Source organism: Mustela nivalis (genome assembly GCF_964662115.1).
Source record: "Mustela nivalis genome assembly, chromosome: 7".
Taxonomy (NCBI): domain Eukaryota; kingdom Metazoa; phylum Chordata; class Mammalia; order Carnivora; family Mustelidae; genus Mustela; species Mustela nivalis.
In genome coordinates this window covers 89,554,813-89,625,014 of record NC_139026.1, presented here as the reverse complement: position 1 = coordinate 89,625,014, position 70,202 = coordinate 89,554,813, and the positions used below count along the sequence as shown (strand labels likewise).

Below are 70,202 nucleotides of genomic sequence, written 5' to 3'. Positions count from 1 at the left end.
GTGGGGAGTCCTGCCCTCCCCTTGCATTAAGGGGCTATAGGTGCAAGGACAGAGTGGGCTGTGACAAAGGCATGGGGTTGGGGCAGAGTGCAGCTCTGGGACAACGCAGCCTGCTGCTCCCATGTCACCCTCTCAATCTCCTCTTGCTCTCTGTCCCGCCCCGGCCCCCTGCCCTCCCTGTGAAGGACCCAGAGGAGCAGACCTTCCCGCTGTCCCTGGTCCTGGCTCCAGGGATCCCAAAGCACTTTCTCTGGGCCAGGCTCTGACTCCCAGCATCCAGGAGAGGGCTACAGTGGCATAGCATAGCGTTAGCCACTCAGGCTTGTGAGCAGGATGATCCTGCAGACACTCACACCATAAATGTCCAGACGCAGAGTCATTTTGGAACTGTCATCTGCAAGCCAGGCAGGGCCTCCTCCCCGGGAGGGCTGGGTAATCTGAGCTGCCAGCAGGCCCTCAGGTCACTTAGGGAGCGATCAGCTGATGCTCCTGGGGACCATTCATCATGCCCCCGGCCCAACCCGGCACTGCCATGGCTATTTCCAGTCCCCGGGTATGGAACAGCTTATATAACAGGTTGGAAACCAGGAGCTAGGCTGGGGGCACTTGCGGTAAGAGATGGTGTTTCTCCCACCTCCCACTGTCAGGCCAGCCCCTCAGCACCCCTATTCTACCGGTGGAGGGGGATGGGTGTGGGGCTCTCAGGCCTGGGTGGCAGCTCTGTGGACAGCCTGGTATCTACCAGCACCCTTCACTTCCTCCCATCCTGGCCCAGAAGGTGACCCAGCCTCCTTCCTTCCACCAATATGAGGCCACCAAGCTGCCTCTGTGTCACCCACTCGGCCCTTCATAGCCTCTGTTCTTTCACCGTCCCCTGATCCTCAGAGAAAAGAGCAGGCATGTTGCTGCTGGCCAGTCATCGGAGAGAACTCAGTCCCCATCTCCGCAGCCCCTTTCCTGATATATGGGGACTGGGAGGTATCACTTGGTGTTTCAGCAGGGTTCAAATATGCTTGTTTACATCATGGCCTTAGGCACCCTTTGTAAGCTTGGTGAGCCTCCGTTTCCAACCCGGGAACTAGAACAATAATGTCTTCTTTACAGAGTGGCTGGGACCACAAGGGCTTGGGAACCTGATCTGGGAGGCAGATCTCTCAGGTGTGTTATCCCAGCCCTATCTTTGTGGCCTTGGGCAAGTTGCTCAAGCTGTCTATTTCAGTTTCCTCCTGGGAAGACTGGAGACGATGATGGGACCCAGCTCCCCGAGCTGGGAGGACCGGACGGGTTGTATGCATAAAGAGGGCACTTGAACGGTGCCTGGCACAGGGCAACAACGTCTAAGTGTTGGCTATAATTAGACAAACGTTTGGAGATCGTTTTCCTCAGCCTTGGCTCCTGATAAGCTCTTGGTGAAAGGTAGTTGTTATTTTTAACAACTTCTTTCTCCTGCACTGTCTCAATCTTCTTCATAAGTCCACCTTAGTTTAGCCTGGCAATTCCCTTCGAGTGCCCTTGGATCTCCCCTCTTCCATCGCTGAAGCTGCTGCCATTGCCTGTAGAGGAGTGTGTAAATGACATTTGCTGGGTGTTACTTTATAAGACATTTCACACACTCTTCTGTCTGGGCCTTGCAGCACACCAGGGACCAAGCGGTGCAGTTCACGTCACTGCCCTCCTTTGGCACAGCCCAGGACAGGGCATGAGCTCCCCACTAAGCATCCGCGGCTAGGATGAGTCCCCAGGGCCAGCAGTCAGGATATATTCCGACGTCGGGCACTGGAGCACCCCGGAGGAGGCGACCAGGGCTCTCCAGCGCCATGTCTGCCTGTACAGATTAGTACAGGAGACCCTCTTTCTTCCAGTCTGAGCTCTACTGAGAGCCTGCGGGGGTCCCATCCTAGCACGGGCCAGACCACCCCAAAAAAATGCTGTGCGGTGGTGCCCCCTGCTGGACAGAAGTGGCCTCTAGCACACGGTTGCCTCTGAAGGGAGAAAGGTGAGGGATGCATTTATTCGTATTCACAAAACAATCTCTGCAAGGCAGTCTCCTAGGAGCCACAGAGATGGGGGAGCGATTAAAACACTCCAACAGTCTCTGCCTTCCTTGGAGATATATTGGCGGGAAGAGGGGAGATACTGATAAACACATATGTAACATAACACCTCAGACCGAGAAGCGCTAGGAAGACAGGGCAGGTAAGTGACTACAGAATGGCAGGGGCTGCTAACTCTACAGGAACAGTCAGAGGGGCTTCAGGGAGTAGGGACCCCAGGGAAGTGAGGGAAAGAGCCCTTACCTGGGGAAAAGGCCAGTGAGGCAGAGAGGCAGCGAGGCAAGGCTCTAAGAGGGGGAAACTCTGAGTGTGCTGGAAGGATAATGAGACCCATAGGGCCAAGAGCAGCGTTGGGGTGGGGACAAGCTCAGAGATGGAGATCGCACCCTTTCTTACTATTAGGACACGTGTAGAAGGAAGAACATCTTTCACGCTCCAAGAACCATGGGACTGGAGAAGATTCTTGCTCAAAATACAGGCACAAGACAGCACCTGCTAGCAGGTTCTGAGCTGGATATGCCCAGGGCCTGTGAAGGGGGTATTCCTGGCATTAATGCCATTATGTAGATGAATAAACAGGTCAAGAAAGGTAGAGGTTATGTGGTTTGCCTAAGAACAGAAAGACTTGAAGCCAGTCTGTCTGACTCCAGAATCCAGGCTTCTAATCATAACTTGTGCACTTGGAGGGGGGAAGAAAGGCCAGATATAAAACAGCACATAGGGAACGGTCACATTTGTATTAAAACCCATGTCTATATATATGCTTCTATCCATGGGGAAAAGACTAAGACTTTGGCAATTCACCAAAATGTGATAACCCCTAGAGATGAATTGTGCCTCTAGTTCCACTGCGGGCCAAAGACAGGGAGAAAGGTGGTCTCCCATAGCTACACCCCAGAAAGTGTGAAGGACTGCGCTTAGCATTAACTACATCTACACCTTGTACCCAGATGCTCCCTTGGGGTTTACAAAGTGTCACTCACCGTCCTTCCTTGGGTCATCATGACTGCTTATCACCAGGAAGAAACCCGAGCCTAGCCTGTGGCATAGCTAGCACTAGGACCAGACCTACAAATTCCGAGTTCTCCAGGGGTCGGGTAAAGGAAAGAAGAGAGATTTCAGAGAGGTCAAGGAAGGTCCCAAACCAGGTGGCCAAGGGGGCAAAGCAAAGGAAGGGACGACCTAGAGGTGAAGCAGTTCCCAAGTCTGTCCAGCAGAGGGCGGCAGCTCCCCAAAGCTCTGCGAACTTGCCCGGGCCACACCCCCTGCCCGGACCGGCCCCTCCGGGGACCCCCGGAGCAGCGAGCCGCGCCGCTGGGCACCTTCCTGCGATTCTAAAGGGTCTGCGCGGCAAGAGGGCGGAGAGACAGTGGGTGGGGTGAGGCAGGGGAAGAAGTGGGGACCCGCCGGAGAGGTTGCCCGGGGGCACGGTGTGGGTGTCTGCAATGGGGTCAAGTGTGGCTGGGGCGCCGCACGTCTGCGCCGGAAGAGCGAGCGCGAGAGCGAGCTGGAGGTGCGGAGCCCGGGTGGGCGTTTGCCAGGAGAAGGTCCCGGCGTGGGCGGGGGGAGGGGGTGCAGCATGTCTGTGGGACTTCCTGGGGCGGCAAGATTTGCTGCTCCGGGGAGGCGGTTACTCACTCAAGCTATGCCACCTGCTTCCCTCCCAGCTTCCAGCCAAACACAACCCAGAGTCCCCATCTCCACCCCCACCCCAGCTAATGACGGCTGCTCCCCCAGGCTGGAACCTGCCTCTGCAATTCAGCCCTCAGCCTCTCAGCTTTAGAGTGGGCGAGGACAGGGAGGGGGGCCCCCGCTGATTCCACGTGGTGCACTGAAGTGGCACCCCCACTCCCACCCCACTTAAACCAAATCCAGAACTTGAAGGTCAATCCTGCAGCCCTGGAAGCAGCCCGTGGGGCTTCTCCCCCAAAACTACCACAAGTGTGATTTCCTCGTGCTGACCCCCAACTCTTGATCTAGACATGAACCCTTAAGGAGCAACCGCCTGCAGGGAAGCTCTAGCCCTGGGGTCCCAGCCTCCTCTCCCCTCCCCTCATCCCTGAGCACGGACCACGCACAGCCCCCACACAGGTCCCCATACTTCTATAGTGTGCCCACACCGGCTCCAGCCTACGTGGAGACACGCATGTGTCCAATGGGATCTCCCGCCCTCCAAGAGTTCCCACCCAGCCTGGGGGGCAGGAGCCTCCACCACACCATGGAGCAGAAGGGGCCAGTGGAAGGCACAGGTCATCGGCTCCCTGAGGATGCTGTGATCTCTGGGGAGCCACAGTGCTGTTAGTACTTGGAGTGCCAAGGTTCTAGGTGGGAGGGAGCTCAGAGGTCTCTAGAACCATCTTTAGTCAGCATCCATTCAGTAATTCCTTACTGAGCATCTGGGGTGTTTTTTAAAGTGTGGAAGCCTTAGCTTACCATGGAACTTTGGAATCAGAATCTTAAGGGAAAGGGTAGGGTCCTAGATACCATTGAATGTCCGCAGTTGATCTGTTCCCATAGTTAGTCATCACTGCTCTTGCCCTCACTGAACCAGAGACCAGTATCTCAGAGAAAGTGGGGTGAGGGCCCGGCCTTGGTTACAGTGAGATCTGGAGAGAGCTGAACATGCTATGTGTGCTGGGACCTGGGAGACTTGCCATTCTGGTGTGTGTTGGGGGGCGGGGGCTGCTGCCTGGACCTGGACAGCTGGAGGGGGTGGCGGGGAGGGGTACTTTTGAGTGACTCTGCAGAGGAGCATGGGGAAAGAGCCCCAGAGGGCCACTATTCGCATACTTTTTACTTAAAAAGAGGTTTTGTTCAATTTATTAAAAAAAACAAAAACAAAACAAAACAATAATCCTCAGAACAGCTCATTTCTCCCACCCCCCACCTCCTGCCTCTTGCAACCACCAATTACTTATCAGTATCTAACAGCTTGGGTTGTTTCTGTTTTAGATTCTATATACAAGAGGGATCACATTGTCTTTGTCTCTGTCTGACTTATTTCACTCAGCATGATGCCCTTGAGGTCCATCCATGTTGTCGCAAATGGCAAGACTGCATTCTTTTTTATGGCTGAGTAATACGTATATATATATACCCCAATTTCTTTATCCATTCAGCCCTTGATGGACACTTAGAATGTTTCCATATCTTGGCTATTTTAAATAATGCTTCGGTAAACATGGGGGAGCAGATAGTTTTTCGAATTAGGGTTTTCCTTGTCTTCGGATAGATATGCACAAGTGGAATTGTCAGAGCATATCGTACTTCCGGTTTTAACTTTTTGAGGAACCTCCATACTGTTTTCCACAGTGGCGGCACCAGTTTGCATTCCCAGCAACAGTACTAGGGGGTTCCTTTTTCTCCACCTCCTTGCCAGGATTTGTGGTTTTTCTTTTCTTTTTTGATACTGGCCATTTGGACAGGTGTGAGGCGATAGCTCATGGCAGTTTCGATTTGCATTTCTCTGATGATGAGTGACATCGTGCATCTTCTCGTGAGTCTGTTGGCCACCTGAATGTCTTTTTTGGAAAAAATGTATATTCAGATGCTCTGCGCATTTTTTCTTTTCTTTTCTTTTTTTAAAGACTTTATTTATTTATTTAACAGGCAGAGATCACAAGTAGGCAGAGAGGCAGCAGGGGAAGTAGGCTCCCCACTGAGGCTTGATCCCAGGACCCTGGGATTATGACCTAAGCCAAAGGCAGAGGCTTTAACCCACTGAGCCACCCAGGTGCCCCCTTTTTTTTCTTTTAAAGCAGGCTTCATGTCTGGTATGGAGCCCAGCTAGGGGCTTGAATTCAAGATCTGAGCTGTAGTCAAGAGTAGTTCGTTTCACTGACACAGCCATGCAGGTGCCCCCCCGCCCATTTTTAAACTGGATTGTTTATTTTTTTGCTATTGACCTGTAGGAGTTATTTACATATTTGGATATTAGCCCCTTATTAGATACATGATTTGCAAATATTTTCTCCCATTGAGTAGGTTGTCTTCTCATTTTGTTAATGGTTTCCTTTGGGGTGCAGAAGATTTTCAGTTTGATGTGGTCCCACTTGTTTACTTTTGCTTTTTTTACTTTTGTTTTCCATGTCAGATCATTGTCAAAATCTATGTCAGGTTGATTACCACCTACGTTTTCTTCTAGGAGTTTTATGGTTTCAGGTCTTACATTCAAGTCTTTAAGCCATTCTGAGTGAATTTTTGTGTATGGTGTAAGATAGTGGTCCAGTTTCAGTTTTTTACGTGTGGCTGTCCAGTTTTCCCAAAGCCATTTGGTGAAGAGACTGTCCTTTCTCCGTTATATACTTTTGGCTCCCTCGTAGTAAATTAATTAAACACATAAGCATGGATTTATTCCTGGGCTCTCTATTCTGGTCTATTGATCTGTGTGTCTGTTTTTATGCCAATATCATACTGTTTTGATTATTATTGCTTTGTAATATAGTTGGAAATCAGGGAGTGTGATGCCTTGATGCCCTGATGATGTTCTTTCTCAAGATTGCTTTAGCTGTTTGGGGACTTTTGTGGTTCCATACAAACTTTAGGATTGTTCCATTTAACGATTGCTTTGACTCTGTAGATTGCTTTGGGTAGTGTAGACATTTGTTTACCAATGTAATTCTTCCACTCCATGAACGTGGACTATCTTTCCATTTATTTGTCTTTTTTTGGTTTCTTTCATTAATGTCTTACAGGTTTCAGTGTACAGATCTTTTACCTCCTTGGTTAAGTTTATTCCTAGGTATTTTATTCTTTTTGATGAAATTGTAAGTGGGATTATTTTCTTAATTTCTTTCTGATAGCCCATTATTTGTGTATAGAAACACAACAGATTTTTGTGTATTGATTTTGTATCCTGCAACTCTACAGAATCTCTTCATTAGTTCCGATAGTCTGGGAATGGAATCTTTAGGGTTCTTATATATAATATCATGTCACCTGTGAATACTGACAGTTTTACTCCTTCTTTCCCATTTGGATGCTTTTTTTTTTTTTAATCTTACCTAATTGCTCTGACCAGGACTTCCAATCCTGTGTTAAATAAAAGTGGTAAGAGTAGATATCCTTGCCTTGTTCCTGATCTTAGGGGGAAAGCTTTTAGCTTTTCACCCTCGGATGTGATGTTAGTCATGGGTTTTTCATACAAAGCCTTTATCATGTTGGGGTTCCCACTTTATTCAGAGTTTGTATCATAAATGGATGTTGAACTTCGTCAAATGCTCTTTCTGCATCTACTGGCTCCAGCTAATTGAATAACCGTATGATTTTTGTCCTTCATTTTGTTTATGGAGTGTCTCACATGGACTCGTCTGTGAATGTTGACCCATCTTTTCATCCCTGGACTAAATCCCACTTGATCATGCCATATGATTCTTTTGATGTACTGTTGAATTCAGTTTGCTAATATTTTGTTGAGGACTTCTGCCTCCATATTCATCAGGGATATCGGCCTGTAACTGTGTCTGGTTTTAGTATCAGAGTAACGCTGGCCTTGTAAAATGTGGAGGGAAGAGTTCCCCTCTTTGGTTTTTTAGAAGAGTTTGAGAAGGATATTAATTACTTAAATGTTTGGTAGAATTCTCTGGTGAAGCCATCTGGTCTTAGACTTTTGTTTGCTGGGAGGTTTTGTGGGTTTTTGTTGTTGTTGTTGGTTGGTTTGGCTTTTTAAAAAGATTTTATTTATTTATTTGACGCAGAGAGAGAGAGAGAGACAGAGAGCACTGGCAGGGAGAGAGAGAAGCAAGCTCCCTGCTGAGCAGGAAGCCCTATGTGGGGCTCAATCCCAGGACCCTGGGATCCTGACCTGAGCCAAAGGCAGAGGCTTAACCAACTGAGCCACCCAGTTGCCCCTGCTGGGAGACTTCTGATGACTGAGTCCATCTCCTTACTAGTAATCAGTCTGTTCAGATTTTCTATTTCTTCATGATCCAGTCTTGGTAAGTTGCATGTTCTTGGGAATGTACTTCTTCTAGGTTGTTCAGTCTGTTCCATGTAACTGTTCCTAGTGGTCCCTTTTGATCCTTTGTATTTCTGTGGTCTCAGTTGTAAAATCTCCTCTTTCATTTCTGATTCTATTTATTTGAGTCCCCTCTCTTGTTTTCTTGGTGAGTCTAGCTAAAGGTTTGTCAATATGGTTTATCTTTTCAAAGAACCAACTCTTGATCTTTTTCTATTGTCTTTTTTTCCCTCTATTTCATTTATTTCCTCTCTAATCTTTGTTATTTCCTTTCTTCACTAAATATGAGCTTCATTTGTCCTCTCTTTAGATCCTTGAGACATAAAGTTAGGTTGTTTATTTGAGGCTTTTGTTTCTTGAGGTAGGCATTTATCACTATGAACTTCCCTCTTAGAATTGCTTTTGCTGCCCCCCCCCATAAATTCTGGTATATTCTATTTCTGTTTGCATTTGTCACAAGGAATTTTTGTTAAGTCAGCTACCTGCCCAACGTGGGGCTTGACCTCACCACCCTGAGACCGAGCGTTGTGTGCTTTACTGACTGAGCCAGCCAGGTGCCCCTGTGTCTCCTTTGATTTCTTCTTTGGCCCATTGGTTGTTGAGGAGCCTGTTTCATTTCCACGTACTGGTGGATTTTCCAGTTTTCTTCATGCAATTAATTTCTAGTTTCATGCCATTGTAGTTGGAAAAGATGCTTGATATGATGTCAGTTCTCTTCAATCTAGTAAGACTTGTTTTGTGGCCTAACATGTATCATCTCTCCTGGAGAATGTTCCTTGTGCATTTGAGACGAATGTATATTCTGTTACTTTTGGGTTGAATGGTCCATAAATATCTGTTAAGTCCATCTGGTCTACCATGTCATTTTTTTTTTTAAAGATTTTATTTATTAATTTGACAGAGAGAAATCACAAGTAGACGGAGAGGCAGCCAGAGAGAGAGAGAGGGAAGCAGGCTCTCCGCCAAGCAGAGAGCCCGATGCCGGACTCGATTCCAGGACTCTGAGATCATGACCTGAGCCGAAGGCAGCGGCTTAACCCACTGAGCCACCCAGGCACCCCTACCATGTCATTTAAGGCCATATTTATTGTTGACTTTCTACCTGGATGATCTATCCATTGATGTATGTGGGGTATTAAAATCCCCTACTATTACTGTTTTGCTGTCAATTTCTCCCTCTGGTCTATTAATGTTTGCTTTCTACATTTAGGTGCTTCTATGTTAGGTGCATAAATATTTACAATTGTTACATCCTCTTGCTGGACTGACCTCTCTGTCATTATGTAACACCCTTTTTTGTCTCTTATTACAGTGCCTGTATTTGTCTCTTATTACAGTCTCTTATTACAGTCTCTGAGACAGGACTCAGTCGTTAGGCATCTGCCTTTGGTTCGGGTCATGATCCCAGGGCCCTGGGATCAAGCCCCGAATCAGGTTCCCTGCTCAGCGGGGAGTCTGCTTCTTCCTCTCCCGCTCCCCCACCTTGTGTTCCCTCTCTCGCTGTGTCTCTCTCTGTGAAATAAATAAATAAAATCTTTAAAAAATAATAATAAAGTATTTTATCTACTAGAAGCCTCTCTACTGGGGCGCCTGGGTGGCTCAGTGGGTTAAAGCCTCTGCCTTCGGCTCAGGTCATGATCTCAGGGTCCTGGGATGGAGCCCCACATCGGGCTCTCTGCTCTGCAGGGAGTCTGCTTCCTCCTCTCTCTCTGCCTATTTCTCTGCCTACTTGTGATCTTTGTCTGTCAAATAAATTAAAAAAGAAAAAGAAGCAGCAGCAGCCTAGCTACTCCAGCTTTTTTTGTTTGTTTCCATTTGCATGAAGTATCCTTTCCATCCTTTAACTTTGAGCCTGTATGTGTCCTTACAACTAAAGTGTTCTATTGTAGGCAGCATATAAAAGGGTACAGGTTTTTTTTTTCTTTTAAATTCATTCAGCCATTATGTCTTTTGATTGAAGAATTTAGTTTATTTACATTTAAAGTCGAATAGGTAATAGGTATCTACTTATTGCCATTTTGTTCATTGTTTTTTTGTTTTTTGTTTTTTTGCTGTTTTTGTAGTTCCTCTCTGCTCCTTTCCTCTTCTGTTGCTCTTCTCTCTTATGGTTTGATGACTTTTTTTAGTGGTATGCTTATGTTCCCTTCTCTTTATTTATTTTTGTTTTTACTATAGGTTTCTGCTTTATGACTACCACGAGGCTTATGTATAACAACTTATAACAGTCTTTTTTAACTTCATAACGACTTAAGTGTGATCCCATTCTAAAGCTCAACATTTTTACTCTCCCCCACCTAGGTTTTGTGTTTTTGATCACATTTTACATCTTTTGACCTTTGTATCCCTTAACTAATTATTGTAATCATAGTTATTTTTACTACTTTTGTCTTTTAACCTTCATACTAGCTTTATAATAATTAATCTACTACTTTTACTATATATTTACTTTTCCAATGGGATTTATTCTTATGTGGTTTTTTGGTTACTAGTAAGCACCCTTTCTTTTCCATACTTTTTACTTGTACACATTGGTGTGCTCTCTATACTCCAGGAGGAAAACGTTCACAGATGGGTTGTGTGGTTCAGAGGGGGCTCCACTTTGTGAGTGTGGGGCAGGGCTGAGGAAGTCCTAGAGAGGTGGCCTCTAAGGAAGGAGAGCCACCCTCCCGCACTTGGCTGACAGGGCACCCTACTCCTGCTAGGTCCCCTGCCGGTAAGGTCAGGGCGGATAGAGATGCAGTGTTCCGAGGGCACCACTAGGGGTCAGGCACGCCTGCTCTAACTCTGCGGTGTCCTCTCATTTTTTGGCTCTTTCTTGGCTTTGAGGAGCCCTCCTTGGTCTCCAGCCTTCTCCTTGCCCCAGGCTCTTTTCTCTCTTACTTGTCTCATACCAGCCCTCCCTTCTTTAGACCACCCCATCCAGCCATCAGATGCAGGGCCAGACAGCCTCCCAACTAGACAGCTTGGCATTTCTCCTGACCTTTGGGGCGTCCTGCAGCCTCTCACTTCCCCAATTTGGGGAGTGACTAATTGGTGAGCAGAAAGTGCCTTCTCCTATCTTATCTCTTATCCTGCCACCATTCAGCTCAAGTTCTACGGGTTTGTCTCCAAGCAAAATGGGAGTGTTTCTGGATTACTCCTTCTAACATCCTTTCTTACATGGGTCAACAAAGCTCTTCTCCAAGCCCAAGCCCTTGGGTGGCCCCCAGAGCCCAGTTTCAAGAGCCCCTCAATCTTTTGATGAGAAGGTTCTCACCTCATTCCAGCACAACACCCACATAAATGGAGACTTGATCCTTCTGGACCTGATCTTCATTTGCTCTCTGGCACATATCAGACTCTATTCCCTCAGGTCCCACTTTCATCCACCCTCCATGCTCCCACTTTCCCTCCCCACAGGAGAGCCCCACAGCCTTAGAGGCTCAGCTCCTCTAAACGGTTCTTTACCATCTTGACATCCGTCCTCATACTCCTTCCTCTAGGAAGTCTTCCCTCTGCCCAGTCCAGGTTCTAGAGACAACCCTATATGAGGGAATGCTGACTCTGCCAGGTACCAGCTAGGCTACCTTAACCTCTCCAACTCTTAGCTTCTTCTTTATCTGTAAAATGGGGACAGTGGCACATGGTTCTCAGATATGCTGTGAGGCCTGAGTGGTCGAAAACTCTGGAAGTGCTTCACACAGTGCCGGTACCTAGAGGTGCTCCAGGAGATAGTCCCTTGTCTTTTCCTTCAGGTACAGCGCACCCCAACTCCACCTGCTGATGGAAGCCTGTCCTTGTCTCTGTGCACTAGTTCTTTCTGCTCCCCCACTCCACTCCTGAGCAGAGCTCTGGCCAGGGCTGAGCAGGGAGAACCAGGGAGCTCAGCGGCATGCAGCCACTGTGCCAGGGAGATGGGGGGAGGTGCAGGGCTCTGTAGGGACCTCAGACCAGAGCTCCACCTGCAAGGCTGTGTCCTCACTCTACCACGAACAAGACCTAGAGTGGCCTCTACTCTTCTCCCTGGAATTATTCGGGGTCCCTTCTGGCTTGGCGATGGGAAAGGTCTCCCAGAGTCCCCTGAGGCACTGAGAGGACCAGAAGGCTGGTGGGAGACGAAGGAGAAGGAAGGGAGGCAGGGCAGGGGAATACCAGCCACACACTATTCCACGTCCCTGCTCCCTTCCCATCCACCCCCACCCTCCACCAAACACGATCCCTGGGTTAATTTTTAGCATCGCAGCTCGCACATTAGTCACTCCCTGTCACCCACCTACACGGCAGGAGGCTGCTGTGCTGGTGCCGTCATCCCATCATCTGTGAGGTGGGATTCAGCCCCCCTTTGGGCACCCCCTCACCCTCCTTTGTGCACGCTGTGGCCAGGAATCCCCTTCAACCTGGGTGAGGGCTACAGGACATCACTCCTGAGACTAGATGCAGGGGAGGAGGGGAGGAAGAGGCTGGTCACAGAGGGGCTGGGTATCTCTGCTGGAAGGAGAAAGCCTTTGCAGAGCCCGCCCTCAGCAAGGTGCTAGGCTTTGCTGGGGCAGCTGGTCCCCTGGCAGTCCTGGGCTCTGGGAACAAAGGTAGGGAAGGGCCCCTCCCCAAGACCTGAGCCTCTGGGAGCTGCTGTTTGTTATGGCTGCAGAGCAGCTGTTCAAACAGGGAGCCTGGGGAAGCTCCATTTTCTTAATCAAATGTTCTCCCTCCCCGAGGAACCAGGGAGGGCAAGGTAGCCAGGTGCAGGTGCCTGAGCTGGGGCTGACGCCCAGCCCCAAAGGGATATCATGAGAGGGGCCCACAGGTGCCAGCATCGGCTGGAGCAGGGAGGGGCCTCTTCATCACCCCTACCCCAGGGCTGAGAACAAGGGGGGGGCGGGGAGGGAGGTGGTGATCACCTCTCTGCTGGACTGCCCAGTGGAAGCATTCCTATTTATTGAGCACCTGCTGTGTACCTCACTGTGTTAGGCCCCAGAGGTACAGTGTAAACAAGGCTGAGTTTCCTGCCCTAGGGAAGCAGAAGACCTATCTGTACAAAAGAAGTCATGTAATTACCAATGGGGAGTAAGTGCTGTAAAGAAGGAAAAAAACAAAAAACAACAACAACAACAAAAACTAGAGGAGTCAAGATAAAGAATGATGAGGACAGGGGCGCCTGGGTGGCTCAGTGTGTTAAGCCGCTGCCTTCGGCTCAGGTCATGATCTCAGGGTCCTGGGATCGAGTCCCGCATCGGGCTCTCTGCTCAGCAGGGAGCCTGCTTCCTCCTCTCTCTCTCTCTGCCTGCCTCTCTGCCTACTTGTGATTTCTCTCTGTCAAATAAATAAATTAAAAAAATCTTTAAAAAAAAAAAAAAAAACAATGATGAGGACAGAAAACTACTGATCTGATCTGGGAAAGCTCTGTGAGGAAGTGTTTAAGCTGAAGCCGGAGGATGAAGAAATCAGTCTTGTAAAGAAGAGTAGTCCAGGCAGAGAGCACACGGTGGGCAAAGGGCGAAGACAAGAAAGGGCTGGGCATATTTGAGGAATTAGACTCAAATATGGAAGAACAGTGTGTGGCTTAAACAGAAGTGACATTGAAGGAGAAACAATTTGAGCTTGAAGAGAGAGATAGAGATCTGACCCCAGAGGGCCTCCTGCAGGGCATCCCAGTACGCTTGCCAGTACGCTTGCTCGCAGATGTTGTGCACTGCACAAAATCTCCTGGTTACCACATTCTTGGGCCTGTATGGCTGCTGTCAGCTCAGAGGAAGGGATGTCTTTTTGTCATTTGTCTGCCCAGGAGGACAAGATGTTATGGATAAGCCGTAGGCAACAGTTTGGATTTTATTCTTTTATTTTTTTTTTTAAGATTTTATTTATTTATTTGACAGAGATCTACAAGTAGGCAGAGAGGCAGGCAGAGAGAGAGGAGGAAGCAGGCTCCCCGCTGAGCAGAGAGCCCAATGCGGGCCTCGATCCCAGGACCCTGGGATCATGACCCAAGCCGAAGGCAGAAGCTTTAACCCACTGAGCCACCCAGACGCCCCTGGATTTTATTTTATTCAGGGGATGCCGTGAGGGGTTTTAAGTGAGGAGGGTTATGGTCAGATTTCCTTTTTGGAAAGATCAAGCCCACACTACTAGGTGAGGGGATGGGCTGGGGGCAAGAGAGGAAGCAGGGAGCCCATTCAGGAGGCAAGTGCAGTTCCATGCAGGACTAAGAGGGTAGGAGATGGCCTGGCTGGGTAAGGTGCCACTCAGACCCCTTAAAGCTGCCCTTGTATGCTGGTCACTGCCAGCAAGCACTGGCACAGGAGTCTCACGTCCCAGGCCTAGCTCCTTGCTTTCTTCGTGACCCTAGATGGGTCACTTGCCTTGGGTCTCCTCAAAGAATGGTCCACCTCCCAGAGATGCTGTGAGCACATGCTGTCGTTATTGGGGTCCAACTGTGAGCTAGTAGCAGGCAAGAATGAAAGTGGCAGAGAAGACAGGAAAGATCCCCGGAGGGCTGCTGTGAGGAGTGTGCATTGTCACAGGGAGCCAGGCCAGGCCAACACCAGACTCCACAGAAGTCAAGACAACTATAGAGGGTGGTGAGTGGTAGGACAGAAAAAGCCAGGGCTCTGCCACAGGGGAAGGTGTGACTGTATTTTCGACTGGGTGGGGAGTCCTTTGGGAAGCAGAGCTGAGGACTGAGGAGGTCAGTTATGGGAAGAGTGAAGGCAGAGGGCTTGAGCGGGTGGGATCTGAAGCGTTCCGGATATAGTGAAGGGGCCAGAGAAGGAAGTGAGGAGACAAGAAACTGAGGCAGGCGGGGGTGTCAGACAACCCAGCATGGTAGTCAGAATCTTATTTTAGGAGTACGGTGAGGCATTCTAGAACAATGGAATGGTCAGTAGTTGGGCCTGTCACAGGTTGGGGGGCTGGCGGCTGAGGCCTCCTCTGTGGGAGACCAAGGTCCAGCGCCAAGAGGGTTCCAAGCACAGGGATAGTTAAGTCCTTGAGAGGAGCCTTGGGTGTGTGTTTGTGTGTGTGTGTGTGTGTGTGTGTTAGGGGGAGGGGTGTGTGGTAGAGTCAGAGCTTTCTGGAGCCCCGTCCTGCCCCACCCCCCATCACCAGGCAGTCACCACGCTGACAACAGATGCAAAAAACCGTCAATTTTATACAGTTTGTGGTTCAGAAGCAACAATATGCAAAACGGTGGAACAGTCTGGGCTGCCCCCATCCCACCTGGACATGCCCACTCCTGTCCCCCAAGGGGCAGAGAACCCAGGACCCCTGCCCGGCAGAACCCAACTTAGTTACAGGCCCCTAGGAGGGGCCAAGCCCTTAGGGGTCGAGGCCGGGAAGGAGGGGGCCCAGCACCTTAGGCCCCTTCAGGGACCCACTGGCTAACTGGAACTGTGCATGTGTGTGGAAGGTAGGGGAACGACCGACCGGGAGGCCATTTCTCCCCTAGGCCAAGGGTGAGGAGCAAGTAAAGCTGAGGAGAGGGCTTTGCGGGACAGGGTTCCTCCCCTCCAGAGGGGTTTTCCTGGACACCCCACAAGGCACTACTGACCCTGATGTAGGATGAACGCCCCCAAACCTCTCCCATCCCCAGCTTGCCTGGTTCTCCCTGCCCCACCTCCCACTGTGGTTTAGGGGAGGATGAGTTGAAAAGGAATCTGGAGCCCTGGGCTCAGCAGCGTTCCACAGAGACAGCTAGGCACCAGCAGACCGGCTGGCGCTGGCAAGGACCCTCTCCCGCTGCGCTGGGCTCCTGGGGTCCCTTGGGGGAGGGCAGGTACCCCCCCTCCCCTCGCCCCCTTTCTGCACTGGCTGGATCGAATAAATAAATAAATACCTTCCCCACCCACCCCGCCCCTACAGCTGGCTCTCCTCCTCCTCCAGGGAGCGGTTGAGTCCGGGGATAAACTTGAGCAGCCGCCGGCGGAAGCTGCGGTACTTGGCTTTGCGCAGGCCGGGGCCGCACAGGGCCTGCTCCCGGGCCTCAGTCCAGAGCGCGCCCGGCGCCCCGCCGCCGCCGCCGCCGCCGCCCCCAGGGCCCGCGCACCGCACGCTGGCGCTGCGGCTCAGAGCGGCCCGGAGTGTGGACGCCGGAGCCTCGGCGGGGCCTGGGCCGGGAGCGCGGGCGGGGGGCGGCGGCGGCGGCGCAGGCGGCTCGGCGCCCCCGAAGAAGCACGTGTGGTAGACGGCGTCGTCCGCGTCGCCCCCGGCCCGTCGCGCGGCCCCGCGGGGACCCCCGGGCGCGGCCAACAGGGGCCCGAAGGGCAGCGAGCCCGGGAGCAGGCCCGCCCCGTACAGGCAGGAGCGCACCGACTCCAACGTGTCGTAGATGCTCGGGTCCTTCACCACCAGGCCTGCCAAGGAAGAAAGGACAAGAGGGCGGGCCGTTAGAGCGCCCGGGGAGGGGACCTTCGCTCCTTCCTCCCGACCATCCTTGTGGTCCCCTGGCCTAAGCCCCACTTCCCTCCTCTATAAAACAGGACTGTCCACTCAAGTCCTTAGGAGGACCGGCCAGGGTGCAAGGGCGCCGAAGGTATGTGAAACCGGCTCAGTGAGCCTCGCTGCTCCCATCTGTGAAATGGAGATACCAAGGCTTTGTTGAAGGCCATCATGAGAATGAACTCAGAATGTGTGTGCAGTGTAGTAGCCCAGGGCCGCGCTGTGCCCGGAGTAGTAACCTCTCTCCACCTGGGAGAGGGAAGGAACACTCTAGTTCTGAGGGCCAGCGGGAAGGGGGGTGTGGGTGGGGGCCAGTTCCACTCACCGTGTACCAGCCGCTGCTCCTGCACCATCAGGGACCTGTATTCTCCCCACTTCTCATACAGGGTTTGCTGCAAGAGACACCCCCCGGCTCCCTGTCAGCAGCTAGCAAGAAACAAGCAGGAGGTGGGAGGAGACAGACTGAGGGGGCGGGCAGTACACAGAAGAAATCTTAAGGTTAAAAGCAGGTTTGTTTGCACAGGTAAATGGGCCCCTAGGAAGACTGATGCTGGAAGGGGCAGGGACTGGGGGAGGAGAGGGCCGAGGGGGCCATTATCCGGGCTCTCTTACCTTTAGGTACTGCAGTCGGGCCTCCAATTCTGCCTTCCGAATTGATGTCCCATACAGCGTTTCCAGCCTGGGGGGGTTGGGGAATCAAAAGGCTGTGTAAACCCACAGGGTGTGGAAACTGAGAGAAGCTGAGCTCCGGGATTCTCAGGGATTGTGGCACCTGGACCTACCTGAGAACGTTTCCAGATGCCTTAATGATGTCAACGATCTCTCGATGCCGGATGCCTTCCACATTCAGGCCATTGACACTGGCAATGGTGTCCCCTGCCAGGCAGAGAGGGGGATCAGTATCTGTTCCTTGAGGTATGGCCTAAGAATTCTAGCCCCCCACCCGAGCTGGAAAGGGTCAGGGTAAGAACCTCACAGAATGCTCCTGAGCTCCCTCCAGCCACTCCTCATGGTTGTGGGGGAAACCTCGTCCTGGCCCAGCACGCCCGCTGCAGGAGTCAGGCCCTCATACGCCCACACCTTCACCCCACCCTCAGGAAAATGTCCCCAAAGGCTGAGCCCTCTCAGATACCCTGGGCTGCCCCTGGAGCTGGTTACTTCTGTCTAGTCCACAGGGGGTCATGAGACTCAGCCAAAACAGGGAGGGGTCAGGATGAGCACAGAGCTGGGACCTGACACCAGCACCCTGGCATGAGAGGCCTCAGCTTCTGAGAGCCTCAGCCACCTAAGAACCTCCCGACTTGAGGCAGGGGAAGCCATCCTCTCCGAGGGCCCACTTCCCATCTGTAAAAAAAGGGGGCGTGGATCCCTACTGTGGCTACTTCTGGGATCAGCAGGGAGAGTGGATGTGAAGGTATTGTGCAAAGTTGAAGTATACCAGTTGGCCAGCAGGGGCTGCTGGTGAGTGGGCACGGAGGTGTGGCTCAGGGAAGAAAGTGGTAATAGAATGGGGAGAGGGGCAGTGAGTTCGTAGGGTCTCAATCCCCTCCCTGGGTCCTGGGGCTCTAGATTTGGCCAATCCCAAGAGTCCCCTAGTGGAAGCATCATATCATTTCCTTGTTAAAGGAAGGAACACAGGTACCCCAGAGTCGGGCCAGGTCGGTGTGGGATAGGTCCTGATCTCCAATACCAAGCAGATCTAAAGGAACGTTGCACCTTTCCCAACTCCTGCCCTGGGATGGAGGGCCAGATTGCCAGGAGGAAGGAAAACAGCAGCAGAAACATCTGCCATTAACTAGGCCCTGGCTCTGTGCCTGGGGAAACCCCAGGCATGTTACTGCCCCCATTTTGCAGATGGGACTGCTCGATATCACACAGTAAATGGCATCTTTGCTTGGATCCAAAGCCTAGATTCTATCCATTCTTTTTGGCCTTCTCAAAACAGGAGGAGGAAGGGGACTGATCTCAGAAGACATTTCTCAGCCCCTCTGCTTGGGAGTAAGGTCATCCCACCTTCCTGAAGCCCTGTGTCCTGGGCTCAAGCCTCACCTGGTGTGAGCCCAGCCAGCTGGGCAGGGCTGGACTCATGAACCCGACAGACAAAAGTCACCATCTCCACACGCTGCTCCTCCCGGTGGTGAAGGCCGTATGTCTGTCAGAGACAAGGGAACAATCCGCCAGGGCTGTGGCAGGGGCCAGCCATCCCTGGCCTCCCGATCCCTCACTCCCTCGGTACCCAGCTTCTCCCACCTGGATCTCAAAGCCAAAGGTCTGGTTCTCTTCCTTCTCCAAAGTCAGCACTTTCCTGCAAGGGGACACAGGGGCCATTTCAGGACTGTCATGATGAAAAGGAACTTGCTGGTCCCATAGCGTGGCCTTCCACTGATGTTGGGGGTCTATTCTAGAACACCCAGGCAGGACTCATCGGTCTCCAGCCACAACCCACTCTCATCACGGGTTGTTGGAATGCCCGTCCCAATCCCCAGCCCAGATCAGCTTCATGGAGCCACAGACAATCAATCCAACCTCCGGGGCAGGGAGGCACTGGAAATAGCTGGCCCCCAAAGGGAATGGACTCTCCAAGCTTTTGAGCTACTCCTCCAGCTTTCTAGCAAGCCCTAGGGTACCACTCACTGACTCGCTGAGGCCCTGAATTCGGGCCCCAGCCCTGAGCCTCTCCACACGGCAGCCTTGGGGAGAGGGCTGGCCCCACCCCGGAGGCCAGTCACGAGGCTCAGCCCAGACCACAGCTGCTCCTCCCAGCTGCGCGGGCCAGCCCACCAGATGTGAGGCTGGGGGGAGGGGAACCTCAAGTCCGCCCCTTCCCGCACTGAAGGCCTGCCCACTGGACACAATGGTCTGGAGCCGCTCCAGATCCTCGCCTGCTGGGGGAGCCCAGAGTTTCCTCTGCCCACCCCCACCCCCTTCCTTCCCGCCCCGCCAGAGGCAGAGTGAAAGCAGCCTCCAGAGGCTCCTTCAAGTCTCTGGCCTCAGAAAGGCCATGGAGACCCAGGCCCACAGCTCCCAGCTTGATCCAGATGCCCCCAAATGCTGACCAGCAACTCCCAGTCCTAACTCGAGCTCCTCCCCACCAGGAAAGAAGGCCTTTACCCCCACTGTGTGTGTTGTGAGTTGGGCCGAGGAATAGGGTGACTGAAGTTGTGTGTTACCCCAGTGCTCTCTGGGTTTCTGCAAGTGTTGGCCAACTTTTTTCTGCAAAGGGCCAGATAGTACATATTTTAGGCTTTCTTTGCGAGCTCCATTTGGCCCCTGTCATAGATTGTTCTTTGTTGTTATTTTTACAACCCTTTAGAACTAGAAAAACAACTCTTAGCTCAGGGGCCCAACAGGCCAATCTGGCTAGCGGGCTGTCATCTGCTGATTCCTTTTAGCAGCCAGGCCCCAGTCTGCATGGGACTGAGCAATGTAGGGCCTGAGGTCAGCGCCTACTTCAGCCCTGGCCCCAGGATGGGGGCAGCAGAGGACTAAGCTTTTGGAGGCAGGGGTCGCTGGACTCAAACAGCCGGACGCAGCCAGGCTAGGGTCTGGGCCCTAGGGTGGGCTAGGACCAGGGGAGCTCAGGGGAGACCCCAAAGACTTCCACTTCCTCCACCTCCCAGATCCGGATCTCCCTGGGGAGGGGTAACTGGCAGGACTGGGGGTGGCATGAGGAGCACCTGATGACTAAGAATCCCTACCTCCTTTCTCTGCCACCCCCTTAACACAGCCCACGCCCCCACCTGCCCCTCACTCCTAGCGAGGGAAGCCTGCTGAGAGAATGACTCCCACTGGGCCGAGAGCTGTGTCCTGCTGCTCTCCACCCCCAGCCCACCTGACCCATGAGGACCAGAGCAGGGGCTGGGATGCTGGCGACTCACCGCTGCTGTTCGGGACTCTGGCCAAGATTCTTCCAGCGGAATCCTGAGCCCTGGGTGGGCAGATACAGAGGAAGGAGCAGGTGAGGGGGACTGTCCTCGAGCCCATGCTGACAGTCCTACTCTGGCAGGTCCCTCCCCTGGGCTCCAGCCCTGGACCCAGCACCTCACTTCCTGTCGCCTGCCTGTCTGGTGCCAGTTCCATACCTGCTTTGGGGCCAGTGTAACTATTCACCAAGCGCCGTTGCGGCATCACCACACAGAGCTCTCCCTAAGGCTCTACCCCATAACTGAGACTGTGGGAACACAACAGTCCTACTGGGTTCCGGATGCATGGACTTCTAAGCACTGTGCTAGCCCAGATGGCGAGGGGGGCAAAATGGGGACTCATTAATCTAGATAGAATAGTCTCTACCCTCAGGATGCATGTCTGCAGGACTCAGAGCCTCCAGACTCTGAAAGTGAGATAGGGGTTCTTTCCTGATGTTCCCAAAGAAGGGCAAGGGGACCCTGGGCTTGCTTATCAAGGTACTCCAGAGACACCCCCACCCCCACCACCAGTTGGGCATCTCCTCCTATTTTCTCAGTCGCAAACAGAGACTTGGGGGTGCTGGGGTCAGAGACCCAGGTCTGGAGGGCCAGCAGTTCCAGCCTGAACATGAAAAGTCAGGGGACAGTTGGGCCACCCCTCCTCCCCCAAACTACAGGCCGTTTCAGGAACCAACTGTGGATTTCAGCCATAGGTGGCCAGCTGCACCCAGCTCCACCTGGGTTTCTCCACGTTGCCATATTATTTTGTTGCACTCTTGGACAAAACAAACAAAAACCAGACCTCAAACTTGTCCTTAACTCTCACTATACTTAGGAGAGAGACTGGGAGGGTTTTTTTTTTGGGGGGGGGGGGTCAGAGCTGAAGATTCCTCCTTTCTTGGGACCCTGGAGCAACTAGTCTCTCCTTCCCTAAAATTATTGGCCCTTGGAAGAGGCTGTGCCAGACCAACCCCTGTCCCACAAGCCCTAAACAGCCCAGGGCCTTCCTGGTCCGTTCCCTAGTTAACCCTCCCCCCAGGCTGCCCCAAGGCTAGGAAGAGAAGTGAGCCCTCTTTTTCCAGAACCAAAGACTGGCCTCAGGGGTGGGGGCAGTTCCCAAATGGGCCAGGGTGGAAGGACTGGCCAGCATAGAGAGAGACCCCTTTGTCTTTCAACCCGATTTTCATAAAATGCAAATTCTCAACAAGCTGTTCATTGTATGGGGGGGGGAGCCAAGGGCCTGGAAGGGGGGGTACGTGCTGAACGGGGAAAGGCCACAGCAACCCCCCCCCCCCCCCCCCCCGCAACCTGGGTCTGTGTCCTGACTTCTGAGCGTTCAGGTTCACAGGCCAGAGGAAGAGCCCCGCAGAGGGGGCGACTCCGAGGGCGGGCGCGGCTCGCATCCTTCCTGCCCCGCGGGCGCCCTGCGACCCCTCCCACCGCGTCCGGTCCCGGCAAAGTCCCGGGAGCCATGCCCTCGCGCCCAGCACCTTCGTCGCGGGGCACGGCGCAGGCCCGGAGCCCAGCAATCCGGGCGTCCCCTCGGAAGGGTGAGCTCTCGGGAGTCCGCCGTGCCGCACGCACTTTCCCGTCCACCCGCCTCCCTCTCCCCCACGGGCTCTGAGACCCTCAGCGTGTCCCGGCGAGCGGCGGGACCGTAGCCCTAGGCCTCCGCGCTCCAACTGGAGAAGCCCAGGCGAAGGGTCCAGGGGGCTTCGAGACACCCGGGCGCGGGAGGTGGGGCACAAGGGTGCTGAAGGCCAGATGGAGAGAGCAGGAGAAGGGGGTGCTCGGGAAGGAGAGGAGCGAGACGCGACGGCTGCGCGTGGGGAGCGGAATGGGGAGCCGACGAGATCGGGGGCGGCGTGGAGGCGGGGGAGGCTTGAGCCTTTGGAGGAGAGGGCCGAGGAGCCTGACCGAGCGACAGCAGGTTCAAAACGTGTCGGGGGGAAGAGCGGGCTGGGGAAGTAGGTGGGGGACGCGGTGGTCCCCGAGGAATATGTCGTGGGGTTAACGAGCACAGATGCGGGATGTTGCGGGGCTGAGCAGGTCTCGAGGAAAAGACACCAGAGGGTACCAAGGGCTGGGGGGCCGTTGGAGTTGGGGGGTGGGGACGCACCTTTCGGCGGGGCAGGGTGCCCCCAGACACGGCGAGCGCGCGATACAGCTCAGCCGGGTGATAGTCCTCCAGCGCCGCGTACAGGTCGTCTCCGGGGGCCCCAGAGCTGGCGGCTGCAGCACGGGGGCCCGAGGCCGGGGTCGGGGCCGGAGTGGAGGGAGCGACTTCCGAGTCGGGAGCCCGCGCGGCGGGGTCCGGAGCGGCCGCCGCCTCCTCTTTCTGCTGCAGCTTCCTGAGTCGGCGGAGGGTCATGGCTCCAGCGCCCGGCGACCGGGGACCCTCGGAGGCGGTGCTCGTGCGCGCGACAGGGGTGCTTGCGGCTAGAGGGTGCCAGCCGGGCGGGCCCCGGGTCGCTTCCCTTTATAGGATCAGCGAGCTGGGCGGGCTGGGGGGCGGGCGGGGAGCGGCCTCGGATGGCCTCGCCCCTAGAGCGGCAGGCCCCGCCCCCTGGGGGGCTGCTGCCCAGGAGCCCCGCCCACGGTGTCCACCGCCCCGCCAGGCTGGGGAAAGCCTAGGGACCTGAACACTCACTGGGGAAAGCCTAGCCACGAAGGAGGGAAGCAGGACGTCCTCGGACGGGGGTCTCCCGGATACCTGACGTGTTTGTGTGTGTGTGTGGGGGGGGGGTCTCCCGGATACATGGCGCGCGTGTGTGTGTGTGTGTGTGTGTGTGTGTGTGTGTGTGTGTGTGTGGTTTTAAGGAGGTTTGGAGGCTCAGGGGAAGATTCTAGGAGATCCAGAGGGCTGCAGGAGACTTTGGGCAAGGGGAGAGTGGCAGCAGCGCTGTGCAGGGGTATGTACAACGGGTGGGATGAAATCCCAAAAGAGGTTAGAGATACCCCTGACTGTGCAGAAGCCCCTAGGGAGTGACGGTCAAGGATATCCCCTTTGCACAGCTGCCCAAGAAGAGGTGAGAGAGGCTCCCTCCCTGCTCAAGGGGCAAGGGAAGCAGTGGAAACCCAGCAGCCGTGGGTGTGGGCATAATTCTGGCCTGTCCCTTAAAGAGTCAGGAGTGGTCCCTCCTGGATAAGCCTTTCCCTAGCTCCTGATGTTGGAGCTCAGGCACCCCTTTTCTCAGTAGAAAGATCTTAACTATGCATTGACTCATGGGGAGCGGAATGTGCCTGAGCCGAGTGGGTGCTCAGGGCTGGGGCAGGTGCTCCACCGTTCTCTGACCCCCTCTTTGGGACCAGCCCCCAAGACTCTCCCGCCCCCCCACCCCACCCACTGCCTGTGTTACTGTGGCTGCCAGGCAGTGGGAGAGACTGGGATGGCCCAGCTGAAGTCGCTGTCGTCAGAGGTGCCCAAATAAGAAGTGAGAGGAGGAAGTGGAAGGCCAGTCTTGGCGTCTAAAGAGCAGCTAGCCACCACAGGGCGTCAGCACCACAAGCTGGGGGCCTCCACATCCCACCATGGGCCACTAAACAGAGGCTGGGGAGGTACGGTCCCATCTGTCCCTTTCTCCTCCAGTCTTCCCAAACCTGTGTTATGCCTTTACAGCTGACATTTATTGAGCAGTAATCCTGGGCCGTTCACATTGTTGTGTGTGTGCGCTGCGTTACATATATGTGTGAACTCACTTGGTCTTCCTAATAAGCCTATGTAATCGGTACCTCACAGATGGGGAAACTGAGGCCCAGAGAGGTTGAATAACTCGCTCTAGGCCCCTGAGTGGCAGAACTGAGACTCCAATCCAGGGAGCCTGATTCCAGAACCTGGGATTTTAACCCCGTGTCATGCTGTCTCCTTCAGTTCCCCATTCACCCTACATTTCCAGCCCTGCTCCAGGCCAGGTGCTGGCTGGGCACTGAGCTTACAGAGGCTCTAGGTCTGGTTACGTACGCGTTCCTGTGCTAGTTCTGAGGGCCAGCATGAGAGGTACGGAGAGCCAAGTGGCCATATCTACTTGAAGAGGCCAGGAAGGGCTTTCTGTCTCCTGTCTGTCTCAGTCCACAGGTCTGTCTCAGTCTCTGTGCTTCTGTGTCTCCTCGACTCATGTCACTGCTCCAGCCCCAGGCCCCTGGGGCCCCAGTCCCTGAAGGAGGTGTGGGTGGGAGGGGTGCTTCGCCACCCTTCAGTAATTAGCACAAGTCCAGATGGCAGGATGCTTGTTGGGTGGCGGAGGTGGGGGGGGGGGCACAGAGGGTGGGTTGGGGACTGCTGGGAGCCAAGAGCTAGCTCCCTTAGTGTCTTCCTCTCCCTCCTCCCACCTCCCCCTTGGCACCACCAAGTGGCCATCAGCTGAGGGGCCGAGGGGGTGTTGGTGGGGAAACATGGGACTATATTGTGAAGCATGAGCACAGATGGACCCCTGGACCGTCTGCTGCCTGCTCCCGACAGACGGCATCTGTGGTGCGGGTGGGGGTGGGGTGGGGGATGGGGAGGCGATAGGCATTGGTTTCTATTCTCTTCACTCCTGCAGCTGTCCCCAAAGGGACCAGCAAAAGGGCACCTTGTACAGTCTCTTGTGGGAAGGACCACCACCCCAGCTATCACAGAGGGCAAGCCCACAGACACCACCTTGTCTAAAAGCCGAAGTGGACGCCTCAGGTATCACGGCACCAGCGTCTCGAGCCCTATTAAGACAGTCCTCCTTCAGGCTGACGTGGAGGCAATCTGCAGGTCAGTCTGCCTTTCTGCCTCCGAGTGAGGGCACAGCACCAGAGAACTGAAGTTCACACAAGTTTCCCCCTCCTATAGGCAGAGCTCCAGAAAACCCCCGAGTAAGGGAGGGCTCGGAAGATGCAATGTGAGGCTCATTGTACGATTTGCTTAGATCCTGGAGTTGGAGAGCTGGAAAGGAAGGGTATCATGGCCCCGTGATGATACAAGGAGGTCCAAGCACTCATTGAAAGGAGGTAAACTGAGGCCAGGGAGGAAGGATGGTGGCGGAACAGGCACTAGAACCCACAAGATCCAAGGTCTCCTGACTCCAGGGACTGTTTAATTCAACTGCTAGCAGCTCCCCTGAGAGCTCAGAGATCCTCGCCTGCTTCCTGCTCCACATCTCAGCAGTTTCTCCAGGGAGGGAAAGGGGAGCCCAGGACGCCGCACTACGGGGTGGTGATGCCCTCTGGTGGCCATGTGTCTCTTGCTGGAAAATCTTCAAACGGGAGTGAAGGGCTGTCTGGTTCGGTGTCAGGCTCCTCCTTGAATCCTAGCAGGGTTCCCGGATCGTCCACGTCTCCTCTACTGCGCAAGAGGGTCTGTGTCCCACCGAGATGCCACGCTGCACTTTGGTGTTCGCTGAGTTCTGGAGTCCCGCCGAAGTCGCAGTTCGGAGGTTCTGTTTTTGCTCTCCCCCAGGGCTGCTGTGCCGTCATTGGGGAGATTCAACAAACAGTGGCAGACAGCTGGTGGGCCTCCTCTGTGCTACAACCCCCAGAGGCCAGACACGCAGGGACCCTGAAGCTTTGCATTCTCCCTCCCTCCACTCCTCCACGGCTTCCTCCTAAGCCTGAGTCTCTTGTCTAGCATCTGTTCTCCCCATCCTATCTTCTGCAGCTTCTTAAAGCTCGGGGGTGGCAAGGAGGATGGCGGGGGGTGGGGAGGGGGGAGCATGCCGCACATTGCCCTCAGGGAGGCCTCCTTGCAAATGCCCCAGGCTCTGGGACCTCAGACATGTGCACTCAATCTGTATCTTCTCCCCGAGCCAGTCTGTGTTTCAGAATGAGCTCCCCAGCTTTGCTTACTTTCCCTCCAGCTGCCCTGGTTCTTAGCTCTCAGGATAGGGCCTGCTGTGTGTGGTGGGGATTCCTTCCACTCATGGCCAAGGCCCGAGGAAGACCCCTTCTCTTTGGGACAAGTCCCTGCTGGGATACCTAATAGTCAACGGGCCCGGTGGAGGAAGCGGGTAGAGCTGAATCTTGTCCCCACGGGCGGGCTCAAGCTCTCGGGAAGTTAGGGTACTTGGGGATGAGAGCTCCAGCTGCTCAGGCTGCTCTGGAGTCTAATGCAGTGTCAACTTGGGCATTTGATTCCAGAACAGGGAGGATGAGTAATAGGTCACTGAGACTTCTATCTGGGTACTGCCGCTGCTCCTGAACCGAGGAGGTGGGGAGAGGGGGGCCTTGGACTCAGCTGGTGCTCTGGGTGGGAATGAGGGCCTGGGCCCCCTGCCTGCAGGACACCGAGGGAGGCAGAGACAGCCGGTGGGCAGCTGACGGGGCAGGGAGTGGCTGTTCTTCTTAATGGCTCTCATGACCCAACAGTTTCCACTGGGTAGTGTGGTGCTGGGGCCCAGGGGAGCCTGGCAGTGGGGAGGATCCAGCACGGCCCACAGAGCCAATTCTGGGGGGTCTGGGAGTAAGGGCAAGGCAGATACAGCAGCTTATTTGTTCTAGATCGGGGTGGCCTCTGGGTCTAGTTTGGCCAGAGGCCTGGGACCACCTTGCCTCTTGGATGGGGATGGCAAGGTGTCTCCGACTTGAACAGGGGAGACTGACGGAAGAAGGGAGGGTTGGCTCCCCAGCTTTCCTCACCGCATCCACGCGCTGCTGTTAGGACTTAGGGAACCTGTTGCTTTACCTTGGCTCCTTTCGGGATGTGGAGATAGTGAGGGCAGAAAAGGGCGGTCCTCCAGGCCTCGGACACCACAGCCTTCCTCCCTCTGGGCGCGGACAGCTGCTGGGGAGCTCATCCCCGGTTCCCTTTCCCCGGGGGGAGGGGGGTGGAGCACCCAAGTTTCCCCCACCTACTCCCAACTGACTTTTCCCCGCCTGACTCCAGAATCAGCTCCCCTCTTTCCCTCTCTGCCTCTGGTTAGGCCCCAAACCTGTGTGTTCTTCCTCTCGTCTCTTCCTTTCCTCCAGCTGTTCCCGTGCGACCGTTGCCGCTCGTGACATCTGCGAGGTGATCTTCCCTGACATGAACAGGATCACCTCATCCCTATTCCCTCCGTGAGGGAGCTGGAACTTCAGAGAGGTTTTAACCTATGGGCAACTCCACAGAAGCATGTTGCTGAGAAACATTTCTGGAGACCGAGCCCAGGCTCAAGGGAACAAACCACTGATGGGCAGAGTCTGAGGTAGCTGTCACAAGTGATGGCACTGTTGGCCCCCAGGATGAAGTCTTTTTTATCTCAGCATGGGACAGCCCCCTTGAGCTAGCCAGCCATAGCAGAGGACATCTGTGGTTCTTGAATGGTGACACCTCTAGAACCCTCTCCTCTCCTCAGTCAGCAGGCTGAGGCCTACAACAAAACAGAGATGTCACCTCTCTTGACCCCTTGCTTACTGTCTGTCCTGTGCTCCTGGGTTATTCTCTATCAACCACTCTCCTAGCATGCCCCTTGCTACATTATGGTTGTCTGTCTACTAGTCCAGTCCACCAGTCAGGGAGCCCCTGGAGGGCAGGGATGCACGGGGTTCCCTAGGCATCCCGTCTGTGCTTCCATGACACGTTGCATATAGTTCCATAAGGGGACTTGCCAGACTCTGCCTTATTGTTCTTTCTGTACAAACCATCTCTCTGCCTTGAAGAGCAAGGACCATAGACTGTCTTTGTATTCTCTCTGCATTAACACATTAAGGTTGCTCAACAAATTAAAGAAAGCCTAGTCCATCCAATTGTTCTTTAAACCTTCCTACCTTATTAGCCCCCCCCCCCCCGTGAGTCCCAAGGAGGATTTCTAGATGAACCCAAGGCTCTCTGCTATATTCCTTAAATCCCATCCTGTCTGACCATGGGATGCTCAACGACTTCCGGAATGTGGCGTCAGTTGTTTGGCTGAACCTGTCTAGACGTTGCATGAGGGTGTGCTTTAGTTGTGATTAACGTTTAAATCATCAGATTTTGAATAAAGCAAAATACCCTCCTTTATGTGGATGGGCCTCATCTAATCAGTTGAAGGCCTTAACCAGTTGCAGTCCGTGAGGGAGAAGGAATTCTGCATCCGGAATGCCTTCAGATCCAAGACTGCAACATCAGTTCTTCTCTGGATCTCTAGCTGTCGGCCTGATTTCAAACCTGCCAGTCCCCACAGTCGAGAGTCACATCCTTAAAATATCCATCCACCCAACCATCCATCCATCTATCCATCCATCTCATTGGTTGGGTTTCTCTGGAGAACCATAGTACACCATTTCCCCCTCCTGCCACCTTCCTTATGCACCCCTCCTATGTTCCCGAGTGTCTCTTGAACTCTACTGCTTTACTTTTAATTTTGTTTTGGTTGTATTTCGCAAGCATGTTCTCCAGCCTGTAAAGATCAGAAGACAGGACCTGGTGGGGACAAAAATTGACAATGTGTGAAACAAAAACCCAAATGATACACTATTCAAAAGAATTCAGGCCTCCTGTGTCATGGGCCTTACAAAGGCAAAACATTGTTAGTAACTGTCAAGAGCACACAAAGGGGTACCCCATGGTTGCCATTCTTTCAGGATGGTAAAGTTGAAGCTGCAATCCACAGCCTAGTGGGTTTTTTGTCCATGCCTGGCCAGGTGATGGATTCTTCACAGGATGGCTTTTTGACGGGGTTGAGATTCCCCACAAGCCATGTCACCTTTCTTTCAACAAAGAAATCCAACAGTCACAACAATACCTTGCCACTTCAGAAAGATATTTGGACTTGTGCTGTTATCTCTGTCTGCAAATGAATTACCGGGAGGGCACAAGGACAATTAATTAGCAGCTAATCCAGGTTACCGGGATATGTGCCAAACTTAAAGCCAATTTTTAGAGGTCAGTTACTTGATTTTCTCCAGCCCAGTAGTCTCAGATGGGAGAACAATGGAAAACTCTGGATAACAATCAGAATTTTTATTTTTTAGATTTTATTTTTAAGTAGTCTCTACACCCAATGTGGGGTTTGCACTCAACCCGGAGGTAAGAGTCACATGCTCTCCCTACTGAGCAGCTAGGTGCCCCAACAATCTGAATTTTTAAATCTTGACAGGTTGGAGCCATGAGCACATCCTCTGGTAAAACTTAATAGGGCAACTTTACAGGTCCTGCACTTGAGTTCAAAAAAGCAGTTTCCTGTGGATGGGATGAAGGAGGTGGCCAGGCTTCACTCAGCCCATGAGACGGGAGTCCCAGGATCCTTAGATGGGACCCACAGGAGTCAGGCAGTGTCATTTGTGTCCCAGTCTGCACTTCAGCTAGTGCCCGAATGGGATGCTACATGCCCTTGCTGGCCCCAGGCTTTTGTGACATTCAGTGGAGCGCAGCTGGCAGGGCAGAAGAACATGGAACCATGTGGGCAGGACAGCACACAGGCCAAGAAGCCACAGTCTGTGGTCAGACATCCCAGGTCCAACGTCTTTTCCTCTCCATGAGCTCCATGGACAGCTTACTGACTTCTCTAGCCTTTGGTTCCTAATCCACAAAGGGAGGAGAGTAATGCCCACCTTGCACGCTCTCTGAGGATAAGGGCAGTGAATATATGTAAAGCAAATTTTGGGGCACTGCTTAGCACTGACTGTCAACGTTAATCAACAACACTAACTGATAGTAATGGAAGGGACCTCCCAGGACGAGAGAGTAACTGCTCTCGCCCGCCCTTGGAGAAGACACCCGGAGGCTGCCTGGCTCCCCATGACGAGGGGCTTGCTACTGAGCAGATGGCCTACAGAGAAAGGCGTGGGCCTCCCAGTAAGTGGCAGGGGGCTGCAGGGGAGCCCAGTGCCTGACACCAGTGCACCAGGCGACCTCTAGGGTCCCAGCTACACTTGAGCTTCCATGACCCCGAGGACTTGATATCTTGGGTTCCCGTGGCCTAAAGAAAGGCATTCACCGCCACCCACATGCTAAAAAGCCAAGCAGCCACTGAAGATTCCCATCTCTAGGTCACCTACGTGCCCCCAATTCACATTTATTCTCTAATTGACAAGAAGGAAAGCACAAACCCAGCAGAGCTCTTCGGCTGCCTTCAAGGCTACGTGGTTGGTGACGCACTGGGATCAAGACCCTCTTTTGTACAGATGAATAGGCTGAAAGGCAAAAGCAGCTACAGACGAAGACTGAGAAAAGATGAGTGGTTTGCTCCCCCTCCCTCGTCCAGGCTAGGCCAGGCTGCCCGCCGTGTGTCAGAGAGGGAAGAGGGCTGTGTTCAGACCAGCTCCTCTTCTGACCCCGTGACCGTGACCGGCTGTGACTGGTGCATGTGGGAGGGTAGCACCACCTCCTCGCAGTGTCTGCCCCCTGCCCTCGCCCCCGACCAGAGCTGGGCAGTCGAGCTACACACACAGAAGACAGCGGGCACCAGGAAAGCTCTGTGAATAAAACTTTAATAATGTACAGCAGAAATTGGACAGGCTCATTCTTATATTAAAACAAAAGATTTCCTATATTACAACTTATTTACATTTGCATACTGAAGAGGTAAAGTGTCTAAGTGGCTATTTTACAGTCCTTTCTAATAAAATGTACAAAAACAAACAGAAGTACCGAGAATGCCGTTCGGGGGCCTTGATGGCGACGTGAGAACGGGCTTGGACTTGGTCTGTGAATCCAGAATCCAGAGGTGCAGGTAGCCCTATGGATCAGGGTTAGCCCCAGGGGCCAAAAACCACGGCTTTAGGCCTCAGTGTCTCCCCAGCTCTCCAACTCCTAACTCCTGGTGTTAAGAGCAGTGGGGAAGAGGGTGGGAACTTCCCCAAAGACTGCTGAGTCTTCCCCAAGGTGCAGTGAGGCCAGAAGGGCCTCCCGGGGAACAGGCCAGTGGCTTGGGAGGCCCTGGGTTGAGGAGTGTTGGCAGATCCCAGAGGCTGGTTGTGACTGGGGCACGGGAGTCTAAGTTCCATCACCGCCTCTACCCTGCCAGGTTCTGCTGTAGGGCAGACAGGCAGGGGATGGGGGGGGGGCATAGGGATCAACAGGAGTGGGGAAAGAAGGTCCCCCTAATGACACAATTGGTATTCAAGGGAAATCAGTCAGTAGCCAGTAAATTGGCCCAAAGGGTGAGGCAAAGATCTCCTTTAATGCAAGGAAAGAAGCAACACATGGGGAAAATAAATAGGAAGACCAGGAGCATTTGGGAGACCCATGTAAGCAGGAAGAGGCGCGCCCCTCCTCCACAAGCTTTGGCAGAATCACTGGGCTGGAGGAGGGCCCCGCTCTCAGGCTGCATACATCATGTGCCTCCCCTGGGGGCAGGAGGGGGGGCTTAGAATGAATGCAGTGATTTAGGGTCTCATTGCCCACCACCGGGCTCTTTGGGGTGGGGCGGCACCCTGCTCCTCAGTGATCTTCTCTGCGAGCAATCATTCCAGGTTCAAAAGACTCTCAGAACCAACTATACAAACATCTGCTCTTGAACCAGGCACCCACTAACTGGGGTCAGCCCCTTCTTCAGTGCTCCAAGAGGGGGCCCACGCCTGTCTTGCTCATGTATAGTATTCCAAGTGCCCAGCACAGGCACTTGGCAAACATCTGGTGAATAAATGCTGGAGGAAAAGGTGTAACCAGCTGAACAATGCACAGAAGGCTAAGGCCTGATGCAGAAACCCCTCACAGAACTGGGGGCTGGGGAGGGGGGCACAGTGCAAGACAGACTGACCTCCAGGGCAAAGAGGGAGGAACTCTTGCTGCTCAGTGGGAACAGGCTCAGGTGCAAGGACAAACATTTCCAGTGTGATTGAGCTGTGTGCGTTTCATTGAAGATTTTTTTTTTTTTTGTGATTGTTTCGTAGGAATTTCTTTAAAAACAAAGAGATTGAGAGGTAATCATCACATAGAGATGGTTTTCCTTTTATAAACAATTAATAATATTAAAAAAAGTTAAAATTCAGACCCTTCCAATAAAATTAAGAAAGTAAAAGAAAGAAAGAGAGGAGAGAGAAAGGAGGAAGGAAAAAAGAAACAAACAACCCAAATCACTCCAGTTTAAAAGTTATGGCTTCAAAGTTATTATATACCTAAGATATGTTGAGCAAATCACCACCCACATCGTGCTTCTAGACGTCATTAAATACTATACTCAGGTTAAAAGAACAGATTTGGCTCGGGCTGTTCCCTTTCACAGGGCCCCTGAAGTGGGTGCAAGTCTCACATCTTCCCTCCACCGTAATCAGATAATCCAGTAAAAGACCCATGCAGATGCCTCCCTCCCACCCCGGACTCCCTCCCCACTCCTTGCCCCCCTCTCCCTTCCCCACCCTAAACCCATCACCACCAAAAATATACACTGCTGTTTCCAGAATCTGGGATATGAAAGACAGATGTGACATTCCAATCTGAGTCCCAGGATCTGGGCTTCAAATCCCTTGGCCCTTCCTGCTGCTGCTGAGGACCATGCCCTTGGGCTGGCTCATTTCCCACGGCTGCCACTAACTGCACCGCCTGACACTTCCGCCAAGATTCTTTCCCCGCCCACCCCCACGCCTCACATTTGGACCCAAAAGCCTCGCCTGACATGGACAACTGGGCCAGCTTTGGTTCCACAGTCTGAAGTGGAGGTGTTGACATGGGGTGGGTGGGGCAGCCTGCTGGGCAGGGAGCCCCACCACGGCATGGGGTTCCTGGGGCGGGGAGGGGCTGGGAGTAAGACCTCTGGGAAGGGCACCAGGGAAACCAGACACTGCTCACTACCGAACAGAGGCACCAGCACGCAGAGACGGCATGACAACCACACCCCCGACCTGCACATGCACAGAAAGCTCAAGCAGGTAAGTGCGCACCTACAGACACACACATACACACACACATATGTGTAAGGGCGTGGCACGGACCAGGCACAACAGGGGACGCACCTCGGCACATGCACACACACATGGCTGGACAGACAGGCGGCAGATCCCGTCTCCACTGGGGGGCCCTCCAGATGTCCTCAGGAGGGAGGAGGGGAGCCTGGGGCCCAGAGCTGCCTGTGAGAGGGCGCTGTCCTCTTGGTGCCTCTGGGCCACCTCGGAGTGCTGGGGTTGGTCCCTGGAGGAAAACCCTCAGTGCTGCACGGCACTGGTGCCCTGGCGACACTTGGCTTCGTCCAGGCGGTCCAGGCCGCCCGCCAGCGCACCAGGGTTGCGGACTTCCCACCACAGCCAGCTCAAGTTGTGGCATCAAGTTCTCCACACCCTTTGCTCTCAGTCTCCATGCCATTAGGAGGTAAATATAAAAGGTGTCTGTGTCTCAAACCCAACATGGGAGTGAGGGAGTCTCCCGGGCTCGGTCCCTCTTTCGGGCCAGGACTCCTGGCCACAGAGGGCTGGGCAGAAACGAGAGGTAGGCCTCCATTGTACGCTCAACGTGGCAGCTCTGCGTGTAGTTCCCGCTGCCCAGGGCTGCGTGCAGGGGAGGGAGAGGCTTAGATCTTCACATCTTCCTGCACGCTGAGCTGTGAGAGGGTCTTCTTAATGCGCAGAGCGGTCAGGCGGGCCGCGCCATTGGCGTACCAGCACTCCCGCATCATCTTCCCCATCACCCGTAGAGCCTGCACAGGGAGACCCAGACGGCGTCAGGCGGACTCTCACCCCTGCCCCGGGGAGGCCTTCCCGACCACCTTCCTGAGCCCTGGGACCTCTGGGGCAAGCTTCCCTCCCCTTGTTCCTCGGGGGCCAGGAGAATGCTGTGCCTGAAGAGGGGCGATGTGCCCTGCAAGTGCCCTCGGCCAGCCATCACCGGGGTGCTCTGAATGGGGGTCCCAGAAGTAGCCAGGGCTCCAAAAATCACTTCTGTCGGGCTGGAGACTCCCTCTGCATGATTTTGTCCTAACTGGTTTTCTAAAGCAGCACGTGAGCCCGGCACAACAGGGGCACCTCTGGGCACACGCACGTCTGCCGGTTCACAGGCACAGACTGGGGGTGAGGAGCAGCAGCAACGGAGCCCCTGAAGGCAATTCTGTCAGAGGCAGAAAGCTCTGGTTTCTGGGGGCCACAGAAGTCCCCAGTGGCTACCCTAGGCCAGTGGTTTTCAAAATTTCAAAGACTGATTGAAGGGTGTGTGGAACAGGGGCAGTTAAAGACCAGCTCTTTTAACCTCACCCTCATCCTCGGAAACCCTGACCTGAGGGCTCCAAGGAACATTTTGGAAAATGCTGCTCTATTATGCAACAGGAAGACATCACGTCAAATGTAAACTGAATGATTTTGTTCTTAAATGCACCAATGCCCCCTAGTGGTTTGAATGCCTAAAAGCAGCGCCATGAGGGCCAAGGAGGCCCACGTGCACTTGGTTCCGCAAACCCTGCTCCTGGGAAGACTCTAAGACCCCAAAATGCCATGTTTATTAGGAACCTGCATTATAAATTTGCTCTCATTTCAATTCCCCCCCAAATGCTGTCCCCGCCCCACTTCAGATGCCACCTCGCCCAAACTCCAACCCTACACACCCTCCTCCCCTCCTGAGTTTTTAGAAAAGCCGCCTCCCTCACAGACAGGCCTTCTCCCTAAGTCCTGTCCTGCTGTTCTTCTACATCCAGGCTAAGCTTCTTCCCTGGATGCCTCTTCTAGGCTCTTCCACAGAGCTCAGCTCACTCCTGTGGTTCCAGAGCCATTTTTCTAGTTAGGTCTAACGCTCCCCGCTCAGTTTTTATTTCTGTCTCTTGTTGACAACCTCACTTGGCTTGGTCCCCAAGACATAGATTTTTCTTCTTCTAGGCTGTTGATCTGCAAGGGAACCCACAGTGACCAGGACAAGGCGCCATGGCCCCTCAGGACTTAGTATAAGACAGCACATGGTTGGGCACCTGGGTGGCTCAGTGGGTTAAAGCCTCTGCCTTCAGCTCAGGTCATGATCACAGGGTCCTGGGATCGAGCCCCATGTCGGGCTCTCTGCTTGGCAGGGAGCCTGCTTCCCTTCCTCTCTCTCTGCCTGCCTCTCTGTCTACTTGTAATCTGTCTGTCAAATAAATAAAATCTTTAAAAAAAAAAAGACAGCACATGGTTGTGCATAACTGACACACTCAGAGGTTACCTCTGGGCACAGCCTCCTTGTTGGGAAACACTTTTACCTTTTTTTTTTTTTTAATTAGGAAACCCTTTTTCTAAAGTAGAAAAATCAGGCAGATGGAAAATCCACAGGAGGCAGGGAAGCTTCCTACCTCATAACTCTGCCACCAGTTGGGGATGTTGGGACGGAGCTTCTGGTCACATACGACCTTTCGCATTTCCTCAATGGAAGGGTCAGAGGGCACTAAGTCATAATACGGCAGCTGATATTCTTCATGGACTCCTGGGAGAAAAGAAAAATATCCACCTGAGTTATCAACAGAAGGAGGCCAGTACTCTAAAATCTACAACAACACTTACACTGTGATCTATAAATATCACTTCCCGCTAAGAGGAGCCAGGGCTCCCTGGAGAGGTGGGTGGGTTCCAGGAAGGGGATAAGAGATACACGAGATTAGCCAGGATTATCTTTTCCATACGAAAACTAGCGAACTATCAAAGACATGTCAAAAGTCATGTCAAAAGGCACAAACTTGGAAAGCTCCCCTGTGGCCAAAGATGAGAACATTTAAGCAAAAGTAGGACAAATTAATCACATCAATGGATTTTAATCCACCAGTTCACAATATTTAAAAAAAAAAAAAAAGGGGGACGGAGGTTATTCGGCTTAGGTCATGATCTCAGGGTCCTGGAATCGAGTCCCACATCGGGCTCTTTGTTCAGCAAGGAGCCTGCTTCCCTTCCTCTCTCTCTGCCTGCCTCTCTGCCTACTTGTGATCCCTGTCAAATAAATAAATAAAATCTTTAAAAAAAAAAAAAGAAGAAGAAGAAGAAATCCAGGGGTGCCTGGCTGGCTTAGTCAGGAGGGTATGCGACTCAAGAGTTATGAGTTTGAGCCTCATGTGTGGAGTAGAGTTTACTTAAGAAAAAATTATTGTTTAAGTTTTAAGAAATTAAATAAAAAATCTAGCTAATATTTCAGGATTGACAATATCAGAATATTGGCATTTTTCAACCTCTAATGAATGTGGATTTGGACAATGATCACTGATGGCTATTAACATCACAAAGAAGACAGAACCAGCATTATGTGCCTGGTAACAGAACAACTTTGGGGGAAAATACTGTGTGTGTGTGTAATTCTCATCATTAGATGTAACTATCACAGGAAATCCACAGGAATAGAGAACATGTGAAGGCCAGGAAAAGGTAACTGGCAAAATCTAGATAGGAAAACTACAAGGCAAATGACCTAGATTCTGCAATGGAATAAACTGCAAAGGAAAAAAAAGCAGAGGGGGGACCTGTACATTATAAGAGACTTAAGATGTGTGTCAGCCAACTGCAGCTGATGGACATTATTTGAACCCTAATTTGAACAAACTGTTTAAAAAATCTGGAGACGCCTGGGGAAATCTCAACCTGGACTGGTTAAATGATAATACTATTCACTTTTAAAGTATGATAACAGTGTCATGTTTTTAAGTTCTTATCTTTTAGAGCTACAAACTGAAATACTTTCCGTAATAAAAAGCTAATTTAAAAATTCCAAGGTAACTTTCCCTGCCTTTTTCCAGGAAAAATTCTACTGTTCTGAGCTAGTGGGGCAAATCTATAAACAGAGTCTGACTTGGTAATTATCTAAGGGGTAGCTGAGAAACTATACTCTGGCCTCTCAGTCTGCCAGTGTTTGAATCCTAGCTGATTAGTGTGACTTTGGACAAATTACCTAATTTTGCTGTGACTCATTCTCATCTGTAAAATTATGAAAATAATAGTACACAGCTCTTAGGTTCTGCAGGACAGATTCAGTGAGTTCATACACAGTGAGTAGTAAGTATCATTATTACTAGAATACTCAGCCCCAACTTCTGGGGAAAAAATTAACTTATTCACAGTTTAAGACCTGTGTGACCAGATTTTTCTTAAATCTGTCTTATCTGTATATAATGATCCATATTTCAGGGGTGCCTGGCTGGCTTAGTCAGTAGAGCACACGACTCTTTAAAAAATAATAGTAATAATTTTTTTTGTCAGAGAGAGTGAGCAAGCACAGGCAGGCGGAATGGCAGGCTGAGGCAGAAGGAGAAGCAGGCTCCCTACCGAGTAAGGACCCCGACGCGGGCCTCATCCCAGGACGCGGGCATGATGACCCAAGCCAAAAGCAGCCACTCAACCAACTAAGCCACCCAGGCGTCCCAAGCACAGGACTCTTAATGTCAGGATCATGAGTTCAAGCCCCATGTTGGGGGCTGGGGGGTATAATTTGCTTTAAAAATAAATTTTTAAATATGTTGTATGTGCAATTCCATGAATAATCCCTGGGTGCCTGCTCCATAATGTGAATCTTCCCAAACACATGAGAGATGGAAAAGGTGAGTAAAACAGAAGAGCATTCCACTGGAAGACTTAACAGTTCTTTTAAGTTCACTTAATTTTTATTTATTTCATTTCCATTGACCTGGAATCTTTTACATCAGAGACAAATGGCTGAAGGAAAGATTCTGGTGGTTCCTGAATTTGTTCACATGGCAGAAAAGTTAGAAGTCACTGTATAATACTGATGTACTAAGCTAATGATAAAAAATGTTTCCTGCTAGATCTGATACTACCTTTTACTGGATTCTGGTATGGGGGAGCAGTGCAAATGCCAAAGGTGTAAGCAACAATTACAGAATAAAAAACCTAACTCATTTTGAGAAAATCCTGTATGTTAATAAACTTTCTGTTCCAAATTCAGAAATTACCACCATTATCTGATCAGTACTATGTGAGAGCTGGTGTCAGAACATACTCCCTGCCTCTCATGGAAAGGGAGGCCCTGCATTAGTCCTGGGCTATTCCTGCCCGGGGCTTTCCCAAACTCTGAGGACAAGGACAATGTGTTTAAAAAAAAAAAAAAAAAAAAAAAAAAAACAAACAAAAAACCAAGCCAAATAAGCCTCCAGAATGGTTACCACAATGTAAAACACTATTCTACAGGGGCACCTGGATGGCATGGTCGGTTAAGCATTCATTCAACTCTTGATCTCGGTTTAGGTCATGATCTCGGGGTCCTGGGATGTTCCAGGCTGTGCGTGGAGCCTGTTTGAGAGTCTCTCTCTCTCCCTCTGCCAACCCCTGAACCATCAGCACACTCACACTCTCTCTCTCAAATAAATAAAAATAATTTAAAAAATAAATACAATTTGGTAAAAAGCACTATGCAACAGAGTCGACACACTTTTAGTACAATCACCTCAAGATTCCCTCATCTTTGATGAGGACCCGAGGTGTGATGGGCTCTGGCACTAGACACCCAATAGGTTGTAAAGAGAAAGGAGGCACAGAAACACCAGCTCCCTCAGGTGAGCTCCCTCAGCGGATCCAGCAAGCTGGACTGGGACGGGGGAGCAAGAGAAGGCAAAAAAGAAAGGTACCTCCAGAATTGCATCTCCGAGCAATCTCCCAATACACAAGCCCGAGGGCATAAATATCAGCACATTTGAAGGAGTCGAAGTGCTTCATGTTAATGGTTTCATCGAGCACTTCGGGGGCCATGTATCTGCAAGAGCAAAGGAAGCAAAATCACTCCAAGAAAACGATTTCTTCGTTTAAATCCAAGTAGTGATTCAGGGGCCCTCGGAATGTAGAAAGGCATCACCCCAAGAATGTTCCTTGGGGAGCAGGAAGTGATCAATTCTCTTTACTGCAAACTCCCATGTTTTGGATTCGAAACTTCAGCCAGAGCTGGGTGATACTAGGCCGCTCTTTTTGTACCTCTATTTTTTAACCATCGAGATGTAAGCATGTTTTGCATGTTCTGATTTCCTGACAGTAGTATTTGTTCTGTGGATCACAGGGTAGTAACAACCCATAATATCTGGTGGCTAGTGGGGTCTTGGACTTTATTAAATGTAGCCACAGTGATGGGTTGAGTTTAAATTTCACTCTGAACGTCTTTTGTTATCTTACCTAATTACAGATAAAAATGAAATTAATTCTAGGTGATTGCTAATTCTTCCTTGGTTAAATAGTACTACTCGAGCCAGTCCCCCTACCCCTTAGCATCCCCCCGACCTGAAGGCCAATGGGGGGGTCACCTCAAACCTCACACTTTGGGGCCTAGGTAGCTGCACTCATATAGGTGAAGAGGGAGGAAAGCAGCAGCACACCTGAGTGAAATTCACTGAAATCTGGCAAATAGATCTCCTCTTCTGTCCCATTACAAGACACTCCGTTTCTAAATCATGAAATCAATCTACAATCATAATTCCTTACTCCTTCCTTCACTTCTGTATAAAGCAGGAAGCAGACCCATAATCCTAAAGGTGCCCCCACTCTCCACCCTAAGTCACCTCTGCTCGGGGTGGGCAAACCTGCTCTGACCCCAGAGCAGACATACCCCTGCGTCAGCAAAGCACCCTTGGGACTACACATTCTTCCTCCCTGCCCCAGCCAAGTCTGTGGCCTGCCCCCTCTCAGATCTTTCTCCAGATTCTCTTGTTCTGCTGCCTCCCCTGCCCAACACCAAGAACAGCTATGTGTGTCTCGTTCTTTAGAGCCAGGCTCACGACATCCGCATCTGTTGGATGCAACCAGCACAGCTTTCCAGTGCACGGGGTGGGGCTTCGATTCAGCCACACCTCCATGTCTATGTCTCTTTCTCCTTTGCAGATAGGGAGATGGGCGCTCATGCGCGCCTCGGTACAAGGGCAGGGCAAAGTCAGAGGCCCAAGGCCTTCCTACCGTTTGGTCCCCACCCTCTGATTCGGGGCAATGTCGATGGTGTCCGTGACTGCATCGTGGCGGACAGCCAGGCCCAGGTCTGCGATGGCACACATGCCATTTTTCTTCACCAGGATGTTCTTTGATTTTAAGTCTCGGTGAGCAATTCCAGGCTTCCCTGGCAGAGAAAAGAAAATATGGATCTTTATATAGAGAGAGCATACATGTTAAAAGCCTAAGACTCCGCAGCCAGACTATATGGGTCCTACTTCTGGCTTTGCCTTCCACTAACCCCATAACCCTAAAAGGCGACTTAACCCATCTGTACCTCTGTCTTCTCATCCACAACATGAGGCTACCCCAATCCTTACTTGACAGCTATGTGAGGACGAAACACATCAATGTGGGTAAGTGAAGAGCTCAGAAGGACATGCACATTAGTGATTCTCATGTCTCCTCCATTCCTTTCCCTGAACTGATACACTCCAGGATAGAACTGCAAAGGAATTCCAAGAAGAACTGCTATATTTGCTAGACTCTCACTGTCAAAGAGGCGAAGAGAAGGCCTGCTACTGTCACACATGTTAATGGTTGGTTTCCAGTCAGGGCCAGCAAGAGCCATTGCCCTGGTCAACCAGAAATCAGGGAGCACACCCACAATGTGGATGAGAACCATGATCCCCCAGGGGCACCCGGGTGGTTCAGTGTGTTAAGCCTCTGCCTTTGGCTCAGGTCAAGATCTCAGGGTCCTGGGATCGAGCCCCAAATTGGGCTCTCTGCTCAACAGGGAGCCTGCTTCCCCCTCTCTCTCTGCTTGTCTCTCTGCCTACTTACGATCTCTCTCTCGGTGTCAAATAAATAAATCTTTAAAAGAAAAAAAAAAAAAGGAACCATGATACCCCAAAGAGCTGATGTCACAGTCAACCTACAAGGAAGCTTGAGGTCTGTTTCCTCCAGGAGAACCTTCCTAGATTAGAAAAAGCCCAGTGTCTGTAAGCCAACTGTCCCCAACAGCGAATGTGTGACGTGACTTTAGTGAACTGTGTTCCTCTGCCCTAGCTCCCTTTCTCCTCTGGGCTCCATTCTTTAACATGTGTGTGGAGCCTTCGGGGATGACAGAACACTAGCTCACCACTCAGCAATCATGCCAGGCCAGCCGTTGACAAACAATGGAAACTTTATGTTCCAGAGCCCTGAGAAAATTCTAAAGACAGAGGTGGAAAGACCCCACTGGAGACACCTCTTGTTCTCAAGGGAAACTCAAACCTCTCTCCCTTAGATTGGGCCACAGTTCTTGAGGCCCACCTCCAACCACCTCAGGAAAAAGGCGTTCTGGAAACTAAACCTGGATGGTACCGGCTTTCAAAGTCTACTCAACTTCCTGGCGCTCTGGCAGGGTCCACTCACCTTGGGTGCCCACAATCTCCATGTGCAGGTGTGCTAGCCCGCTAGCTGCAGACAAGGCCAGCTTAATCATCCCCTCAATGGTCACTGTGTATCGGTTAAGATAATCAAACAGGGAGCCATGCTCATGGTAGTCTGAGACGAGCCACAGCTGTGTCCAGGTGCCATTATCTGCAGAGAACCACAGAGGAGTTCTGGAAGAGGCACAACTACCAGCAAAACGGTTAAGGCAGGAAAGAAAGAATAGGTGAACAGCATGAACTCCCAACTAGACGCCTGATTTCATGGTGGCCTCCACACCTCCTGAGCCTCCCCCTCTGTACCCGTTTCATCTATACTTGCTCACCAGTGTGGGGGTCCAGGAAGGACAGAAGAATGATGTTCTTTCTTAGACAGGCTCCCTTATTTCTGGCAGGTGCTGTCAGAGTCTGAACACGACCTACTCATCTACTCATTAGACCGTGACTGGCTGCACCCGCTGTGGCCAATGAGGAAGGCTTTGCAGACCCTCCTCTGTGCTCCACGAGCCTGTGAGCATAGCCCAGCCCCCCAGCTGGCTCATCCGTAATGCTTCCTCTCATGCCACTGCTCCTTCCAGGCCATGAGCTCTTTCTCTCTGGGAGAAGAGCAAAGAGCTCCTTAGTGTGTTCTTATATTCCAGACCAAAAAAAAAAATGCTTTTCAGTGCATGAAGAGCACAATTCCAAGTATTGCAGAAAGGTCACCTTATCCCCAGAAGAGCAATGGAAGGTGGACAGCACGCGTTTTTCTACGGGGTAGGGGATGAGAGGCAGTGTGTAGTAGGAAGGAGGAAGGAGAAAAAGAAAAACCCAAAGCTGGTAATCTAATTAGGTTATGCTGCTGTCAATAGGAAGATTGGAAATTGGATTGAAATCTCCAAATTCCAGGCCGGTGCTAGTTCCAGGACACCATAATATATATATATATATATATATCATGCTAAAAAGGCAAAAACGAAGGAGTCCGATTTTTCTTCCTCCCTTGGCCCTAATGTGAGTTTTTACAGCCAGATCCCTATTCATACAGGCTGCCAGAATCAATACAGGGAGTGGCTATTGGAACAGCACCAATTCTGGCTTCTCTGATTACAAACAAGGAGCCCACCCAACAACCTGCTCTGGCACTCCAACCAGCCCTGAAGTTGGGAGGACCCTGGCAGTAAGTCAAAGTTAGAAGGGAAGACATCTTCTGAGCCTTTAACCTGTATATAAAATTGAAGTGCTCTCAAAAGATGTTGCTGTTAAAAAATAATAATAAAAAGCATAATTTACTCAGAGGGAGTAAACATGCTCTCTTCCCCTTCTTCCCCCATGTTTGAGTCCGAGCCTCTTCCACTTAGGGGCAGTTGGGGCCATATGACAATCCCCCCCACCCAAGCAATGCAAGGAATCGGCAGTCTGCTGTGGTCTTAGGAAAGAAGAATAAATAGTTAGCATCTTCTGCAGGCTTTGGAGACACTAACTTCTAGAAACTGCCATGTCATGGGAGCAGCCTGTGTCACAGCTGTCGGGGCGACTCTTCTCAAATGCACAAGCAAACACCTCCCGGTCTTTCCGACTTCAGGTGCGCTACCTGCCCACATGCCTCCCTCCCCCTCTCTCTGGAAGCTGCAAGGACAAGGCCCACGATTTGCTCCCTGTGACGATCAAAGCAGCTGGCAGAGGTCTTCCCCTACAGTGGTCAATGGCTGTTAGTGAATTAATGACTGAAATGCCAAGTACTCCCCACTATCTCAGAATAAACCGTAAGGCTCTCTAAGAGGCCCTTCACAGTCTGGTGGTGGCAGCCTCTCCACCCACATGACCTGCAGGGTCCCAGACACTCCTCACCTCTACATGTGTGTCTGCAGTGCCCTTCCCACTGATTCTTCTTCCTGACGGACTCCTGACACCCTGGTCTCAATCAAGCTCACGTGGGACCTCCCTGACCCCCATCTCACTCCCAATTTTTGCTCAATGGAAGAGCTTTAGACTGATTGGCTTTTGATTAATCGATTAGCTAATAGATTGCTATGAGAGTCTAGCTTCCTAGAATTCCTAGAATCAACTATTCGTTAACCTCTCGCTCTGCTGGTCAGTGAAGCCCTCAAAAACAAGGATATGCCTGGCCACACAACAGAGACTCCAAAATTAAATGAAAATGAGAAGGGAGAGGAAGGAGGAACCAAGGGACCCCAGGTTCAAGCCGACCAAAAGCGGAGCCTAAAGACCATGAGGAGGTGACACTCTGTGGGAAGCCAGGTCATCCCTGCTATGCTGCCCGCTCCACTACACATGTGGTCACTGCCAATTACATCACAGAACATGGACCACACACTTTTCTGGGCTCTCCTGCCCTGGCAGGGGGTGAGGTTGCAATTCTTCATTCTAGTGATTTTCAAGGTAAATTAACTGGAGCCCCTGCCGGGACTACATTAGGGGTGAGGGGAAGGAGTGTTAGGAATGTAGAGTAAGCAGGCAGGGGGAGGAGCTGATCTTGTTTATCTGCTTAATAGCTTTGCTTGCTGAAGAGCCTGGGTTTTGGTGTAAGCTTTTCATAGAAGAAAAGTTGGAAGGACTGTCAGCTTATTCGGATTCTCTTTCTATGGGAGTAACTCTGAAGGCGGTCCCATAGCTGTTCAACTTCCCCAGTGACCCCCACCCTCTGGGGCTACTGCTGGCTCTGGGATCCCCCCGTACCCAAACCCGGCTCATTACCTTTATTGTCAGCAGCAATAAATCCAAGGATGTTTTCGTGGCGCAGCATGACCGTTTGGTATATCTCTGCTTCCCGGAACCAAGACCGTTCTTCACGAGAAGAGAAAATCTTCACAGCCACATCACCACCCCTCCAGCGGCCACGCCACACTTCCCCAAACCGGCCCTTGCCAATAATCTCCTGCAAAACGATGGTTCGGGCCACTGTGCGCTGGACAAAAAGGGGCAACCCTGTGGACCAAAGAATGAAAGGCAGATATTGAAAATTCGCTGAACTTTGCAACTCCCACTCTCACTGCCACACTGGAAAGGCCATTACCACACAATGCCTCCAATCCACCCTCGTCCAATGACCAAGGACAGCTGTGGCTGCCCCTGCACCACCAGTCAGAGGGCTAAACCAGGCAGCAACTGGTAGTGAGTGGACACAGAAACAGAAACGCACGAGATTAGCTGCGCCTTATCTAAGCAAATTTTTTTTTCAGTTAGTATGGGAGACATATTTGCACACGTGTGACCAGATTTACCAACTCTGCAGCCGGCCTCTTGTGGGCCAGTCCACCCATATCTGCTTTATGCTAACTGAAGAGGAAAGAGGGCAGAGAAGAGGAAAGAGCGCTGGAGGACTGGAGGTGCCTCAGGCAGCTCCCCTCTACAGCCACTAGAGGGCGGTGCTGTGTGGCCCATGAAAGCCCAACTGGTCAGGCAGGCAAGGTTCCCACCTCTCTCCAAAGCTCTGCTCACAGGTCAAGCTCCAGATATGCAACAAGAGACAACCCACGCTTATCCTAAGAGTAACTTTACTGTCTTTCGCAGGGCTCATTTACTGCTTCATGTGCCCCCTTCAGTAGTCTCCCTATCTATTCAATCACAGTTACCCTTAGGACTGACTCGGAGCTCTCTCACATCCTCTCCTAGACCAAACATGTTATTAATCCCTAAGTCCTGTGGATGTGAATACCATTTACCGGAGGCTTACTGTGCACCAGGAACTATGATAAAGCTTTAGATAAATCATCTCATTTCCTCACAACCACCTATAAGGTAGATGGTGTTATTATCCCCATTTTACAGATGAGAAAACGAAGGCTCAAAAGGGAAAGTTAAGTAACTCATTTGAACGCATACAGGCAGCAAGTGGCAAAGAAGGGATTAAAGTTTAGAACTGCCTGCTCCCAAAGTTTATGGTTTTGTTTTTCTAAGATTTTATTTATTTGACACGGAGAGATCACAAGTAAGCAGAGAGGCAGGCAGAGGGAGAGGGGGAAGCAGGCTCCCTGCTAAGCAGAGAGCCCGATGCTAGACTTGATCCCAGGACCCTGAGATCATGACCTGAGCTGAAAGCAGAGGCTCAACCCACTGAGCTATCCAGGTGCCCCCTGAAGTTTATGCTTTTAACTACAACTCTGTAACCACCAACATGTCTCTCACATCAGACCCCTCCTCTCCATTCCCCTGAGCCCAGTTCTGGTCCTTCTTTAAAAGACTCCCCAACTGGTCTTTCCGCCTCCCCTGTCTTCCTCCTCCTGCCCTGCACACCCACACACAGCCTTGCTTCACCCTGCCCTCCCTAATGGGGGGGGCTGGTGAATGAGTAAATTCACCCTCCACACCACTGCCAGAATTCCTTCAACGGGAAAAAATGAATGTTTACTTTGCCACATGAAAACTTCCGGGAGATGCCTCTTGCCTTACAAGATAACAGCACCCAAGGTCCTGCCCACCCATGCTGTGCTGCCAGTCCCCACCCCCCAGTGTGGGCAGGGCATCCCTGTCTCTGTATTGTCCCCTGAACACATGGTGAGCTTCTATGCCCTTTTGTCCTTTAGCTCAAGGGTTTTTCCTTGGCCTGGAATGTTCCCTGTCCTCTTACCTCTCATAAAACATCCAACTCCGTCTTCAAGGCCCCTTTAAAGGCACCTCCCCCATGAGACCCTTTCCCAGCAATCCCCATCTCTTCTATCTGATCCTGGGTCAGCCCTTGTCATCTTTGTTTACCTTGTGTCACCCAGAGGGCCTTCAACACATACGTGCTGAAGGGAACTGAAAGCCACATGAACACTTATCACTTTAAAAACCACAGTATTAAAAGGCCAACACCTTCAAAGCTTTGCATATTTGGAATTAAGAAGGGACTTGAACAAGGAGAAATCGTTAATATTATCATTTTACTCCAGAGGACTAAGTGACGACAGTGGACCTTCGTTAGCTTTGGCTAGTTCTGATCTCCAAAAGAACTCAGAAAACCTGAGCTACCCTCCTGTGAAAGCAAATTAAGTCGCAGAGTCAGTCAGGCAGTTCTAACCACTGCCCTACCTCTTTCAGCAAAGAACAAGACATGTATTTTCTCTCTTCCTAAAAATATGCAGCTTTTAAATATATCCATCATTTTGGCACTCTCTACTGCAGAGCTTAATAAAGGCAAAACCACTGAAATTCAGGAGATGTCACAGCTCAAAGTATTCCTTGTGTTCAAGGAGGAATGTCTGGCCATGACTGATGGCATAATTTCCCTATGGAACAATAGTCTTTGTCACACGGCAAGGAAACATAGGTAAACACACACAAAATTCTCACAATATAATTCTGTATGTTTTAGCCAGAATGGCAATAGAGTCCTTTGCAGATGATTTTTTTTTTAACAAGGACAAAATACCACCATCACTAAAATGACTGTCTTCATAAAAAGACTCTTTGGTACTCCTTTCACATCTAATAGCTAGCTGAGCTATGCCCTGAGACCTGAGCAACCCCAGTCCCTTTATCCTGAGTTCCGGGCTCCCACCAAGGTCCAGGGTTAGGTTCAATTTCCTCATCTAAGAAAGACTTGGTTACCAACAGGCCGTGCAGGAAACAAATGGTACGGATCCCATGCTGTCAGCCCAGGCTGCCTTTACGTAACCCCCACCAAAAAACCCTTGGGCAACTGGTACAAGTCAATGATTCACCAAACCCCAGCTCTCAGCTTTACTCAGTGTCCTTAAACTCCCCTTGTGGTTGCTCAGAGATCAATGATTAGCTATCACCACCTCACAGAAACTCGGCACACTCCTGTTTCTCCAAAGGGGCCCTTCCATTGAGCACTCCACTGCTCAGCTGGAACCAGGTGAATTTTAATAGATGCACAGTTATAAGACTTGAAGAGAGGCAGGGTTTCTGGAATGGAGAGTTTTGCAGTTGACCTTTGGAATCCCAGGGAATGAAAGCTTTTCTGTGGGCCCATTATCTTATTATATATCAGACTCCAAAAGAAGAGGAATTAGGAAGCCAAATGCTTTCATGCTGGCAGAGACAAGCACAGGGCCCAGCCTTCTTCATAAACGGTCTATCCTGCTGGGAACCAGTGACGAAGACCAACCACAGACATAATCACTGAAGGACTTGGTACCTGAGCCAGACCCTGATGTGGAGAGATCGTAGACAAGATCCTGGAGCGTCTTGTCTTTGGAGAGACACATCTCGCATGAGGGATCTTCCATGTCCAGTCTCTGGCGGTTGTGATAGACACGCTGATGATAGTTAATGACAAGGAAAACAATGATGATGATGAGAAACAGGAGGAACACTGGGCCAGCAATAATGCCCACCAGCTCCACAGGGCCCCACATGGAAGGGTGCTCAGACTCCTTGAGGTGACCTGGGTCAAGTAAGAGAGGAGAGGGAAAGAACACAGTAAAAAAAGGGGAAAGCTCTGGCCTTATCTGTCCCCAACACCTCCCTCCATGTGAAAAATGCCCTTTCCCTCTGCCTGTGTTCAAGGTGCCCTTGACCTCCCTGGTCTTACCCGGCTGTCTGTCTGCCCGGTGCTCTCAGATGCAATCCTCTCGAATGGAGGAGCCCTTTCCAACAATCCGACTCACAATCCACTCTCTCATCCGCAGCATTTCATGGGACTATCCTGCCTCAGTGCCCCAGACAGAGGCCAGCTTCTGCTCTTCCACTCGTAACAGCTGCTTTAAGCCCTGCAGCTTTAAGTCCCTCCTCTTCTGCTCTCCCAGTAATGCCTTCTATACGGTACACTTGCAAAGGAGTGCCAGCTAATAACACTCCTCAGCCGTGACTGCTGTCCTTCTTTTCCAGCTCCGGTCTCTCTTTCCATCTTGCCATCACTCTCGGCCCGCAGCCGCCTTCACAGAGCTCAGGGGTTGTCTCCATACCTTCCCGTGGGAATCCCTGCCTGGCTCTCCCATTCCTCACCAGCTGCCCACAGCTGCTCAGCCAGCAGCCAAAACGCGGCTTTCCCCTTTGGGACTACGCTGACCATCTGCCTACCCCCAACCTCTTGTCCACAGACCTGACTGGGGAGGAATCCCACCCCCTTGTCACCCTGGAGAACATCTAAAAGGTACCTTCACCTATGGCCAAACAAAGGGATTGGGAAAGAGCAAAGGATGAGATGATGGGGGTGCCCTGCCTCCAGGATGAGCCAATAGTCCAACAAGGTTGTCCACTCACCACTGGGCACCCGCAGGTCAATCTTGTTGCAGAAGTCAGTATAGCAGCAGTGGGTGTTGCGGAGGTCCTCAGAGCTCAGGCAGTAGAAGGGCTTCCCGGCAGGGACCAGCTCCACTTTGGGGATGCAGGTACGCACGTGGTGCTCCATGCCATCCAGGTTGAAAATGGAAACCATGCAGGCCCCATCTGTCTCACACGTGTAGTTGGCCTGGAGGCAGCTGGTACATGCACACTGCAGAGCTGCAGGATTGGGGAGTACGCTGACATTAATGGGGAGATCTCCTCCTAGGTCCTTTTCCAGACTTAGCATATAACCCTTTAGCACACCTGATGTTCCCAAATAAGGAGCTTTTATACAGACAGGGCACGAAAGATGACACCATCAATGGGAGCAACAACTTTTCACCTGCTTATTCAGCTCAGAAACCCAGCTTCCAAGCTCCACCATTTTCTTCTAAGTGCCCTATCTAATGCCCATGAGAAACAGAGAAACCACCTCTTGAACTCTGTCTTAGACTCATTATACATTATTCTGTAGCTGGGAATGAAGTTTTCCTTTAAACATAGATCCCTGAGGAGAGAGGAAGGCACCTACCCCTTGGAGAAGACGACACCACCTCCTACCCCAACCCTACATCCTCCATCCAAAGCCACACAGGCTCCCTCACTTGATGGTGGCTCATCATTCCATCCCCTTTCTCCGGCACCAGGCAGGCCTACAGTTTTCTGAATGCAGCATGCTCTCACACATTCTTTTGCTGCAGTGCTTTTTTTCCTGGCTACTTCTCACAAATCCTTTAAGATTCAGCCTGACCATCACTTCTCGTGAAAAGCTTCCCACCCACTAGTCCAATATCCTCCTTCTCCCTTTGGTCCATGGCAGGTGCACCTCTCACAAGGGGTGAAAAGAATAACCTCCAACGAGGATAATATTTTTTTTTAAGTTTTTTTTTTTTTTAAAGATTTTATTTATTTATTTGTCAGAGAGAGAGCGCGAGCGAAAGCGAGCACAGGCAGACAGAGTGGAAGGCAGAGTCAGAGGGAGAAGCAGGCTCCCTGCGGAGCAAGGAGCCCGATGTGGGACTTGATCCCAGGACGCTGGGATTATGACCTGAGACGAAGGCAGCTGCTTAACCAACTGAGCCACCCAGGCGTCCCCAACGAGGATAATATTAATGCTTACCTCAAAGAGTTACTGGGAGGATCAAACGAGCTGATGCATAAAAAGTGTTCAAAATTAAACCTACTCTGGAAGGTCCCTGGATATCACTTGAAAATCTTATATATGTATGTAAAATATATGAATATATGTAAATATATTTTACACACACACACGCACACACACACGTGTGCCCCCCAAATAGGCAGTGTGTACAATCATGTCTGGGACTAATGAGTTCTGCTGGGTATGTTTTATACATAAGTGTGCACTATTGACAGGAAATTACTGTAAATGAATTTGGCGCCTCTGAAAGCCAGTTCAGCAGCCCTGGAATCTGAAATCCTTTATTTATCCATCTAACAAGAATAGCACAGACAGCAGCAGTTGGTTCTCCCCAACACTGTCTCCCATGAGCCTAACCCAGCCCTGACCTCTCGGAACAGGCAGGAGCGCGGCTGGGACACTTAGGCTGGGACTCGGTGCTGAATGAAGCATTCGCCCATTGGGAAATGGAGGGGGCAGCCCACCCAAGTCCCACACTGGACACTCATTGACTACTATCTGGATACCGAGTGGGAATATATTCAAACCAAGCCCCCTAGAGAAGAGACGTTTATGACCAATCCCATGAAAACCTAGCCTGTTGTAACTCACCCCTTCAGGCTGTAAACAGTCTATCTTTGTCTCTTCCTGCAAGACATTGGAAGGCATCTCTCGGCTTTTCAGTTCCAAAGACAGATTCTAAATATCTCCGTGCCCAAGCCCCCTTCCTCAAGCTCTATAAATGATGCAATCTCTGGCCATTCCCACGCCCGGAAACAAAGGGGAGCGCACACTGACAGGTACGAGGCCGCTGCGGGGCTTCACGTAAGGCCTTTGATCAAAGCCCTTTCTTCTGGGAGAAATTCCAAAACACGCAGCTACCTGCTGAAGGGTGAGGGTAGTGTTCTATTTTAAGGGCAGGAAGTTTAAAGCAGGTCCCTTTAGACTAGAATCCAAATCATAAAAGCAATTTTTAAAAATAAGTTCTTCCTAAACTTCGATTCCAACCCTTTTTAGACACAAGAAAGACAAAGAAACCTCCTCATTTTCCCCCAAATACCTCTTTTTGCTCCCTCTTTTATTCTTCTTGCTAACTTAAATTTACTTCTGCATCCTTCTTAATACTCGAGCCAAACCTTTTACTCACACTGGAGTCCTGACCAGCCATCCAAGGAAGCTGACGCCCCTCCCCTCTGTGTCACGGAGGACATGGAGGCACAAAGGGGTTCCCCATGGAGCACACACCTCTCAGTACATGTGCCCTGACATCCAGCAAAGAGAACAGCACTGGGGTTATTTTGGGAAGCAAGAAGGGAAAACGAACAACTCCAAGAGGGCTATTCTGAGCATAGCGGGACACACAGGCCAGACCTGTAGCCGCCTTTTAAGAAGGAAAAAAAAAAAACAAAAAAAACAAAAAAGCTCACTTCAGAGTCTGTCAATTAGCAGACAGGAGAGCCGAGAGTCTCTGATTCCAGATACTTATTCTCCCTTCGTTGGTTCATGGCCTCTTTCACAGTGATTCATTCTGGAGAACGAACACACCCACACGTGGCTCATTATTTTTGGGAAGTACTTAAACAATCTTGGTGTAAGACAGGAAAGAACAAAAGTGGTGAAATCTATGTGAGACGGGATGAAGAACGGAACTGGGAGCAGGGCCATGTGGGTTTGTGATAAGGAATTAGGCAAGTCCCTGAATCTATCTGGGCCTCAGCCGCCTAACCAGAAAATACCATTTATCTTACAGAGATGGTATGAAGATTAGCCAAACATCCGCTAAGTGCTATGAGTGTTCGGAGAAGGACTCTTTCTGCACACATCTGGGTACCTCTATATATTTTACAGAGTGAGGGAGAAGTTTGCAACAGATATATCTTTAAGATAACCATCACCACTGCCCACACCCTTGAAAAGGCTTCAGTTACTTAAAACACGAGCTACAGTGGGGTTATGATGGCAGGAGTACGTCAGAAAGACCCAAGGCTCAAATACCAGCTCTAACACCAATCACACGACCTTGCGCAAGTTAGTAGCCTTCCTGCACCCCGGTTTCATAATCTATAAAGTGGGACTGTTAATAATCGCTTTACAGGGGCGCCTGGGTGGCTCAGTGGGTTGAAGCCTCTGCCTTCAGCTCAGGTCATGATCCCAGGGTCCTGGGATCGAGCCCCGCATCGGGCTCTCTGCTCAGTGCGGAGCCTGCTACCTCCTCTCTCTCTGCCTGCCTCTCTGCCTACTTGTGATCTCTCTCTGTGTGAAATAAATAAAATCTTTTAAAAAAATAAATAATCGCTTTGCAGGACTATGCAAGAACCATACGAAATAATACATTTTAAAAAGAGCCCAGCAAGTAGGTGCTCAATCAACTTTACTCTCTCCTCTAAATGTAAGACTCAAACATAAACAGACACACACTCAGGCACGCACACATACAATGTCTCTTTAACCACTAATTAGGAAGTGGCAAGTTACAGTAAGACCACAGCAAGTGCAGCAAGAAACTGCTATGCTAGCCTCAGCTCTTCCAGGAACTAGCCGTGTGGCACTGGGCAAGTCACTTAACCTCTCTGAACCTCATTTTCCTCACGATTAATCAAAAAGAAGGCAACGAACTAAATGACCTCTAAAATCCTCCAGCTGAAATCTGAATCCAGTTTGTTTTTAAATTCACATTGTTTGGATCACTGATCCAACACTGGGAAGTTCTGCTTTAAATTTTATATACTCTCTCCTGAACTTTAAAGACAGACATTAGGGCTAGTCTTCTGTTAATATTCATTTATCAAAATAAGTAATAAAGTTATAAAAACATATGAATTTACTATAAATGTACTAGTTCACTTAATCAGAAACCTAACCATGATTTCTTTGAAAAGTTAAATCTGGACTAATGAGTGCTAATAGCCCTTTATAATCTACTTCGTAGTCACTCATCAGGTTAAATCAGTCTACAAACACACACACACACACACAATATATATATACCTAAAACTCTCTGTATTCCACAACCAAGGAGTTATGTAGTAGAAATAACACAATTTGGAAAACCAATCACAGAGGAGTAACAAAATCACTTGAGACACAATCAAGTTAAAAAGTGGTCAGAATGGGACGCCTGGGTGGCTCAGTTGGTTGGACGACTGCCTTCGGCTCAGGTCATGATCCTGGATTCCTGGGATCGAGTCCCGCATCAGGCTCCGCTCAGCTCCATGGGGAGTCTGCTTCTCTCTCTGACCTTCTCCTCGCTCATGCTCTCTCTCACTGTCTCTCTCTCAAATAAATAAATAAAATATTAAAAAAAAAAAAAGTGGTCAGAACGAGGAGGCACCTTGGTGGCTCAGTTGTTTCAGCGCCCAACTGTTGATTTCAGCTCAGGTCAAGATCTCGGAGTTGTGGGATGGAGCATCTCAGAGTTGTGGGATGGAGCATCACGTCAGACTCCCTGCTGGGGGTGTGGAGTCTGTTTAGGATTCTCTCAGCCCATCCCCCCACTAAAAAAAGGGGCCCAGAACAAATTTCTCACTAGCACAGCATTTTGTTATTAACAAGTCAGTCAAACCTTAACTAAAAACAAACCACCTAAGCAGGATTTGAATGTGGCTCCAAAATATGATCAGAAGGCGGTCTGTGGTAGGATAAAGATGCAAAATTGATTCATGAGAGAGTCTGTGTTTCGAAGAAGACCAACAAGTCCCAACTTGGACAGCGTCTGTCTAGCTGCACTTTATGGAGGCACTGAGGCGGCTAGGTCTCAGCAAGGACAACCTCACTACAGGCAGGGCACTGGGGCTGGGTCCTCTCTCTCTCTGACCCACTGGGAGGACACTTAGCAAGGGTGTGGCTCATGGGAATTCACAAGAGCCACCATACAGGCATAGGCTCCTGGCCACTCAGCCCACTATTCTGCCCCAGAACACATCTCTAGGGGACTGGGTGTAGGACAGCACAGGGTGGTGGCCCAACCTTGGAAGGTAAGAGGCAAACCACAAAACATCCACATCTGTCCTGGTAGATAAAGACCCACAGATGTTCTAAAACATCTTAAAGCTACAGTATTTATGACTTGTAGCTTACATTAATTGCCCATTGGGGATATAAAGCTTCACTGATTTTGTACCAGAATGGGGCACTGTCCTGTTCAGGTATGCTAAACCTGCCTCTTCCAAAGCTCACTGGGCCACCTTCTAGGTCTGCAGTATCCACAATGAACTGCCCAAACCAGCTTGTGCAGCCCTTCCCCTTCACAACTTTCTGCCTCTCAGCCCTCCTCCTTCCAGATGACAGCCTCCATCAGACAGGCCAAACTGATAAGAATAGCCTATTACAAGGCATGATTATTTTAATTAGTCTTCCTTGGACCTTATCCAAACCCTCTACAGCTTCCTTAGGATAGAATAAAGACTTCAACTCTGAGTCCGAAGAGCCAAAATGGTCTTGGAGAAAAAAAAAAGAACAAAGTTGGACGACTCACACTTCCTGATTTCAAAACTTACTACAAAGCTACAGCAATCAAAACAGGGTGATACTGGCATTAAACACAGACACATAAATCAATGTAACAGAAATGAGTCCATAAACCAACCTATACATTTCGTTTTTTTTTTTTTAAAGATTTTATTTATTTATTTGACAGAGATCACAAGTAGGGAGAGAGGCAGGCAGAGAGAGAGGAAGGGAAGCAGGCTCCCCGCGGAGCAGAGAGCCCGATGCGGGGCTCGATCCCAGGTCCCTGGGATCATGACCTGAGCCGAAAGCTGAGCCACCCAGGCGCCCCAACCTATACATTTCTGATTGACTGATTTTTGACAAGAATTTCGAGACTGTTCAGGGGGGAAGGCCTAGTTTTCAACAAACGGTCCTAGACAACTGGATATGCAGATGTGAAAGAATGAAGTTGACCCTTACTTCACACCACATGTAAAAGTGAACTCAACGGATCAACAGTCTAAATATACAAGTTATAACTTATATTTTAAAACTTCAAATTAGAAAATAGGGGTAAAGCTTTATGACTTTGGATTTAGCAATGGTATTTAGATAGCATACCAAAAGCACAAGGGACAAAAGAAAAATAAGCGGGTCTTCAACAAAATTAAAACCTCCCACGCCTCAGTGGACAGTATGAGAGAATACAAAGAAGAGGAGAGAATATCTGCAAGCCATATATCTAATAATGGCCTAGCACTCAAAATACATAAAGAACTCATAACTCAACAACACAAAACAATTAAAAATGGGCAAAGGCCTTGAACAGACATTTCTCCAAAAAAGATACACAAATGACCAACAAGCACATGAAAAAATGCCCAACATTATCTCAAATGCAAATGAATTTTAAATGCAGAGTCAAATCAAAACCACAATGAGACACCACTCACACCCACTAGGAAGTTCTTAAGAAAAAGAAAAATACCCAGCATTAGTGAAGACTTGGAAAACAGGAACCCTCATACATTGCCAGTATACCACTAATCATAAAATGTTTCGCTGCTGCAAAACATAGTTGATGGATCCCCCATAAACTGAATGTTGAATTACTGTATTACCCAACAATTCCACTTTAGGTATACATTCAAAAGACTGAAAACAAGTGTTCAAACAAAAACTTGTACATGAATGTTCATAATAGTACTATTTATATAGTCAAAAGGTAGAAACAAACCAAATGTCTACCAAATAATGAACGGAAAAACAAAATGTGGTATATTCATACAATGAAGTATTATTTGGCCATAAAAATGAATAAACTATTGATACACACTACAATATGAATGAACTTTGAAAACATGACTTTTTTTTTTTTTTTTTTAAAGATTTTACTTATTTGGCAGAGACACAGTGAGAAGGGAACACAAGCAGGGCAAGTGGGAGAGGGAGAAGCTGACTTCCCGCCAAGCAGGGAGCCTGATGAGGAGCTGGGTCCCAGGACCCTGGAATCATGAGCTGAGCCAAAGGTAGACACTTAATGACTGAGCCACCCAGGTGCCCCTAAAAACACTGTGTAAGTGAAAGCAGCCACATACTGTATGATTCCATTTATATTAAATATCCAGAAAACACATTAGTGGTTGTCAGGAGCTGGGTAGTAGAGTGGGAGGGAGGATGGGAAGTTACTGCTTAACAGGTCACCAGGTTTCTTCTGGGGTAAAGAAAAAGTTCTAGAACCAGACAGTGGTGATAACATTATGAAGGTATTTAACACCACTGAACTGTCCATTTTAAAATGGCTAAAATGGTAAATTTTCTGTTATCTGTGTTTTACCACAATATTAAAAATACCACATCTTTCAAAAACAGTATGTATAATATAATACCAATTATGAAACAAAAACATCTAAACACCTCACACATGCATAGGGGGAAAAAAAAACCCTCCGGATGCCTGGCTCAGTTGGTCTAGCACATGACTCTTGATCTCGGGGTCATAAATCTGAGCCCCAGGTTGGGTGCAGAGATTACATACATACATACATAAATGGGGGGGGGAACCCTGGAGGTCTAGCGTTCTTTAGACTGTATTCTTCCTGAATCCCCGTGCTCTCCAAGATGTCCAGGAATCTTTAAGCTCTATAAGGGGGGAGCCACTGCCCTGTGCTGCTTTGCCATTTTCTCACTGGTGTCTAGCACAGTGCCTGGTAGATAGCACTGGGTTTAATACATCTCAGCCTAGTAACTGGAGAGGGAAGGGGGCTCTGCCAGAGTGGCTTTTATCTGCTATACATATATTTCTATTGTTTATTTTTTTTTAAGATTTTAATTTATTTATTTGAGAGAGAGATCACTAGCAGGGAGGAGAAGGAGAAGCAGGCTCCCTGCTAAGCCCGAAGTGGGGCTCGATCCCTGGACTCTGGGATCATGACCCAAGCTGAAAGCAGATGCTCAACTGACTAAGCCACCTAGGCGCCCCTCTACTTTTGTATTCTTTAAAGAGTTGCACTGCTTTAAAAAGACAAAGAAAAAAGGTAACTACTGATCTAGACAGCTACCAAAATGTTTAGGAAAATCCTGAATCAGGTTAAAAAATGGGATGTGTCAGGGCACCTGGATGGCTCAGTGGGTTAAAAGCCTCTGCCTTCAGCTCCGGTCATGATCCCAGGGTCCTGGGATCGAGCCCCACATCGGGCTCTCTGGTCAGCAGGGATCCTGCTTCCCCCCCGCCCACCCGCCTGCCTCTCTGCCTACCCGTGATCTCTGTTAAATAAATACATACATAAAATCTTAAAAAAAAAAAATGGTAGGTGTCTGCCACAAAACTGTTACAAAACAGAGGTTATGTTTGGTTCCCCTGATAGGGGTGAGGGGGGACAGTAACTGGAAACTGACAATGTGCCAGGAGCCAAACCTCTAACCTAAGTAGAAACATCACGTAATGTTGAAGTAAAGCAATCAGATGCTACTGGTTGGTTAAAAAGAAAAAAGACCCCAAGTTACATTTTCACCCTTCACAATCATCAAAATTAGATTTTATTTTCTTTAATATTTTAAAAACACATTAAAACCAAACCAAACCAAACCTCTCAAGTATCCAAAAGCCAAAATAAAGTCAAGTTTTACATGTGTAGTTGGGTGGTACCTAAAAAACCAAAGAATGTACTGGTAAAACACACTTATGAAAAACATGTAAGTGACTTAATAAAGGAAGCTGTTTGTATGAGGAGGAAAAAAACCCAGAGACTTAACAATAAGACACTTGATAAGCTTGGTATTTAATTCCAATCTGGGAAAAGGTCTCGGAATGGGGTTTGCATAAGAGAAAGGTGTTTGAAAAGCCAGCTCCACACTATCTATTCTACCAACTGCCTTTCTGACATTCTACTTGGAGACAAACCCAACCCCAGAGAGCTGTTTAAACAAGTTCACCCTTAAGCCTCAGGTCTAGAGAATGAAAGCTTTGTTCTCACTCAAAAGAGACGTTTGATGTTTATGCTAAGGAGACCTGTCATTGCAACTTAATTTATGGCTGACTGTAAATACCTGAATATCTTAGCAAGGGCCCACCTGCTGCCCAGGAGAATGTCAAGGTAAAACTGGAATGAGTGGTGCCTTACTACAGAGGGTGCCCAGTGTTCCCAGGACCTAAGTGTATGGACTGAGCAGTCATATTCAGACTATCTAGGAGTAACTTGGTATTTCTCCTTTACTTACAGTTTATAACGAACATGTAAAATCATTCTGCTTTTTCTCTTTGTTGTATTAAAAAAGACATATTTGTGGCTCATTAGGACAGGGGAGGATGTTTATGAGTGGTATTTTATATTTGCTTCCTGACCTATTTACCATCCTAAGGATGAGTGGAGAAGAGACAGTGTACGTCACAGTTTTGAGTGAGAAGAGGAATAGGAATGGTTTCAGGCAACTGGGACAATGAAGGAGAAAAAAAATCAGCCAGGGCTGAGAATAAAACTAATGAGGCTGAGATCAAGTGCATTTGGCTGGAATAAAATGGGTAGGTGGTAGAATAAAACAAAGATGAAAGCGGTGAGGTAGGAAGAGAGCTGATCATGTTCCAAGTAACTCACAAATGTTTGTAGCGTTTTGAGTGACAAGGATTAAAAACTCCATATAGAGGAGAGACTAAAAGTACAGCAGGACAGAACTGGAACTACTTACCGGGGATATTGCTGGGAGGATGAAAAAGAACTGAATGAATTCAATTAAACAACTTATTAAGTACTTAAAATGTGCAAGGCTCTGTGACAGGACAAAGCCATAGAAAGAATAAGCCAGTTCTGAGCATCCACTTTTAGGGGGCAGAGGCTGGGAGAGTGGGAGGAGCAGATGGACCAAAGAGAAGAGCAGAGAGGATGGAACCATGGACCACGGGAAGGCAAGAAGACAAAGACGGTCCCACACAGAGGATGGTCACTTTGGCTAAGAAGACAAGGCTGAGGCCAAGCAAAACACAAGGCATATTAGGGCCATGGTGAATGATCAGATGCAAGGTCCCAGCCAGAGACAAGGATAGTAAGAGAGACGAGACCAGACCAGACGCAACATGATGCCAGGCTAAGGGGTCTGGGGTTGATCCTGGAGGCCACATGAAAGCACTGGAATCATGAGACGCAGGGCATACCCTCCAACATTAAATCCAGCAACACAATGGATGACAAGTGGGAGACTAGAAACAGAGGCTGGTTAGAAAATTACTTTCACAGTCCTCACAGGATATGGTACAGGATTTACAGCACATGCTTTGGGAGTCTGACAGACGTCTAGCCCACCACTGAACCTCACCATGCCCCAGTACTTCATCTGTAAAATGGGGATAAGACTGCTCAAAGCAGATGCACAGAATAACTGTCCTTGGCATCATACCTGAGTATTTAGTAAGTGTTTAGATGCCTTTATTACTATTGTCATCCACTGCATGAGAAGGGTCTAAACTCTTCCTAGTCTTGTGGTTGTTTCAACAAAAAGAAGAAAAGTCCATTTGTGTGTAAATTTCCTTTTTTTTTTTTTTAAAGATTATTTATTTATTTGAAAGAGAGAGAGATCATAAGCAGGCAGAGAAGCAGGCGGGGTTGGGGGGGGCGCAGGGAGCCGACTCCTTGCTGAGCAGAGAGCCCAATGCGAGGCTGGATCCCAGGACCCTGAGATCATGACCTGAGCCAAAGGCAGAGGCTTTAACCCACTGAGCCACCCAGGCGTCCCGTGTGTAAACTTCTTAAGGGCAGGGACAGATTCTTTCCTCAGTATCTCTCTCACCATTCAGCTTGCTCCTGGATGTTAGAAATGAACACAATTCAATCTTATGGACCACAATTATAAAATGTAATATACAAATGTACACCAAGACAACACATGAAGATCTAGGGTAAGGCAGGTTCACCACAACTACTTAATAAAAAAAAGATACACTTCAGTTCAAATTCCCTAGCTCAAACACTGTAACCACCTAAAAAAACTTATCTCCAAAGTACCCAAAATCTCTCTCCTCCACTCACTCACAACTATCTAGGAAAAGGGAACTGGCAGTAGGTGAAGGCCACATGTAGTCAAAGGACTTTTCATATGCAAGATCCATCAACAGCATGGCTGGGTACCAGGTCTTAAGTCTCCCTGAGCCTATCTTGGGTAGTTAGTTCCCTTCTTGCTTTCCTTCTCCTCACATATCCATCTGAGCCACACACACACACACACACACACACACACACACACACACAGACACATTCTTGGGTAGTTTGTTCCCTTCTTGCTTTCCTTCTCCTCACATATCCATCTGAGCCAACACACACACACACACACACACACACAGACACACTCTTGGGTAGTTTGTTCCCTTCTTGCTTTCCTTCTCCTCACATATCCATCTGAGCCAACACACACACACACACACACACACACACACACTTTAAAAAACACCACTTATTTACTATCTCAGTTTCTATAGGTCAGAAGTCCAGGCCCAGTGTGACTGGTGCTGGCCAGGGCTGCCTTCTCCTCCAAGGCTCGGACCTCTTTCAAGCTCGCTGGTTGTTAAACTCCACTACCTTGTGGATGGAAGCCTGAGGTCCTCTTTTGCCTCCTTGCTGACAGCCAGGGACCACTCTCAGTTCTCAGAGCTGGCCCGCAGTTCTAGCCACATAGCCCCCGTGGGCAGGTCACACATGGATATTTACTTCTTCCAAACCAGCTGGAGCATTTCTGACTTCCTCTTCTGCAATCAGCTGTGAAAACTGCTTTCAAAGAGATACCTACTTAGGTCTATCCCCTTAGCTGAAGACCAATTGATTTGGGACCTTCATCACATCTGCAAAATCCCTCCAAGGCATGCCTAGATTGGTGTTTAATAATTGGAAGGTGGTATAATCCAAAGGCAGGAGGAACTCTTGGGGGGAGGGAGCAGAGGGTGGATGGTGGTAGAAAGAATCACCTTATATTTTATTTATTGCCTATTTAACCTGTCAGAAAGTAAGCTTCACGAAGGAAGACATTTGATGTCCTTTTGCCTACTGTTGTATCTCTAGCACCTATGACAGTACCTGGCACATAGTAGGTGCTCAATAAATATGTGTTAAAGGAATCTTTAGATCACTATATATCTACTTAGATCACTAACACCACTATATATACATACCTATATATATATTTACTTCAGGTAACTATATTTACAGGCTAGAAATGGGACCTCTCTCTATATTCAAATTCTGGTTCAGTGAAACGATTCAGGAATCCTTGGAATTCCATATAATTTTATCCCTGCCACAATGATTTGTATGGCTTTAACAAAATACAGGTGATCCTCATTTTTCACAGATTCCATTTTCATTAAAGTTTATCTGTAACCCCAAAATCAATACTCTCAGTGCTTTCATAGTCATTCACAGACATGTGCAGAGTGGTAAAAAATGTTAGTCCCCAATGCACATGTCCCCAGCTGATGTGAACAAAAGGACAATGCTCTGCCTTCTTGTTTCAGCTTTCATACTGTAAGTATATGTTCTTTTCATAGTATACTCTGTGCCATGCTTCTCACTTTTTTTACACTTTCCTGTTGGTGGGTGGAAATTTTGCTGTTCAAAATGGCCCCTGAAGGGCACCTGGGTAGCTCAGGCATTGAGCGTCTGCCTTCAGCTCTGGTCATGGTCCTGGGATCAAGCCCTACATCCAGCTCCCTGCTCAGCAGGAGGCCTGCTTCCCCCTCTCCCACTCCCACTGCGCTCGCTCTTACTGTCTCTCTCTGTCAAGTAAATAAAATCTTCAAAAAAAAAAAATAAAATGGCCCCTAAGAATAGTGCTAAAATGCTCTCCAATATTCCCAAGCTCAAAGAGACAGTGATGTGCCTGGCAGAGTAAAATACATGTTATCAGGTAAGTGTCATTCAGGCTTGCACTATAGTGCTGTTGGCCTTAAGTTCAAAGTTAATTAAGCAAACAATATATATTAAATAAGGTGTCTTTAACCAGAAACACACACATGGCAGGGTTAGGTACTGATCTGTCAATGAAAAGGTGGTGACCACTGGCTCACAGGAACCTAACACCATCTTTCCCCTAGGAGCAGTGGTTCAGTATTTGCTAATCCAGTGTTCTAGGCAACTTTATAGACCATAAGTACCATGAATAATGACACCTGACTATATTAGCCTCATTTTACAGATGAAACAATAAAGTTGAGAGAGATGTGAAATTTTAGCTCTCAGCACACTGTAGCACATCATTCTGTTTTATTTTCTCCAGAGCACTTAAGACTGAGAATTGTGTTTACTTATTTATCTTCAGTCTGAGCCACTGCTACTCTAAGTTCCATGACAGTTAGGGACTTAGGGATTTTTTGCCCATCTCATTCTCTCAGGGTTATTTCCCCAAGCCAAGAATCATTCCAGGCACATACCGAACCTAATGAATAGAGAAATCTCCTACATGCAATTCTACAAATATCAGGAGTGACTGACACTTTAAAGGGAAGGGCAGTTACTTTCATTATGTTAAAATCAAAATATTTAGTAAGACAAATGCAGGCTTAGGATGAAGTGGAGAGAGAAGAAAGAAACTGAAAAGATCCCCAGAGCTGCCTGAGGTGGCACTGTCTCCAAAACCAGACAGCAGGTAAGATGGTCTGGGACGCAAACTCCACGGCTCAACCAAATGCTGGCAGCTCTACTGAGGAAGGGAAAGAGAGATACACTCTGAAATAGTATTTTTGCTTGGTGTTACATTTATCCTTGATGGAGAAGCCGGCAGGGAGAGACTAGGCTGGAGCAGAGATGGTACCTCCGGAGCCCAAGCTCAGGTTAAGCCACGTGTGCAAGAGACACTGAGAGCAAAAGCCTGGAGCACCTGGAGCACGTAGGTAGGTATCTCAACCTGGTCACGAGAGGCGGCATCTACCGAGGGGGAGAAATGCAGATCAGATTGCGGGTCTGAGGAGCCCATTCCTTCAAAGGCTTCAGCATTCCTAGTCCAGGCAGAACTGATGGGCTACGGATGCCAGCAGCACTTCCAGCGTCAGAGGGATGGATGAGAAAGAGTACTCTAGGATTTCCTTTTCATAAACACAGAGAGGAAAATGAGATAAGACCCTCTTACATCAACTCCTACTGTAACAGACAAATAACACAAGAATTCAAGACAAAGAGGCGGGATTCCAGAATTAATGTTCACCGCTGCCCCGAGCAAAAATTGAACAGTAAACAATAAGGATTTCGAAATTAAAACAAAAGAGCCACTTTGGTATTATAATTTAACCTTCAAAAATAAAGAAGATCTAAAGCACCATGAACTGAGAATTCCATTCCAACTCAACACCCTTTACTCCTGAGTTATTATGAGAGCAGACTGCAACGCAATTCAACTCCTGTTCCAAAATGCAACAAGCAACTTCGACAGGACATGCCGAAAGCAGCAACACGGCTCCTCGGCTCCTCGCTTACTGATTCATATTTTGGTAGCAAGGTTACAATTAGCTCACCGGTGGAGAATAAACCTATTTATAACACGGCAGTCCACCTGAAAGACACAATCATCTAAAAAGGTTTTTAGAGGAAAATGAAGTGCAGTTTCTTCCTGTGCTGATTGCAGATTCCCAAGGTCCTTTCGGATGAAGTCCTCAGTCTAACCTTCCTGTGTTCACAGGCACCATTCCAGCCACCTCTCAGCCTCCATGTTCTTATGTAACATTTACATAGTGCCATAAACATACTCAGAGTTGCGTAAGAATTAAAACGTTGCCAAACCAATAAAACCTAAAGCAGGTCACTCCCTCCAGACTGTCTTTGATTAGCACAGGTACGCTGCCCGGTCTACGATGTAAGAGCCTGTCAAAAGACAGAAATTAACTTGAGGAAATCTGAAACGGTCTACAAAAAAATGCACAAATCAGAAGAAATTAACCACACTGTGGCCTGTGGTGCTTCTATCAATCCCAAGAGTATGTTATTCCACTCCATAAGATAAAAAGTAACCCAACATTGCTTGTTCCCTGAAGTCAGAAACTGTGTCTAAAAATACCTCCCAGCCAACTGGCTATCAGTAAGTTAGTCTCACAAATGTCCCAGTAAGAACTACACAGGCTATTTCCTTACTGTACAGAGGGAAAACTGAGGCAGTCACAGAAAGGTTAAGCAAGTGACTTGTTCAAGGACAACCTGTTAAGGGAGCAAAGTTCTGGGGCTGAGATCTGGCTTCCTCCTTCCATCTGGCTCCAACCTTTAACCAGAGTAGCCATTTTAATCACATCTGTTCCGGGAACTCTTTTAACAAAATCAACCAGAGATTCTCTTTCTCTCTACAAGAGTTCACTTTTACTGTACTTCAAATCCATGTCCACTCAACAAAATTATAAGACTTGGCCTAAAATTATATTTTTAAGTCTGTTCACAGAAATCCACAATGTTCCTTTCAGAACCTCAAACGTCTCCCTCGTTCCTTTTGTCTTAAGAAATTTATGCCATGTTCTCCCACTACTAACTAATGCAACTTTACATTTTTAAATACTGATGTGAAAATCCCAAAGTGAGACCTTAAAACCAGTTCTATTTATCAAATGGATGCTGCCTCTAACATGGCACTCATTCTTCTTGTCACTGGCCTTTTACTAAGCTGCAGCTAATGCACTAATAGGAACACCTATCCCTTGCTGCCCTCATGTCATGTCCAAGTACCAGCTATTAGAGCTGCCTGGCTCATTCATTCCTTCAGCTCACCTAGGGGAGTACAGAGAGGAAGCTCAGGGGAGGAAAGCAATCAACTTCTTGTTAATCCCACAGCCTCTATTTTCCCAGAACTGACGTTTGACTTTAAGCCTTTTGCAACAGTGGTCTCTGTAGCATGTACTATTGGCAACTACATGTGTCCCGGAAAAAACTGTAGCGTCTGGCCAAGAAGTTTAAAGGCCTTCGAGAATGTTTGCTGGACACACAACCTAATTTCCAATTTACCAAAAAAAGAAACTAACTCCCTATTATGCCCACCCATCCTCACCCTAACAAACATCCATTTTAGGAAGGTTACAAAAAATGAACTCTGCCCTATTCAGAACCAGCTGGATTACCAATTAAACATTCTTAACTAGGCTCACCACAAGAAAAACCCCAGACACTACACCCAATCAACAGGGAAATAGCTGTTAAAAAACCTAACTATATTGGGACAGTATAAAAAATCCTAAGGAAAGAATGTAAAGATTTATTCAGACACATAGAAAATGACAGACCTGATGGCTGAGTCTCCTTATTTACTATCCTACTAGAGAAATAACATTATGTTACACATTCCAAAAACATGGCCCATAATAAGGCCCAGCAGACATTATTCACGAAAAGCATGATCTTACCCCAACTGTCAGTCCCTGTTCGTAGACCTTCACCATGTTTTTCAGACCCACCGGCATATTACCCATGCACAGAGCAGCAAGACCCAGGAACACACACGAGGTGCTTAACAGAAGCATTAGCCAGTGAACAAAGACCCCACTGCACAGGCTACACCACTGGGAACAAATATCAAAGCTGGAGATAATGAACTTGTTTTTGAGACTCCAAAGTAGGATGATGTCTTTTCTTGTTTGTCTGGTTTATTAAAGAAGCCTGAACCCACCTGAGAATCATTATTTTTAGTGGAGAGGAGAGCCACAGAACACACACTTGATCTCCCATAGCTGGAAGGTTAGGGGCTGCTGAGAAGTCAAAGCCCAGGCTTTGTACATCGGGAGCGAATACAATCCTGATCGTCTCTCCCAGATCCATCTGTGGGTCAATAATCACTTCAATATAACTGCCAAATATAACCTTCATCTTCTCCCCCAATGCCAAGACACATTTCAGAGGAGCCTATTAAATTAAATATTTTAGGGTTTCAGGTGCTCTTCTTAGCCCCCAAAACCTCATAAACAACACACCCAGTCGAGTGTCCCACAGAGAGGTACCCACCTCTATAGTGAGAAGGGTGGGGGTGGTGTCAGGGAGCAGAAGGCTGTGGGGGCTGGAAGGTAAGGGGTGTGTGAGGGTGGGGGAGTGCGTGGGGGGCAGGGCTGGAAAAAGGGATCTTGTGGGAAGGTAAATAAGTACTGACCAAGGGCCGGGAAGTGGGTCCAGTGGTGGGATCTTTAAATAATCTTGGGGGTTGGAGGGAGGTTCTAGGATTTCACCTGAAAGGCATCCACAAAGTGATTAACTGAATGGGCCCCCTGGGGTGGGGTGGGGGAAGCGAGGTGGAAAGCAAATACACCTAGATGCAGATTAACCGTTCTGGAACCAGGTTTCCTAGGGTTAGAGAGATTCCAAAGCCAAGCTCCAAAAACGTTTAGGGGCCTGTGGGTCTGCTTCCTCCAAATAGCTTCCACAGGGCATGTGTATGTGGGGGGTTCTGCCCCATTGAACTCAAAGGGGCTGCGCGAAGGGGAAATGTGACTCCCTTTCCCAGAACATTAGGGAGGAAGCAGAGGGAAGGAAAGAGACACCCCAAATGCAGGTCCTGAAGGAAAGGTTAGAGACCCCTTCCCCTGTCACCTGAGGTGCGCAAGGGCTCGCAACATCAGGATACCTCAGAGAAGCAAACACCCATCGCCTGAACCCCTCAATCTTGGCGGGAGAAAAGGCACCCCTCAAGAGCATCTGGAGGGAGGGTATGAAGACCCCCGCCCCTGGACATGCTGAATGGCAGAAGCACGGACCTCCGAATCTCAGGGAAGGGAGCCCGCACTCCCCACTATGGAACAAGGGGGTGCTGGGAGTGCGATCCTGAGAGCTCCCCGAATGCAGTTCCGCCTGGAAGACGGCTCGGGTCCCCAGGGGCCCCGCGTGAGCTCGGTCCCGGCGGGGCAGCCGCACCTCGGAGGTCTGGGGACGCCGACCGCGGGTCACCCCGACTCCTCCGCGCCCCCCACCCGGCCATATTGTGCGCGTGGGGAGGGGGCGCGCTGTAGCCAGGGGCCGCGGCTCGAGGCCTCGCCCTCGCCCGGCTCTCTCCATCCTGGCCTCCGCCCCCCGGCCCGGGACTCACCCTGGATCCCCCGGGGCCCGGACCCGCCGCTGCCGGCAAGCAGGAGGACGACAAGGGGGAAGAAGGAGGAGGCTCTGGCCGACTCCGCCATAGTAACCGCCGCCGCCGCCGCCGCCGCCGCCGCCGCCGCAGCCCAGCAGCGCCCAGCGCGCGCGCGCGCGCCCCCGGCGCCTCCCCTCCTCCCTCGGCCCCGCTCCCGCCTCCCTCTCCTCCGCCCGGCGCCGGCACGTGCGCTCCCGGCCGAGCCGGCGCCGCGGCCGCCGCGCGCGTCCCCGAAGGGCGGGGCCGGGTGCGCGCGGGCGCCCGCCTTAAAGGGGAGTGTCCCTGTTAAAGGGGTGGGAGGGGCTCGAGCCTCGGCCACCTCACGGGTGGGTGCCGAGCGCTCGGCTGAGAGGCCCGGGTCTGACACGCGGCCCCCACCCTGGCCTGCACCTCGCCCCGCGCACAGTTAATCAGCACCCACCCCCCTCCTCCGCATCGAATGCCATACGGGTCGCGTGCGTGTGTTTCTGTTCCCTCCATCCCCACTGCTTCGCCTCAAGCCCCCATCACGTCTCACGTCCCGCCGGGGTCCTCGCAACCCGCCTCCCTGTCCCGCGCGGCAGCCTGCGGCAACCTGTGTGATTACATCCTGGGGTGCCCCTTTGCAGAACAGAGTCAGGTTTTTAATGCTAGCGCTCAGTCTTGGGGAGGGTGCTGCGGGAGGCACTCCCATTCTGCTGTTTACCTTTTGGTAAACAGTTTGACATTATATATCAAATGCCTTAAAATATCCATACCTATGGGCTGGTATTATTCCTTGTCTGTCTTCCAAGAAATAATAGAGATGAGGACCAATATGTATGAAAAATGTTAACAGCTGCATGTTTATCATCATAAAAAAGCTGGACCCTTAAGGAGGCAGTAATAGAAGACAAATAAATGATGGCCCATCCATGGGATGGAGCATTATTTAGTAATTAAAAATTAAATGTATAAAAACCAATAAGGTGAGATGTTTGTGAGATAATGTTAAATGAGCAAGCAAAATACCAAACTATTTACAGTATTATTCTAATTTTGTTGATAATATATAACTGTATGGGGAAAAGACTGGAAAGGAATTACCCAATATTATCAGTAGTTATTGCCAGGATTTTTTTTTTTTTTTTTTTTTTTTTTACTTTTCCTTGAAACACTTCAATGTTTTCTAAATATTTTACAGATGAACAAGTATTACTTTCAAATTTAGAAAAAAGTACTTAAAGAAGGTTAACTGGAGGCACCTGGGTGGTTCAGTGGGCTAAGCCTCTGACTTCGGCTCAGGTCATGATTCCAGGGTCCTGAGATAGAGCCCCACATCAGGCCCTCTGCTCAGCAGGGAGCCTGCTTCCCCTCCTTTCTCTGCCTGCCTCTCTGCCTACTTGTGATCTCTGTCTGTCAAATAAATAAATAAAATCTTTAAAAACAAATAAAATAAAAAAGTTTAACTGAATCAATTGCCCATATCTTTTTGAAAAGAGTTTGCTTTCTTTAGCTTGAGAAACAGTTTTAGATCTTGAGGAGGTCAGAGTCTTTAGAACCAGAGCTCTGGATCTGAATTTTCCCTTTCTTACTAACTGGTATGAATGCCTGGGCAAGTTTCTTTAACCTCTCTAAGTACAGTGCATCATCATCCAAGATCTAGGGGTGGAGAGGATGACCAGAGGTGGGGAGCAACATTTCCCAAATGGAACCCTCATCCTCTAAGTTGTTACAAATCTGAAGAACACCCATCCTCTCATCCAGAAAAAAAACATGACTGCAGCCACACTCCTCAGACAACTCACACACAAACACACAGGTGCAAAGTCACACAGAGATGCAGTCTATGAGCCGGTCAGTAGCTGCATGAGTAAACCCCTTATTTTTATACTGCTCTCCCTCATCACCCCAAAATGGTCACCCCCCGAGTCCATCTAACTGGTCTCTCAAACTCTGCCCCACCCATTCTTACGGTGCCCAGCTGTGATATGCACAGTGCTGGGTTACTGTCTTAGTTTCCTAGGGCTGCCTTAACAAAGTTCCACATACTGCTTGGCTTAAAATAACAGAAATTTATTCTCTCACAGTTCTGGAGGCTAGAAATCTGAAACCAGGGTGTCAGCAGGCCCATGCTCTCTCTCTCAAGCCTCTAGGGAAGAATCCTTCCTTGTCTCTTCTGGCTTCTGATGGTTCCCAGAATCCTTGGTGTTGCCTATCTTGCGGAAGCATAATTTCATTCTCTGCCTCCATCTTCACGTGGCCATCTTTTCTCCATGTATCTCTCTGTCCAAATTTCTCTCTTCCTATAAAGACACAAGTCACTGAATCAGGGCCAACTCCAATCCACTATGAGCTCAAGTAATTTTAATTTGATTATATCTGCAAAGATCCTGTTTCTAAATAAGATCACATTTATAGGTTATGGGTGGACCTGAATTCAGGGAAGACACTATTCAATTCAGTTACATTCACCAATCCCTGTGGTTGCTTTATTCCTAGACTGCAAGGTCAGCTGTGTACCTGAATATACAGCCTGGGAAACAGAACACTGGGGTGACAACCCCAAACCCAGCTCCACTGTCTTACTTGATAGCATTTGACTTTGGGCAAGGTATTTTGCCTCCCTAAGCCTCGATTCACTCATCTGCAAAACGGAGTTGATAATAGTTCTATCTCAGGGCACCTGGGTGGCTCAGGGGGTTAAGTGTTCAACTCTTGATTTCAGCTCAGGTCATGATCTCAGGGTCATGAGGTCGAGCCCTATGTCAGGCTCTGCATTCGGCAGGGAGTCTGCTTGAAGTTCTTTCCCTCTGCCCCTCTCCTTGTGCTCTCTCCCTCTCTCTCAAATAAATAAATCTTTTTTTAAAAAAATAGTTCTATCTCATAGAGATGTTGCAAGGATATCATAGGTAAAGCAGTTAGCATAGCCTCTGACACATAGGAAGTGATATAAAAAGAATAGCTATTACGATATGACGATTTGACCTTTACTGCAATCCTGTGAAGTGGTTGAGGTATGTCGGTGTGTGTGCAATTTATAGGGGAGGCAGTTGAGACCCAAAGAAGGTGAGCAAGTTGCCCAAGCTCATGTATAATTAAGTGTTGAAGGAACAGCCCGCTGGTCCTGTGCTCCTTCAGCATCATAGCATCTCATGCATTCCCAGGGATTGGTCTCCGAGAGCCAGCTGAAGGTGTGGACATTAGACTGGATGGGTTGTGGGAGGGTTAGTTATATCCTCACACCCTATTCCTGAGGGTTTGGTGCATCCCCTCAAATCAGGGCTTTCCTATGTAATGTGCCTACCTTCCCCTTTAGGTCCTGAGCTGAGCCCTAGGGCACTCAGTCTACGTGTGTCCTGCCCACAGCTTCTCTGTGTCCATTGGACACTTCTCAAAGTGTCCATTTCTGTAAAGCTCCTTAATTTTAGGACTGGACCCACATCACAGTCTACAAACTCCCTCTTTGCCTTGTTCTTCCCCTTTGTCATGGGATTCCCC

At 49.7% G+C, this 70,202-nt stretch overlaps 2 protein-coding genes and 1 long non-coding RNA gene across 4 annotated transcripts; 1 reads left to right on the top strand and 2 right to left on the bottom strand.

Moving 5' to 3' along the window:
* Positions 1 to 15,113: 15,113 nt before the first annotated feature.
* Positions 15,114 to 22,803, bottom strand: TAMALIN (trafficking regulator and scaffold protein tamalin). Its single transcript, XM_082741411.1, has 8 exons — positions 22,444 to 22,803; positions 20,298 to 20,347; positions 18,670 to 18,724; positions 18,469 to 18,571; positions 17,202 to 17,295; positions 17,032 to 17,098; positions 16,745 to 16,811; positions 15,114 to 16,334 (listed from the first exon to the last, which is right to left on the bottom strand). The coding sequence occupies exons 1-8, from the start codon at positions 22,693 to 22,695 to the stop codon at positions 15,838 to 15,840; spliced, it is 1,185 nt and encodes a 394-aa protein (XP_082597537.1). The 5' UTR covers positions 22,696 to 22,803; the 3' UTR covers positions 15,114 to 15,837.
* Positions 20,354 to 30,941, top strand: LOC309869792. Its single transcript, XR_014314346.1, has 4 exons — positions 20,354 to 21,874; positions 24,866 to 25,065; positions 25,172 to 25,301; positions 27,255 to 30,941. It is a non-coding gene; the product is annotated as an uncharacterized lncRNA (long non-coding RNA).
* On the bottom strand, positions 30,659 to 66,880 carry ACVR1B (activin A receptor type 1B). Of its 2 annotated transcripts, XM_082741399.1 has the most exons (10): positions 66,702 to 66,858; positions 65,298 to 65,446; positions 48,554 to 48,793; positions 47,487 to 47,735; positions 44,099 to 44,329; positions 41,385 to 41,552; positions 39,999 to 40,155; positions 38,690 to 38,814; positions 35,423 to 35,553; positions 30,659 to 33,814 (listed from the first exon to the last, which is right to left on the bottom strand). In XM_082741399.1, exons 3-10 carry the CDS (start codon positions 48,726 to 48,728, stop codon positions 33,689 to 33,691), a joined length of 1,362 nt encoding a protein of 453 aa, XP_082597525.1. In that variant the 5' UTR covers positions 48,729 to 48,793; positions 65,298 to 65,446; positions 66,702 to 66,858; the 3' UTR covers positions 30,659 to 33,688. The 2 variants fall into 2 exon arrangements, with proteins under 2 accessions (XP_082597525.1, XP_082597524.1); XM_082741398.1 differs by lacking the exon at positions 65,298 to 65,446 and having other exon boundaries at positions 66,702 to 66,880.
* Positions 66,881 to 70,202: the final 3,322 nt, after the last annotated feature.

Coding starts and splice junctions, on each gene's coding strand:
- ACVR1B (XM_082741398.1), bottom strand. CDS start 66,792: ATGGCGGAGTCGGCCAGAGCCTCCTCCTTCTTCCCCCTTGTCGTCCTC. Junction 48,794..66,701: donor CGGGCCCCGGGGGATCCAGG/GTGAGTCCCGGG, acceptor CCAATCCTGCAG/CTCTGCAGTGTGCATGTACC. Junction 35,554..38,689: donor TCGGAGATGCAATTCTGGAG/GTACCTTTCTTT, acceptor CTTTTCTCCCAG/GAGTCCATGAAGAATATCAG.
- TAMALIN (XM_082741411.1), bottom strand. CDS start 22,695: ATGACCCTCCGCCGACTCAGGAAGCTGCAGCAGAAAGAGGAGGCGGCG. Junction 18,572..18,669: donor CCTTTGGCTTTGAGATCCAG/GTGGGAGAAGCT, acceptor TGTCTCTGACAG/ACATACGGCCTTCACCACCG. Junction 17,296..18,468: donor GCTGGCTGGGCTCACACCAG/GTGAGGCTTGAG, acceptor TCTGCCTGGCAG/GGGACACCATTGCCAGTGTC.